The 70,141-nt window shown below is 40.8% G+C and overlaps 2 protein-coding genes across 6 annotated transcripts; both read left to right on the top strand.

Moving 5' to 3' along the window:
• Window positions 1-2,824: 2,824 nt before the first annotated feature.
• Window positions 2,825-6,845, top strand: LOC120555429 (guanylyl cyclase-activating protein 2-like). 2 transcript variants are annotated; one of them, XM_039794116.1, is made up of 5 exons: window positions 2,825-3,389; window positions 4,583-4,732; window positions 5,267-5,363; window positions 5,496-5,548; window positions 5,742-6,845. In XM_039794116.1, exons 1-5 carry the CDS (start codon window positions 3,189-3,191, stop codon window positions 5,778-5,780), a joined length of 540 nt encoding a protein of 179 aa, XP_039650050.1. In that variant the 5' UTR covers window positions 2,825-3,188; the 3' UTR covers window positions 5,781-6,845. The 2 variants fall into 2 exon arrangements, with proteins under 2 accessions (XP_039650050.1, XP_039650049.1); XM_039794115.1 differs by having other exon boundaries at window positions 5,496-6,845.
• A 6,089-nt stretch (window positions 6,846-12,934) lies between these two features.
• si:ch211-220f16.2 (golgin subfamily B member 1) lies at window positions 12,935-64,616 on the top strand. Of its 4 annotated transcripts, none has more exons than XM_039795485.1 (29): window positions 12,935-13,061; window positions 15,548-15,607; window positions 17,814-17,975; window positions 20,997-21,134; window positions 22,305-22,421; window positions 23,028-23,183; window positions 23,338-23,517; window positions 24,260-24,382; window positions 24,600-24,713; window positions 25,003-25,306; window positions 26,646-26,761; window positions 27,062-27,179; window positions 27,568-27,659; window positions 28,908-29,058; window positions 36,252-36,403; window positions 37,479-37,602; window positions 38,894-39,027; window positions 41,905-42,014; window positions 43,207-43,375; window positions 43,466-43,570; window positions 46,412-50,869; window positions 58,245-58,357; window positions 59,792-59,828; window positions 60,002-60,148; window positions 60,348-60,470; window positions 60,695-60,792; window positions 63,078-63,170; window positions 63,266-63,380; window positions 63,894-64,616. In XM_039795485.1, the coding sequence occupies exons 2-29, from the start codon at window positions 15,563-15,565 to the stop codon at window positions 64,050-64,052; spliced, it is 7,953 nt and encodes a 2,650-aa protein (XP_039651419.1). In that variant the 5' UTR covers window positions 12,935-13,061; window positions 15,548-15,562; the 3' UTR covers window positions 64,053-64,616. The 4 variants fall into 4 exon arrangements, with proteins under 4 accessions (XP_039651419.1, XP_039651421.1, XP_039651420.1 ...); XM_039795487.1 differs by having other exon boundaries at window positions 17,787-17,975; window positions 36,297-36,403; XM_039795486.1 differs by having other exon boundaries at window positions 17,787-17,975; window positions 37,479-37,569.
• The last annotated feature ends 5,525 nt before the right edge of the window (window positions 64,617-70,141 follow it).

The following is a 70,141-nucleotide window of genomic DNA, read 5'->3' as shown; positions in this document are numbered from 1 at the left end:
GAAAAAGAAGAATACAAGGATGTAAACAATGGTGGACTTAAGATATGTAAAAATCTGTTTTGCAAATTTTTGCTTAATGAGTAAACCTGAACATCTTGCAACAAGACTGAACTTACTAAAAACAATCATGCTGGTGAAATGTTCCAACGAATGTTTAATCTACCCATTTAAGGTATTTCTGCAATGTTGCCCTTCCCTTGGTGGTGCCACGAAGAACAAAAACAAAATGGCAGATTGTCATGCACTTTTATTTATATACTGTATATATATATTTTAAACTTGTGAATTTATTTTCTTATTAAAAATCTTTTTATACACACTACATGCTGTATTTTCTTTCATTTCTTTCAGTCCCAGTGTCTTTTATAATTCTACCTCCTGGTATCACCCAGGTCAGAAATGTTCAAATCCTAAACCCAGAGGCTTTAAAACATAATCCTCGGAGGCTTAAATGTAGTTACGTATTGGCTGCAGGAGTTCAGGTGATTGATTTAAAGTGTGTGAGTAGAGAAGACCCCATAGTACACATTATATAAAGTGATCAAAGTGCCAAATCAACCCTTGCGTTGACTTTTCTTTTATAAAGCATAAAGTTTAAATTATCGCCCAAGTCTGTGTTACATCTTCTTAGCCAACTTCATTCCAACTTATTACCACTAGGGTTACACTTTTTCTTTTTCTTTTTTTTTTTGGAATTCATGGTCAATAAATGTCTTTTATATTAAATAATACCTACATTTTGAGTAAAAAAGAAAAAGTTAGGATCAGAGGAACGTACTGTATGTTGATGGGTAATCACAGCCTGTTTCATGTCTTGAACCATCCATGTTGTTTTTCAGCAATTTGGTTGAAAGAAACTTCTAGCAAATATTGAATATATGTGCAGTTGCAGCAGAGGGTGCGGTAACACTTTACAATAAGGTACACAAAAAAATAGGTAGTTAATGATTAGTTACAAATTAGTTAGAAAAAGGGTAACTACCCTTTTGAAAAAGAGTAACTAATCATTCGTTACTCTTTCAAAAACAGTAACTAATCATTAACTACCTATTTTTTTGTGTACCGTATTGTAAAGTGTTACCGAGGGTCCGCTGACCAACTTCACTGATTGATTCAACCACTCAGATAAACCAGATAAAACTACTTGTTTCAATTTCACTAGCAAGCACATATACTGTAAAAAATAATGGACGTACGCACGTAGTGTCGCTCACATCACTCACTGGTTTGTGGACGTGCCATTTTAAAGCCAGTGTTTGCATTTTAGCCATCGCCATCTAGGTATTTTGGATCCAGAAGTGAGTATATTTGGATGAGAGGATGGAGCTGGGGGAGGATTGTGTATGTATGTATAAGCTAGTGTTGTATGTGGCTTCATGGCACTGCACTAAGCTAAAAAGGTAAAGTCGCCGATTTTCAACCTTTCTGAAGTGAGTCATCCAGTAGGGTCATTTACAAGACTTCTACACAAACAGAAATTAAATAGAATGCAGCTTTCGAGGAGCTGTAGCACTGGCTTCACTTTTCAGACCGGGAAGTTGCTTCTTCAGCAAGGACCGCGCACACCAGTAGCCTTAGCCTATGTGGTTGTTCTGGGACAGAGGAGACAAAGAGGGACCCTTCTCAGGCCCATTAGAAGCCCCGGGCGGTACCTGGAGAAGAGAATCAGGGACAGGTGTGCACATGATTGAGTAAGAGAAAGGTCGAGAGGATGGATGGGTGTGAACACGGTTGGGCAGAGGGAGGAATGAGGTGGTAAGGTGAATAGATGAAGGAAAGGAAAGGTCATAAACCCCGCCCCCCCCCTCCATGTTAGCGGATGAGACATGGCCCAAACTAAAAAATCAAAGTACACGTCAAATAACTTTTTCCCAAAGATGGTTTCTGTCATTTTAGGTAGATCTGATCGCGCTGATGTTTGTTCAAGTGTTCATTTTCCTGATCAGTTTGGTTTTGATTGGTTATTTGACGCTATTAAAATGGGGTGAACGTCATGATGGACAGCTGGGATTGACTCGAGATTGGTCAGCCAGGTGTATGGAGGTAAATGTACTTTATAAAAAACATTGTGTTTTATAAACTACATGTGTTTCATGTGAAAAAAATCCTAATTTGTAAAATAACTAGTGATTAACGTTGGGGGGACATTTCATTTATCAGAAAATCTGCTTAGAAATATAGAAAATATTGGATAGGATAAAAAAACACAATGCAACTCTGCTAAACAAAACATCACATTCATTATTAATTTCACTTGTGCCACCCCGTGTCCCCCTTCTAGCCCCGCCCCTGGATTAGGGCCTCTGGCTTTTTTTCTTCCTGTGCTTCTTTTCTTTATACAAATCAAAAATAAGATTTGTATATAGAAAATAAGCACAGTAACAACACTTTTGGAACTTGATTTGTTTTTTCAATTAAGCTTCCTAATAAAAGTATTTAAAACAAAGTACATTACTTGAGTAAATGTACTTAGTTACATTCCACCACTGTTGTGTTGGCCGTTATGTCAAATCATCTATCTTCAGTCACAAATCAAAGTTGAAATATTATCAATGTTTTCTGTTACAATTGAGACAATCAGAGCATCACGTGAAATGCAGCACTGTAACAAAAACTCTTCAATTGGGCCGATATCATTGACATTAATATGATCAAAACAGGTGCACAGTGTGGCAATTCCATTAAAAAAACGTATTATGGTCATCGGGCAGGTCATGTTGTGTTCATGTTGGATAAACTGGTTTACCAAGACCTCTCCGGCTTTGACGTCATGCATCTTTTAATCCTGTTGAGAGCTCGGCGATGCCGTTATGTCTTCAGGGGTCATTCTTCTCTTTCGTCTGTTGTCCAACCAAAGGAGCGGTTGCTTTTGAGCACATGAACAAGTGCTCAGAAGTGAGGGAATCTGTACTTGTCTTCAGAGAAATCTGACGTGGCTTTGTCACCTTTTTTTGGAAGTGCATATATTGGAGAAAAAGGCATTCTTGAGAGGGATTTAAATAAAACTAAAGTAGGGAAAGGTCAATTGGATTGTCAAGCAGATTACCTTGACACAGTTAGAATGGGAAGTCTGGCAGTGTGCAGATTACAAGCCATGGATCCACGGTTAGTGCACGGTGAGGAATATGCTCTGTAGGTTTTTCTTTATTTTAACAACTTAGTGTTTTGCTTTTTTATTATTTAAAATTATGGGTCAAGAACACAGTAGCACAGATAAGGAAGTGACTCTCCAACAAATGCAGGAACTCTACCGTAAATTTGCGAGCGAATGTCCAAGTGGAAAGCTCCACTTACATGAATTCAAGAGAATATTTGGAGTCAACAGCAACTCCACGGCAGAAGAATCTGCATATACGGAAAATGTATTTCAATCCTTTGATACAAATAAGGTAAGGTAACAGTGTTGTGTGTGTAAGTGTGTGTGTGTGTGTGTGTGTGTGTGTGTGTGTGTGTGTGTGTGTGTGTGTGTGTGTGTGTGTGTGTGTGTGTGTGTGTGTGTGTGTGTGTGTGTGTGTGTGTGTGTGTGATTGTTGGAACAGAGTACAGACGAACCAAGACGGCTTTTATTGTTTTTATTTTGTTTCTGTCCACTTTGAATGACGTGTATTTTACAATGATAAAAGTCCTGATTATTTACATGTAGTCTGGTGGAGATATGCTGGCTCTATACACGCTAAAAGTCCTGATTATTTACATGGAGTCTGGTGGAGATATGCTGGCTCTATACACGCTAAAAGTCCTGATTATTTACATGGAGTCTGGTGGAGATATGCTGGCTCTATACACGCTAAAAGTCCTGATTATTTACATGGAGTCTGGTGGAGATATGCTGGCTCTATACACGCTAAAAGTCCTGATTATTTACATGGAGTCTGTTGTAGTTTGGTGATGGTGATTTCGGGGCTGTTTCATGTTAAACTAGAAGGATCTTACTTTTTAACCAAAAGGTCTATCTCTGTAGGGATCCTTTCCATAATGCTGTCAGACACTTAGAATAATAATCTGAGCCTCTCAGTAGCAAAAACAGAATTTTTAGTGGACAGAAATCAGGGGCGATTATAGCATCAGACCTTTAGGGGGGCTCAGCACCTAATGAGAATGTGAGAGTGCCCCCACTAAATCAGTAATTTGATACTGAACAACAATGTCAGCTGACGTTTTTTGACACTATGATGGAACTAAACCTTCAACAACAAGTTCACAAACTCTAACTTGAAGCACAAAAATTAATCAAAAAAATTTATAAATTGTTTTTTATTATTATAATTTTTAGGGGGGGCTGAGATGAGCCCCCTTAAAAAGGGACTAAAATCGGCCATGGCGTAAATTAAGGATTTGCAGTTGCCCAATACCTTTTTTTGTATCTTGCGTCTTCTTGCTTAATACTGGACCAATTTCGAAGAATGTTGTCAGTCACTAGTCATTTGGACCCAAAAGCTTGGCAAAATATATTCCAGGTTGAAAAAAAAATAACCCTTTAATGAGGAGCGTCAATATTGGCTTTAATATTTAATGTTATATCAGTCTTTGTTGGAAGGCAGTGTGACTGACATAACTGTCCACCGTGCTGTTTGCTTCTCAGGATGGAAATATAGACTTCATGGAGTATGTGGCCGGGCTGCATCTTGTTCTTCGTGGAAAACTCGAGGACAAACTGAGGTGGTCTTTTAAAGTTTATGACCGAGATGGAAATGGCTGTTTGGACAGACAGGAAGTGAGACACCTTGTCAAAGTAAGTATTTTATTTATGATCAAAAAATGTATTTTAATTAGTTGCTTTAGACTATTGTGCAAGATTGCACTAATATTGTAGAATACTTTATGCTCCAACAGGACACTTTCTTCCGACAATATTGTCCACATTTGTGTTTTCATTTCCACTTTGGATGAATAGTTGATAACATTAAAAATACACAATATCTATCTCTGAACTACAATGCACATGTTTTCCATCACTCAGCTGTGGGTGAATAGCTTATAGCACTAGTCATCTCTCAGTCCAAATGCTACCGGGGGCATTATGGTGCAGGTGCCAGTACAATAAAATATATTTGATAAAACAGAATAAAAATGAAATTAGGTAACTTACTATAAGAATTTAAAAGGTGTAGTGCAAGAAAAGTACACAAAATAAATACATACAAAGGAAGTAAGGTTCTGTTAAATGTCCTAAATGTCTACAGTGTGCAAAGCTGCCATAAATGTTGGATGTTCTCTCAAACATTTGATGTTAAATCAACTTTTCTTCTTTTTTCCATCTGCTCAGATCATCAACAAGATAAAGAGGCACAATGATCCCGACCAAGGGAATATTGAAGATATTTGTGACAGAATATTTGATCTGGTGGACAAGAATAATGACAGTAAGTTATATTACAATGTGTCCACAATCGCACGGTGTCAACACAAACCCTCCAGCTCCTTTCTTGTGCTGTTAAAATTGTACTTTGATGAACATTCAGACTCTGATTGTGTGTCCTTCTCTTGTGAATCAGATCAGATTTCTTTGGAGGAATTTATAGAAGGGGCTGAAAAGGATCCGTGGGTGATGGAACAGCTCAAACTGGACATCGGGCCCTGTGATTGGTTCCTTGAACAGCAGGAGAAGAAAAACTGACTTTATGATGTACAGCGTATACCTTTTATGACAAATGATTGGACGCTAAGTGACGGTATCAATCTGCCGTCAGAGAAACGCTGATACAGTACCGGGTTTGTGATTATCCAAGGAACTAATCTGCATCGTGCTTTCTTATCCTACAGTCCGAGATTCAGGATAATCTCAGGGATTATTTGTTCAGTTGTGGGACATGCCAACTGCGGGAGATGCAGCCTGAATCTTCTCCGTGGTCTCTGTTTTTGGAAGAGAAGCCTCTCACGTTCATCTTCTTTTTCAACTATTTCTTTTTAGATTTTTTGCACTCACGTACGTTACATCTTTTGTTAAAAAAGTCCCCCCCTCTACCCACAACAACGTTTTTCTCTCAACATCTGTTACACTATAAAGGCGCTGACTCACCAACACGATTATCAGCCGTCGGACAGTCTGGCGAGGTCGGTGACTCGAGTCTGTTCGGTTCATTGACCATTCAATGTCCATTCTGATTGGTGGAGTGCTAGCCCTTGACTAGCAAATCAGTGCACGAGAAAATCGGAGCTGACAACGCCAGTATCTATTTATTACAAGCCATCGTATTTCCTTCCGTTCAGCGAGTAACGACGACAACGACCCTTCTATCAACACTCTCTGATGAAAACAATGACTGACGACAGCGTGCTCTGTGTTTACGAGGTCTGCAGAGATGTTCCGTCATTTCATTTTTTGGTCGACAATACAGATTAGCGCCGCCTGCTGTTATGGAGACGTATTACGTGTCGCGCACGTAATACGACAGGATTAAATGTACAGAACAATGGCAGTGTTTTTCCTATGTTTGTGGAGGACTTAGGTGCACGTATTCTTTGGGGGGTTTAGGGGTTTCCTCCCTTTAAGAAATGTGACTTTTTTCAACAACAAACAATCAATTTCACATAATTTTGGACCATTATTATTCCAATATCTGTGTCTAAAACATTGGAAAAGTTAAGGCAGATAACACATAAATAACACTCAAAAAGCTAAAAGACAAAACTTGCTAAAGAAGCCTTGGTTAAATCTTAGAAAAGTCATTTAGTTAGTTTTGATGCCGACATTGATTTTTACCTTCATTCGGCTTAGGTGGTGTCCAAAACGCCTCAGGAGCTGCATCTAAACCTTATAATTGTAGGAAAACCCTGCAATGGCACCTCCAGCAAAGCAATGATATGTATAAATACAAAAATAAATAAAAACCTTTGCTATCGGCTACCTTCCTCTTTCTTTGTGTTGGAATTTTAAACTCCAGTCGATTTATTAGACTATCTGTCCAATCTGAGTTTTCTGTCGGACGACTCAAACTACTTTTGAACGTACACGTTCCACCAAAACAAGTTCCTTCCAGAGGCTATTTTGCAGAGGCACCAGGGCTCCGTCCGGCGTTTAGCGCCGCCCAAGACGATTGTGATTGGTTTAAAGAAATGCCAATTAACCAGAGCAGGTTTTTCACCCATCCCGGAATGCTGTGTGGACTAGCCAGACCTTCCTACGCAGCGCTGTGGAGGATCGGTCTTGCAATGCGAGACTACCCTCCAAGACATGCCTCAGTCCTTTCCCCTTTCTGGGGCACTTATTTTAATTTCAGGTATCCTGTGCTGCATTATCCCTCTGGAGAAGCTTCCCTTTTTTTTATACATCGGTCAAATGGTTTCCAGTTTTTCTACATGAAGATTTGCTCTGTAGGCTACTGTAGCAACATGTAACTAGTGTTCATTTTCTAATACATGATATTGGTTTTTAATTTGTTTTCAAAAAATTGTATTGCGTAATGTTGTGTTACGCATTCAGAATCCCACCTGCCATAAGAAGGCAATACTAAAAGCTTGTTTCGATTAAATGACCTGCAGTTAAGCCATCGTATTAAAGGAGCACTCCTACATTAGAGGATTTAAGATTATTCACTTTCTTGATGACAGTAAGATAAGAAGATCAACATCACTCTCATGTCTGTATGCTAAAAAAAAAAGCCAGGAGACAGTACGTTTATCTTAGCTTAGCATAGAGATTGAAAGCAGGGGGAAACAGCTAGCCTGGCTCTGTACAAAGTTCATAAATTCACCTATTAACACTTTCTTAAGCTCACTGACTAACATTTTGTATCTTTATTCTGTACAAAAACTAAAGTGTAAAAACGATATGTTGGGATTTTAAAGAAACTTGTGTGTTGGAATATTTCTTGGCCAGGCACAGTAGCTCTCTGAAGTCTTTACTTATTGCCAGGTGACCTCAAGTGATGGATTTTAGAAACTTCAGACAGACTTTAGGCAGACTAGTTGCCCCAAAAGAGCCTCCAGCTGCCTCCAGGGAAAAAGCCATCCTGGCGCCACATACGCTACAAAGACGTATGTAAATGTGACCTGAAAGCCACCAACATTGACATTAATATATTTGGGAAGCCTCAGCAAAAGAAAGAGACACCTGGAGGTTTGAAATCCAGAGGGGTCTGCAGAGCTTCTAAGAACAACAGCTGCTTCAGTGTGACGGGGAGAGGGCCTGCAGAAGTGCAAGAAGCCAATCCGAAAGACCAGCAACCCCCAAGACCTGCGTGTAGTGCCAGAAGGACTGCCACTCCCACCATACACTGTAAAAATAATGGACGTAGCATCTGTGACGTCACCCATTGGTTTGTGGACTGCTGTTTCGAAGCCTTGAATTAGCATTTTGACCGTCGCCATCTTTTAAGGGTAATGTTGACCGAGTTATTAAATCAAGTGAGAAGTAGGCTCATTGTCTCATAGACTTCTATAGAAACAGACAGGAGCCGTGGGGCCCCTTATCAAGATTTGGCTAGATCCTGGAGTGCTGGCGCCGTTCAACCGTGTGACTCTTATTCTGTGCGCCCAAATTCTACGTTATGATGAATCATGCACAAGTTAAAAGGAGCTGATGGAATAACATTTCACTGCAATTGTACAGAACCTCGTACGATTTCATGTGACAAATACAATTGATTGATTACTTTTGTTGCCAAAAGCATGTTGTAGTGTTTTAGAGTGCTAATTTCTACATTAGCTTGACTAGCAGCTATTATGCATTTCTCACAAGAATACAAACAAGCACCCTCAGTGTTTGCCAACACAGCTCTTTAGTCACCTATTGGAGGCCTATGGGAGCTTTTGCTGTATGGATTTAGCCTGACTTAGGCTTAGCCTTTAAGGCACTTTTAGTATAATACCCTTTGGCTTTGCAGAGACACTAATGAGACACAGACACACATTTATTTTGCATGTTCATTGAAATGAATGCCACCCATATTTCAAAGTAACATTTTAAATGTGTTTTCCTATCTTCTATGAGAACACTGGCTTCATTTGTTTTTCTGTAGTGTGAAAATCAACTTGCAAAGACTTAGTTAAAACATCATGTCTGTTTATTATTGTTGTCCAACTCATATGGTTTTGCAGTTGAACATACCGTAGAGACATATTGAAAAGTCTGCGATGTGTTTGTGAGGGGTGGGGGCGGGTGTTTGTGAAGCCAATAGATATCATCCTGTAAGGCAAAGAGCCTTAAAGGCTAAGATTAGGAAGACAGGCTCAATCCATACAGTAAAAGGTCCTGTAGGGTCGACTTAAAGGAGAATTGAGTTGTCAGTGTTTGTGTAACACACCAGCAGGCGTAACACTTAAAATTATTTTGAAATATCTTGGAAGGGAAGTTGTCTTTGATCGTGCTGTATTACGTTTGAATGAAATCCCATTTGACCAGGTGAACGTTATTAGCTTTCCTTGTATCTGATCATGCTTTTTCAATGTAACCTTTGGCTGAATGTATCTTGACCTGATTGCATATGCAAAGGCGTGGTTGCCCACCTGGATGTCATCACCCCTGGCTGGTTAAAAAGAAAGGCATGCAAACCACCAACTTAAAGAAACAACACTGACCAGTGGGGGAGCCAAGGTATAAAGAGAAAGAACATCTTCCCATAGATATTACAAACTAACCTTTGTCTTGAGTTATGATTGAATGATCTGAGCATAAAGGTTTATCGCATTCCTCACTGTCAGAGAGGGAATACAAAATTGCCGCGATTATATATATTGGAAAATATTTCTAAGTTTGCTCCTGATTCACGATTACAAGTTTCAACCATTTAACCATGGCAATAAAACTGGACTGCACACAGAATACATCCATCCAGGTGGAGGACCACAATGGAAATAAGTCCTGGACTTTATTGTGTTTTTATCCTCGATTGTATTTGATGTCTTTTTTTTCTCATGTGTAAGGCATTCTTGATACAATCAAATCAAATCAAATCCATCGTGGCCATTCCCATTGTTGACCCACTGCTGGATTACCAACCGGGCAAACCGGGATCAACTTCCTTGAGCTTCCACAGACTTTGAGGGTCCCCTAAAACCCCAGGTTCACAGATAGTCTAGCTAGCTGTCTGGATTTACCCTGCAGAGATCTGAGGAGCAGTTAACCATAGTCCTCACAAATCCACCGGAGGTTAGAATGCCAACACAGAGACAGAGGGAGGTGACAGACATCCAGCCAAAAAGACGGACATCTGGCGGATTTTTTTTGTTCATACATTGTTCAATGGTTTCCAGTTTTTCTACATGAAGATTTGCTCTGTAGGCTACTAGTGTTCATTTTCTAATACGTGATATTGGTTTTTAATTTGTGTTCAACAAATTGTATTGCGTAATGTTGTGTTACACATTCAGAATCCCACCTGCCACAAGAAGGCAATACTAAAAGTCTGTTTCGATTAAATGACCTGCAGTTAAGCCATCGTATTAAAGAAGCACTTCTACATTAGCTGTATGCTAATGCTAAAAATACAGCCAGGAGACAGTATGTTTATCTTAGCTTAGCATAGAGATCGGAAGCAGGGGGAAACAGCTAGCCTGGCTCTGTCCAAAGTTCATAAATTCACCTATTAATACTTTCTTAAGCTCACTGACTAACATTTTGCATCTTTATTCTGTACAAAAACTAAAGTGTAAAAACGATATGTTGATTTTAAGGAAACTTGTGTGTTGGAGTATTTCTTGGGCAGGCACAGTAGCTCTCTGAAGTCTTTACTTATTGCCAGGTGACCTCAAGCGATGGATTTTAGAAACTTCAGACAGGCTTTAGGCAGACTAGTTGCCCCAAAAGAGCCTCCAGCTGCCTCCAGGGAAAAAGCCATCCTGGAATTTCTGGCGGCACCGGAGCAATCCCGGAAGTGGAACGTCATGGATATGCGTTATGATGGATCCCACGTAACTTCTAGGTAAGTCCCGCCCTACGAAGCAGCTCGATAGGTTGGGGTGTAATGGCAAAAATTACATTTAAGCATAATTCCTTGTATTTTTATGTTTTATTTCTACTTTAATTCTCTCACAAATGCTGAAAGAGTTTATCATTCCCACATGCAGATTCTAACCTTGTGAGACATCCAGTCTGAACATAATGTAAGCACTTTTGCCTGAACAGATAGGGGGCTACAAGGTCATCTCTAGTTTTCCCATGCCAGTTAAGATGTAACTGGGGGGTGAAAGTCGTACCGGGAGGAGGAGGTGAAATGGCTCCAAGATGTCTCTTGTATTATTTTGATTGTCTTCATGTGTATCAGATTGCCTGTAAGAACTGTAGCGTCATAATAATCCAAGTGCGTGTGTGCTGTCAGTCTGAAGATGCATATAAGCCTGGCGTTCTTGTTCACTCATTTGAGAAACTGACTCCACACTGGGCTGCGGCCTTTTGTGAAATCATGTTGCTCCTATATTTGCAAATATATCTTTTTTAATAAAATACAAAAACCCAACTTGGTGTTTAGTCTCAGTCTGTCTTATTTGTTTAAATTTACTAAACTCTGAAATTTCCCCCCCTGCTGCAAAGGAAACTTCCATAACAGGGGTTAGGCCACTCATCTCGAGTGGTTAAGGTTAGGATAGCCGATTGGTCAGGGGATAGGACCTGAACAAATCGGGTTACGTTACCTTGCGTAAGCACGGATGCCTGGCCAATAGTAGTGTGTGAATGCTGTTGAAGGGCGGGTCTTGCCTAGAAGTTGCGTGGGTTCCATAATAACGCATCCCTACTGAACTTAAATGCGGTTAACTGAGGTTTGTCCATACAATATGGCCGACGCCCCCTTTGAATGTTGTCATTGAATACTATGTATAGACTAACTGTGTGTGATCTTCATTGAACCCATTTTGCTCTGTGGGGGTCATAGGTCAATCATGAAATTTCTCTGGCTGGTTCGATGAATGTACAAAGGTACAATAACAACAACCTTGTAAGTGAAACACATTTAAATGCTAGCCTACATTGTGGGACATTTACACTGGATACTGTATATAGCATAATTAATATTTGAAATTAAATTAAACTGATTTGTTACACTGTGAGTCTTCATAACTACTTCTACTACCTGTTCACAGCTGCACATCACAGTTAAATATTTATTTCATCATCTTTGCTAGTTTATTCATTTATCACAACTGTTGACTAATCTGCCACAGTTGAGAAATAAGGCTGTCTGAGTGTTTGTTTTCCTCTTCTCTTCTAATATCGAACTTTTATCGGAAAGGATATCCTGATTTTATCTGCGCTGCCTTATTATTTTATTGTTTTCTTTTCTTTTGACCTTCATATATTTCAGGAAGGTAGTTCATTTTATTCTGTGTTTTAAATGTTTTGTGTTGTTATTGTAAAGCACTTTGTATCTGTGTTTTGAAAGGTGCTATATAAATAAAGTGTAGACCTATTAGTATTGTTATTTTATATTAAATTTAATTTACTTTTATATTGCCTCTATTCTATTTTATTCCTATATTTCAACTTCTTTTTTTTCAAAGAAGTTAACATTTCATTTCCAACGACAGCTCCACTGAAATATTTGTGCATGAAACATAAAATAGATTGAAAAAAAGTGATCCGCACAAGGCTGTTTAAACGAAGATGGAAATGAGAGGTAAGTGATAATCTTGGTGTTTGTTTTCTCTTTGATGGGAGAACACACACACACACACACACACACACACACACACACACAAACACACACACACACACACACACACACACACACACACACACACACACACACACACACACACACACACACACACACACACACACACACACACACACACACACACACAGGCCTCTTCTGGAGAAAAAGCATAAAATGAGCCAATAACGGACTTAACGTCTGCATGGCTTTAACAGGTCCAGACACATCCATGGCTTTTATGTAAACTTTTTTGTAGCCGATGTTAATTATTAAACATTTCCATCGATGGGTCTCCTCCTCTGTCAGTATGACAGCAGTGCGCATGCGCAGCTCCCTCCCAGTTGTCTGTTGACAAACGTGACCAATGCATATCTCTGTCCCATCGTCGCCAAGTGGAATAAAATGTAATTTTACGAGATTTTGTCGATGTTGTGAGGTTTCGCGTTGATTCTTCATGAAGCTGTGAATCCGGTAAGCACTTAAAAGTAACATTTAACGGGTTCGAGTTGCTTGACTGAGCTAATTCATCAAGTGGATAGTCAAGAGATGCAGTTCGATGCTAGCGAAGTTAGCATGTAGCAAGATAAAGTTAGCTAGCTGGATTAACGTTAGCTATAACCGGTATTTGTTTAAATAACTGGCCGAGTTGCCGACGCCCACCCCCCAAAACCCCCGAGGCCTTCTCTTCTGGTACAAGTTTGAAGCTTTTGCAGTTCAAATGAGTCGCTGGTTAGTCTGTTTGAATAGCATTTGCAGATGCAAGCTAGCTAGTAACTTAGCTAATGTCAAAACCTTGGCTTCCCACGGACAACTTTTAGTGACGCTACACTGTTAACAATATAGTGTTTAAAATGGGGAATTTTCCTCAGCTCAGTCAGCACTACTTCATTTGCTTTCTGCGTTTTAGGTTTCTTGAAAACTGCGATTATCTCCAGCTAAATAATCGACTTCCAGAGAAGCACAGCTGCATGTCTGCCTGCAGTATCTTTAACATGAATCTGGTCATCCCAATGCAGTCCTCTAAACCTTAACAGCACAATCAGGGACTGTTCTACATCGGATTGTGCACCTGCTATTTTTTGCCTAGTGCTCATCCCAAAATAACTTAATTTTGCGTTTGTGTAAATAACATAAATTGCACAAAGTTCGATGGATCAGGGAATTCAAGAAACACACCATATAGCCACAGTTAGCATTGAGGATAGTTTATCCCACTGTGGTGTGCGTGAGAGGACCAGTTTGACCTGATTTTCCCCCTGCGTCACGTCGTGGGTTGGACTCTTCAGCAAGCTGAATGAATTTAGCTAACCATGCAGCCTGTCAGTGTACTCAACGTTAAACCAGGCCTTGAATCCGTGGCCTGTTTACTCTTCTAGGTGTTTGTAGTTCTAGCTACAAGACATACCAAGTGCCACACCTGTCAGTCTGGTTTTAAACAAGGCTGTGCCCTTCTGTCGCTAAAATGGAGCCTTCAACCAACTGTAAATTGAGAGAGGCTTTATGAATATGTTTGATTCTGTGATTGGCCTACATCCCAACAATCACGTGAATCTCTCGGCCTACCTCTGAGGGCTTGCTGGTGAAGTTGGCTGATGTATTGACCTGAAAGGATGCTTGTAAATGTTTTAAGATAGGGAGGCGGTGAGCGAGAGAGAGCGAGAGTGGTCTTGTATTGCCTGCAAGCAAGTCATTAATTTAGACAGTATTAGTGTTCTTTGGAGGTTCAAACAACCCCTGTATTATATTAGGGCTGTACTCGACAAAAGAAATTCTGGTTACACTTTACTCGAAGGTATCTACATAAGAGTGACATTACACAGTCATGAACGTGTCAGAAACATTATAAACAAGTCATAAACGTTTATGATATAATGCTTCTGTCATTAAAGCGCCCATATTATGCTCATTTTCAGGTTCATAATTGTATTTAGAGGTTGTACCAGAATAGGTTTACGTGATTTAATTTTCAAAAAACACCATATTTTTGTTGTACTGCACATTGCTGCAGCTCCTCTTTTCACCCTGTGTGTTCAGGTCTCTGTTTTAGCTACAGAGTGAGGCATCGCACTATCCCATCTTTGTTGAGAGTCGCACATGCTCAGTAGCTAGGAACTGGGCTACTAGCTAGAAGCTAACACTGCTAGCGGTTAGCTACCTCGTTCTCAATGGCAAAACAATGCTACAACACACACGAGTTCACCCTAATCTACAAAATAAATTGTATATATATACTGTTCTGCAGGTATTCCACACAAAGTTGGAAGTGCGTCGTCATTTAGAAGAAGTCTCCCGGCTAATCCTGCCTTGTACTGACTGAAGTTGGAGAAACAGCTAGCTGATGTGGTATTAGCTAAAGTGGTTAGCACACACCAAACGTTTCGGCCGATGACGTAGAAAGCCGTGCCGATTTTGACCAGCTCACCCGGAGACTGAAGGCAGGACACATTCAGAAACCATATCTCACTCAGAACAGCATGAATGGATGTTTTCCAAGTTTGTATGAGTGTGGAAGCACCAGAGACACAAAATAACACCCCAAATCCCAGAAAAAGTGATTTTTTTCATAATATGGCCACTTTAAGTGTCATTCGGTTTTTGTCATCACAAGTTAGGGTTAGGGTTAGAGTTAGAGTTAGGGTTCATGTGTCATGACAGTGTCATGTCACTCTTATGTAGATACCTTCAAGTAAAGTGTTACCGAAATTCTTAGTCGACTGTCACTCTTATGATTTTGTCGATTTAGGCACGGATATGGTAATAATAAAGGTTCAAAATGATGTGAAATAGCAACAACAATTTTATTTAAAACTTAACATTTTCTCCAGGGAGGACCCTAAAACCACACACCAGGGATAAAATGGACACTTTTCTGGACTCTGAATCATTTATTTACTGTGTGTGTGTGTGTGTGTGTGTGTGTGTGTGTGTGTGTGTTTGTGTGTGTGTGTGTGTGTTAGGTCTAAACTGAAACCATGCTGAAATGGCTTTCCGGTGAGGAGGGAGAGCCTGGCTCTGTAGTAAGTACATATATGCTTATTTTTCATTACTTGAATGATCACATTGAATTGTAATCTGTGTCTACACAACGATCACATGTTTTGAGTATGAGTAATCATTTGTGTCTCACAGCTTGTTTCCATTGAAACGTTTAAAAAAAAAAAAAAAAAATACTGCATGTAATAATTTCAGACCTGAGGTCACTGAAGAGAAAACCCAAGAATATGTTTGAAATTACAACAAAATGTTGCTATATTTATACATTTGTAGGACCGTTTCTACACCTTGTCCGCCCATTACTTTTTCTAAAGTAAAATTAAAAACATGCCACAGAGTGACCATTGATTTTATCCAGAAATGTTAACATCTCTCAGACAGCAGCCATTTTCGTGACTCATTTCATGTTACCTTGTGCTGCTTTACTATTACTAGCAAAGGAATGGGCTCAAAGCAAACCCAGCGAAAGCTCTGCAGTGTGTTTCATGTGCAGATCGACTGGAATTAGGTAGACTGCTGAGCACAGGGCTTTGACTCAGAAAACCAAAGCTCACACTTCCTGTGAGGGAGGATCACTGCTCTTCACCCCCTTCCTATTTACTCTACTGCCTAATAAGGTTATCTCTATATTTGATCTGGCTAGGAATACAATGATTGATAAAATTTCCTTCTGCATTGCCCCATGTTTCGGCTGTAAGCAGTCCAACAAAGTGCTGCAGCGAGGGACTAAACACTAGGGGTGGGGGAAAAAGTCGATACAGCATAGTATCGCAATATTTTTCGTGGCAATACTGTATCGATACACAGACGCCAAGTATGGATCTTTTATGATATATGTGTTGGTCAGTTTGTCTGCTTGACAATCTGATTTTGCAGCAATAAAATTGAAGTGAGATGAACAGACAGAGAAATGTATCTTTTTAAGATAAAACAGATGTTGATGATGTCCTTTGGGGACATCATTTGAAATTGGGAAGAATTTGAAGTTGGAAGAGAGATAATACATTGCCGTATATCGCAGAATATTGCAATATGTTTAAAATTGCAATAATATTGTATCGTGACATAAGTATTGGGATGATATCGTATCGTGAGGCCTCTGGTGATTCCCACCCCTACTAAACACCAAGAGATGCATAAACACACTGTGACGCGCTCAAGATTGTAAAATACAACCAGCACTGCAGCTACCAAATGTAAAGTTCCTTTGTGAGTCGAAATAAGTGCGTTAGTGCGGTGGTCAACAGAAAGCATTCGCTCCCAGGCTCACCCCCTCTCTGTCAAAGCCCAAAAAACCACCAGGTGACTGATCACTTCCGCTCAAACCGCGATGAAAAGGCCCACCACCTACAATATAAGTGCACATTATAATAATCAACAAATAATATAAATGAGACCATAAACAACGTACAATATGTGGCTCCTACACTGCCCATTTGTAGATACAAATATTTTCATTTGTTTGTTTTTTGTTTTATGTCACACTTGCCTTTGCAATGTAAACGTCTGTTACCCATGCCAATAAAGCCCCTTTTAAGTTGAATTTCGATCAGCTTTTCTCTGTGACGGGAGGGTCAACGAGACACAATAACAACGTATTTTCCTGCCTTTGTTTTGGTAGTTGTGGCGTTTGGTGTAGCTTCACCGTCTGCTTTACGTTCACCTAGCAATCTTTTCACAAACTTGTACATGCTTTGCAAGCAATGTAACCATGCATTATTTAATCACCGCACCCCCACAGTTTAGGAACCACTGCCTTACACATAGGGAATAATCCCAATTGGGATTGACACAGTGCGATATAATTATTTATTAATAAAATAAAAAGATAACTTGCATTTGGATAAGCACATGATATTGGATATGAATATTTATGTATTGAAAAAGAAAAAGTGGGAACAGTGCATCTCTGTTGCCCCATTTCAGATCCTCTTTCAGTCAGAATCCTGTTTTAAAAATGTTCTGTTGTCTTCTGGTTCTCCGTCCCTGTGTCTTCAATCTCACACACACACTTAAATACACACACTCTAAAGCTGGCAGTGTACTCCAGATCAACTCCAGATGAAATTGCTCTCTAAAATGTTGTTGCAAACAAACGCTAGGGTACTCATTCCAACACATTGTGTGTTCATTTGTTGAATCAGCATGTGCATTCGGTGCAGCATTTAAAACCAAATACTGTGCTGTTGTTTTGGTCACTAGCCCACCGTCTCCCCTGTCCCTCCCCAGGGTCCAGGCTCTCCCCGTGCTGCTGCTGCTGCTGGTGGTGGAGAAGTTACTGTAGAAGAAATGTCGGAGCGGCTCACCCAAACCGAGCTGCTTGTCACTCAGCTGAAGGAGATGATCCGGGAGAAAGATGCAGCACTTCGCTCCAAAGATGACCAACTTAAGGTGAGGACAGTTTCTCCCCTGTCTTCTGTCTCTAGTAAAGAGGTGCGCTAATTAATAAGTAATCACCAGCTGAAAGGAAACTCCTCCATTGTGATCACTGTTGAATAGGCCAGTGTCATTTTACACATGTTACACAGCAAAATGCAGTCAAGACTCACACTAACCTGAAATGGAAACGCGCTGCGACACGTTTCTTTCAGGTATTCACTTTCAGGGATTCTGCTGGAGCTGCTGCCCCCGCGACCCGACCTCGGCTAAGCGGCCGAAGATGGATAGATGGATGGATGGTTTCTGTTTAGGGCTGTCCCAAATGATTATTTTTTAAACGATTAATATTTTTTAGATTAGTCGACTAATCTAATGATTAATTTTTCTATTAGCGATTATTTTCCCATTGCTCAATTATTAACAATTTACACTTTTTTTTCTCAATAAGGTTCAAATCTCTATTTATTAAAATTGTTTAACACTGCACTGTTAAAGTAAAATGAATTTGTAGTGCAACCTGAAGCCAGATGTAGGCTATCAATCCAACCACAAAATAGAGTCACTTTCAGGAGGAATACAAAAATAAAAACTTAAAGTAAACAGATAATAAAAAAAACTGTTAAAAAAAGTGCAATTTTTCTCTCTCCTTTCTAAGGGAATTATGCGCCCGAGCCGATTTTAACCCGACAATTTTTTAATATATGGGCCGTTATAACTGACGTTATAAAGGACTCGTGAGATATCTGAAACAATCTGGCCTGGTTGCGCAATTATCGAAGACAGTGCTACAGATGGGGGAGACACGATTTTAGCACAGTTTACCTCCCACTCAAGTCAGTGCAGGACACGTTGTTGTTGGCGTTAAGAGTAAAATACTCCCACACGTTAGAAGACCGTGTGCGAGCCTTTTTCTCAATGTGTTGTTGAACTTGCGAGGAATCCATACTTGCGCTGTTGCTGGAGGCAGCCATGTTATTTTTAGATTTCTAGGCGTCAACGCATCGTCCCAGCCCTAATTCTGTTATTCTACAGTATTTGAAGAAAAAACTATATAATATCTGAATCCCAAAATTGAAAACTTTAATCTTACACAACGAAACAAATCTCAGAATATCTGGGTGCAGCCCTAACAGGTTGCATATTATCTAAATGAAAGTGAATTCTTTGTGATCCTAGTTTTCAAAATATTAGTGTGAATGAACTACAACTACACTGAAGCCAAGCACAGCGGTTCTTGTGGATTTTAATGAATTTTTGGTTGAAAACCTCTGTTTACTTCAGTCACTGTGTATGTACAATACTGATATCCCATTTTTTTTAATTTAATAACACATGAAAAAGAACATTAACACGGGACTCTTCTAGTTTTGATGAGAACAAACAAATTAAAGATTACTATTTGAATACAACTTATTAGCATCAAAACAGACATTATCTTGTAACAAAAAGTCACACGGATAGTACATTCCATGTGTTATGACATAAATGTATATTTAAATGTAATTTTCCTAGTACTGAATGTTACAGTGCATGTTCTGGGGCCTATCTGAGAGGGTTTTGTATCTGCCTTAGCCACGCACAGTTGGTCACATGAATGATTGAATCTCATGATTCTGCTCCTGTTAGTCACTGACTGAGATCATTCAGTTAAAAACAACCCTAGTTAACTATTAAACTGCCAGCTCAAAGGCTGCTACGTTATAGTAAAGACAGGAATGTGAGATTAGAGTTTAGCAATGATACAGTAAATGTTTGGCGTAGAAGCTACCTTACAAGAGTGCCAGTGTTTCCCACTAGGTTGATTGCTTTAGTCTGGCGGGTCGGTTGGAGAAAGAGGAGGGTTGTTGGGTGTGTAGGTGGTGCTGATACCACTGCTGCTGAACCCTTTAAAGTGCTCATATTATGCTTTTCGGCTTTTACCTTACCTTTATTGTGTTATATTTCTTTTTGTGCATGTTATAGGTTTCTAAAGTGAAAAAGCCCAAAGTCCCCCCCAAAGGGACTTACCATCTCCAACAGAAAACACTGTTCACCAACTGCTCCAAACAGCTCTGTTGTAGTCCAGCCTTTACTTCAGAGACAGACGTGGTCACTTTGTAACACACGTTATAATGCTCACCTAGCTGCTAGCGTGGCACGCCCTCATACTCTGCTTCTGACTGGCTAGTAGTCCTTACCTAGCTACTGTCAGGGCACACCCTCATACTCTGATACTGACTGGCTAGTAGTCCTTACTGAGCATCCCCAACAAAGATGGAACAGAAGTGAGATGTCTCACCCTGTAGCTAAAACAGAGAGCTCAACACACAGGGTGAAAAGAGGAGCTGCAGCAATGTGCAGTACAACAAAAATATGGTAAATGTAAACCTATTCTGGTGCAACCTCAAATTACAATTATGAACCTGAAAATGAGCATAATATGAGCACTTTAAAGTTTCTTTAAATATTTATCAGTTACTTTGGACCCATTGCACATCACCATTTTTTAAATGGAGTCTGGTGCAGTGTTCGCTCCACATAAAAAGCAACATTTCCTTCCTTCCAGCAAACTTCATGGAGAACAGCGAGGGCAAAACAGCATCACATATCAGTTTTAACCGAATATTCTCTGGTCCAGCTCAGCTAAAACCACCAAATCTGTCAGCATGGTAGCGTGTCGTTCACTACAGAGCCTGTTTGTAACTGTTAGGCTACTGACAACGTTTCAACTGACTTTAGCAATTAAGGTAACGTGCGTCACTGAAGTTCATGGCGGCTCCCGCTGCAGAATGAATATAGGTGAAAACCCAATGGATAGTTGGCGTTATCTTTTGAATAAAAATGTCATTAGGCCTGTACAACTATAGGGGAAACACTGAGTGCAACCAGGAACATCCACTCCTCTGCAGATTACTATTCACCCATCCACTTTTTGGCAGCATCTCCTCAATTGTTCTAGTAAGGACTGCTTCTGCATGTGCTGCGGCTGACAGGAGAACTTGAAGTATGTTACATGAAACTTGAGGTGAAGAACAAATTGTCTGTGTGACTCAGGTGGAGAAGGAGACATGCGAGTCCAAACTGTCGAAGCTGCGTCTTCAGAACAAGGCCAAGGTGACCTCTCTCAACTCACAGCTGGAGGAGCTGAAGAAACAACAGGGAGGTCAGGGCACGCCAACACACAGCAAAAAGGTATACGGCACACACACACACACACACACACACACACACAACACACACACACACTGTACATGACAATACCTACAATGAATGTAGGAATTTCCTATTTTACCATGGCTTTATTTTAATCACAATTCTAATGCAGATGTATTATTTATTTTATAGAGCACTTTTTAAAATCCATGTTACAAAGTGCTTCACCCATACGTTGTAGGTAAGAATAGGAAAAACATTTTGCAAAGACAGTTCAAAGAAGGTTCAAGCTCAAATAAAATCAGGAAAGGCTCTTCGATAAAAGTATGTTTTAAAAAGGGACTTAAAGGAGACAGCTAACTTAAATCTGCGGGCAGATTGTTCCTGATTGAACGCTCTGTCCCCTTTAGTCTTCGGCCGGGCCTCTGGAAGAGACCTCTGCCCAAGGAAGTACAGTACGTACCGGCATATACGGTACTAGGATGTCAGATTTATAGCAGGGTGCGAGGACAGGAAGAACCTTAAAAAGGATCAGTAAAATCTCACAATCTATTCATACTGGGAGCCAGAGTAAGGAGCCTATAAAACAGGAGTGGTTTGATCATGTATCTCGGTTCTGGTTGAGTAGGGCTGTGCAATTAACCAAATATTTAATCGTGATTACAATTTCTGCCCCGACCGATCACAAAAACTAAGTAATCCAGAAAAACTATTATTTTTCACATTACGTTTTGCAATTATATTCTTATTTTGTCTTGTGTGTTCTGAATGAAAAAAGAAAAAGGTAAAACGGGAAATGTATGAAGGGAAATTTCCCAGTTTAAGGTGTTTTCACTGTTGATTTGTTTAACAGTTTCACTGTTTTTTAAATTCGGTAAATGTAACATCTTTCCAAAAGTTAATGAGTAATCGTGTTAAATTACCGTGATTTCAGAATGACCAAAATAATCAAGATTATGATTTTCTTCCCATAATCGAGCAGCCCTAGTCTGGAGTCCATTCATTGAGCAGTAAATGTTTGTTTTTTTTACCACTAGGTGGCACAAAGGCTACCAAAGTCACTTTTAAAACATGTACAGTTGACTTATGAAGTTATTATGGCTAATATGTTAGCAAATTTGACATTTGAGACGTGTTTCTGGTCTTCTGTCAAATGTAGTTCAATCTGTGCATGATTATTTTAGCGTTGTCTTTCTGTTTCCTCTCTAGGGGTCTTCAGAAGGAGGAGGAGAGCATGCCAGTCGGGGCAAGATTGTCTTGCTAAAGAAAAAGGTGGAGGAACTAGAACAGCAGCTTGCACAAAGACAGGAGGAGCTGGAAAACAAGGTGAGGTATCTTCATGTACAGCAAATTGAGATGGATTTGTTCGCCTCATTGGCTCATGTATAGGTGACGTTGTTTCGCTCGAGGATCTCAAAGAAGGACTGCAGAGTGATGGGTGGAACATTTATTATAAATAGTTTGTTATGGATTAAAACAAGTTAAGCCCAAAAGGACCAATTAGAATAGACTTTCCAACTTCCTTTCTTGTTAGTTCAGTCCACTCTCTTGTGACTTGTTATAGTTGGTGTGTGTGTGTGTGTGTGTGTGTGTGTGTGTGTGTGTGTGTGTGTGTGTGTGTGTGTGTGTGTGTGTGTGTGTGTGTGTGTGTGTGTGTGTGTGTGTGTGTGTTATGCACCACATATCTGAAACAAACTCCCAGAAAACTTGAGATCTGCTCCAACTCTTAGTTCTTTTAATCATGGCTCAAAGCTGTTCTGCCTTTTAAATAGAGGAGTTTGCTTTGGTGGTTGGTGCATACAGTACATAAGCAAACATATTTAACATAAATATGAAATGAAGAACTTGGGATGACTTTTTTTTATATCTTGCACTGCAAAATAGCAGCATTTTGATTGTTATTCTACTTTTCAATTTGCCTTTTTCTGCTAGAGGAAGGAGGTCGAGTTACAGCGGCAGCGGGGCGAGGAAATGGACACCATGCTGACAGAGAGGGACAGGAAGCTGGCGGAAAAAGAAGCGTATATTGTTCATCTGCAAACAGCACTGGCAGGAGATCAGCCCATCCCACCTGCACCACAACAAAAGGTCATACACCTCTCAAGAACATCATCTTTTCAACTTTTTCACATCTTGGGTTTACAGTATTCCCCGGCTGTCATTCATTTTAAGTTCAACACAAAATAGCAGTAATGGATGTTTATGGCAAACTTGCGTGTTCATCTATGCTTCACCTCCTCAGGTGGCAGAGGACAGTGGAGCAATGCAGGAGCTGCAGCTGCTGGTGCAAAGCCTGACCAAGAAGGTGGGAGATGCGGAGGAGCGCTACAGTTTGCTGCAGGAGCAGACAGACAGCCTCAAAGAGCTGGTGGCCACAGAGAAGGAGCAGTACATTCAAAAGGAGACCATGTACAAACAGAACGTACGTTTCACTCAGCTTCTACTCGGGCATATGCTGTATCTGCCTGGTTGCACAGGAACATTGTTAAACAGTGACGCTTGTGTTGAAATGAAAAGTGACAGCCCTACAACACAGTACATACAGTACATTCTTAAATAGCTATTCCCTTTAGCCACTGGAAGGCTTTTAATCTGAAACATCTGTGCAGGAAGTGTTGAGTTTCATAAACAGTTAATGCGGAATTAATGAGTAAATAAAAACGATATTTCTTTAAATAGAGGAATTCAGACTCTGTTGTTCTACTGCTGAATTTATCCCGTTAGAGTTTAGTTAGTATGGCTGCAACTAATGATTATTTTCATTGTTGATTAATCTGTTGATTATTTTCTGGATGAGTTGTTTGGTCTCTATAATCTCAGAAAATGGTGAAAAATGTGGATCAGTGTTTCCTAAAACTCAAGATGACGTCCTCAAATGTCTCGTTTTGTCCACAACTCAAAGATATTCAGTTTACTGTCACAGATGAGAGAAGACACTAGAACAATATTCACATTTAACAAGCTGACATCAGAGCAGTTTTGTTTGTTTTTTTCACAAAAAAATGACTGAAATTGACTTGATTAATCCATTATCAAAGTCAATGCCGATTCATTTAATAGTTGACAACTAATGGATTCATCTTTGCACCTGTAGTTGTCTGTGTTTGTTATGAGAAGTGCTGCTATCTTATGTCTGATGTTGTGCCCTGTGTTTGTTTTTTTAGATCCAGACATTCAAAGACATCATTATTCAGAAAGATAACCAGCTGCTGGAGATTAACCAGATGCACGAACAGGAGCTCTTCAAGCTAGCAGCGAAGTCTGACGCCAGCGCAGACTTAGAGCAGGTAGTGACAACACTCTGAAAATCTAAATGAATCTGTGAGGAAATACTTCACTTCTGTTAGTTCACAGAATCGTATGTATTGTCTTTGTGATATTGTTGTAAGTATGCAAGTGAACAAAGTCTGTTTCTGTTCTAAGCAACGGAAGAGTGCCTTACCATTAAGTCACATGTTTCCATGCAACACATGGAAAATTCTGTGTTGGTTGTCTCCTTTTCAGCTTTTGAAGGCTCTAAAACAGAAGCTTCATGAGAAGGAGGAGGTGCTGCTGGGTAAAACGCAGGTCATCGATGTTCTCCAGGGAGAGGTGGATGGCAGGGATCAACAGATAAAGGTCAGGAGCAACACCTCTTCACTTAAAACCTTCTTTTCCTCTCTGTGTACATTTTGTGATGATGTGCTCGGCCTTTGTGGTGCAGAGTTATAGAGAGTAATCTCCCTAGATAGTATATGTTAGAGCCATTCCTTCACTCTTCTTCAACTATTAAGTCAAATGACACTTCCCCTTCATATTTTGTTACATTTTAACATAATGCACAATATGAGACAAATATTTAATTGCGATTATTTTGACTGATATTGCGATTGCGGTATGTTTCACAATATTGACAAATACCCCACAGGAGCTTGCAGAGCGGCTGCGTCGACTACAAGTAGAACGAGAGAGCCTGGAATCCAAGATGGAGGCAGAGAAGCATGTGATGCGAGCGCAACTCCGCGACCTGATGGAAAAGCAGCAGGCGGAGGTGCAGCGAATGGCTGAGCAGCATCAGGCACAGATGGCCCAAACGCAGCAGGATCTCCTGGGGCAGCTGCAGGAGCTGAGGAGGGCCTCGGTAGCGGCACCATCTCCCAGTCAGGAGGCCACAGGAAGTGGAAGCATGCCCACAGATTCAGCCTCCATCCAGAGGATCACTGAGCTGGAAGGTTGGTTGTAGAGCTGGGCGATATGGAGAAAATCAAATATCCCGATATTTTTGACCAAATACCTTGATATTGTGGACGATAGTGTAGGGTTGACAATTGGTTCTTTCACAAAATATGCACACAGTGAGATTTTTGATAAATAATCACCAATTATGTTGATATAATAACTGTGGGTAAAGGCAAATAATACAACAGCTGGAACAGTCTGGTGTGCTCAGAAAATTACATCACTGTACTGTAATGCAGCCTTTAAAACTAGGACACTTGGTTCAGGATATTACGATATCCAAAATTTACGACGATATCTAGCCTCATATATTGATATAATATCGATATATTGCCCAGCCCTAGTTGGTTGTCCAGATTTGATTCTTTCACGATACATTGGGGCTGACTCGAAAATATTTGATTCGATAGTATTGAGTATTGTGATTTTCTTTTCCCTCTTTAACAAAAAAAGTCGAATAATACACTTTAAGAGACAATATATCATGAGACATAAAAACGTATTGCTTTCTAAAAAGAATGCACATCATCATCAGTCAGTCAGTCTGATATTTATTTAATTTGTAAAGAACAATCTTTCATCTTTGTACTATATGTGTAGTTATTTAACGATGTGTGTATTCTTTTTATTTTTGAGCGGAGCTGTTCAGAACGCAAAATGAATTTCACTGTAAACCGACAGTTAAGTTGTATCGTATCGCATAATATAATATGGATTTTCTGCATTTTCTGCTTTAGCTCTGTTTTGCTGGAAACAGATATGATGTAGTCGCTGTCAGCCGTACCGTATAAACAGAATATATTTAGCTGAATCATTGGTAAAATAAATAAATAAATATATAAAATAGATTCTAGGGAAAAGAATTGATTATCGACATACGAGTCCTAATATTCAGTCTCACTGTTTCCAGAAGAAATACAGAGGAAATGTCGTGGTGGTTTAGGACGGTCATGTATTTCTTTAAGTCAGAAAACGGTAACGAAGGGAAGTCAAAAATGTTTGACAACACGTTAGAGCGTTTTTGTTTTTGCAGACATTCAACAGAAAATACCCAGAATACCCAGAGGAGTTTCAACGGATTTTCACCCAGTTTTTAAGCCAGCATCTATCCAAAAGTTGTGTTTTTAACTCCAACAAGACACAACACACCCAGATCTTTGGTATATTAAATTGTAAACACGTGTAAAATATGCACACATAAAACAATGAGGCCTATTCATTGTAATGGCAGTACATTTAAATCTGTGGGATGTCTTTAGAAACCATGTTTACCTTCCTATAGCCTTGAATATCACAGTTCCATCTGACTTTCTCTCTCTTCGTTTGTTGCAGCCCAAACAAAGCAAAAAACGGACGAAGCGAGCAGATCAGAGGCCAAGTTCCTGAAAATGAAAGCCTGGTCTAAATCTCGGATCAGACAGTTGGAAGAGGAGTTGAAGAAAAGCCATGTGAGACGATGATAAAATGTTTAGATTCAATTTTCAAAAATGTATAGTTATTATGCTCCGTGCTAGCGATTCCCTGATATTTCTTTCTCTTAATTAAAATGCACACCCAATAGATGTTAATGTGACATCAAAAGTACGTTTTTCTTTTTAATTGATCCAAAAGTAATTACAGGAAACTCTATAAAACACATCAAAAGGAGGAAGCAAGAAGATCTCTTCTAAACAAGGCTGCAATGTATTAAAAAAAAAAAAAAACTTAAATTAGACCCATTTAAAAGATGTTCATTTTGTCCCCTTTAGGCTGGAGGTGCCCCCCCAGACCTGACTGCCCTGCGGAGTCGTATCACAGCACTGGAGGAGGAGAGAGAGGAAAACCTCTGGAAAGTGGAACAATATGAGGAGCTCAAAGCAAAGAACGGTACCGAAATCCAACCTGAGTGCCTTCTGCTTTTTCCCCCAGTGTCAGCACATCATATTTCTTCAAATTTCATTCACCCTACCGTCTTAAATTCAGTAATATCGGAGTTAAATAGGGCAACCTGGTAGCTCACCTGGTTGAGCATGCGCCCTATGTACTAAGGCTCAGTCTTTACCGCAGCGGCCCAGGTTTGATTCTGACCCGTGGCCTTTGCTGTCAGTCCCCCCTCTCTCTCCCACTGTCCTGTCTTCAGCTGTCCTATCCATTACAGGCCAAAACAAAGCCCAAGAAATAAGCTTTAAAAAAAGTAGAATTAGAGTTAAATCTGCACTGTCACTGGTAGCTGTAATGCCAAAATTAACATTGTGTGTTTGATGTTTTCTGCAAGAAATGCTGGAGGCTAAGCTGGTGGTATATGAGGAGCAACAGAGGACACTACAAGCAGACCTGGAGCAGTTCACCAAGAGGGCCACCTCTCAGGTCAGAGTTCTTTTTCTGACCGATAGCCGACCGATCATTAACCTGCAGGCCGGCAACGGAGTCCCAGTGCACCCGTTCAGGAGGCTCAGACATACTTTCCCCGTTTCGTGGACAGCTGTGGACTTGTTCTGGTCATGCTGCCGTGATATTCCGTGTGTTGTCTGGGACACATGCAGCCACTTTCCTGGAACCGCTCGCGCGACCGCCACAAGTCCAGACAGCGTTTATGTCCGAGCTCGGATCTACCTGTGAGGTTGTCAGCTGTGTGTCTGCCTGGCATACTCTGTGTGTAGGACGGCTGATTTAACCCACTATAGAGGAATGTGTCATGTACTATATTGCGCCGTGGGTCGGAGAGAAACATATTATCGATTCCTCTGCATGTCTGGCACATATTTTGAGAGAATTGACGATGAAATGAACTTGACTTGACGTAGCACCTTCCAGCAGAGAGCAACAACGAAAGAAAAAAATAGCTTTAAATGCAACTTGCTAGTGCAAAGTGAACACTAGCAAGTGAACTAGCAGTTAAGATATAGATTGTATAGCCTATTTTTCTAGCCTGACGTGGTCATACTCAGATTCTAGTCAGAATATGAGTCTGATGCTGCTCCATTGGGCTGTGATTATGGGGGCGTGTTTCAACCAAACCAGGAAAGAAAATGCCTCTGCACTCAATTGGATAGACCTACAACCAATCAGAGCAACAGATAGACCTACAACCAATCAGAGCAGCGGAGCATGAATCCCGTAGGAAGGACGGCAAAAACATCTTTCCGATCGACAGATGCCTTGATTGCGGGTCTCTTTTCCTCTTTTAAAATGAATGCGCTGTCGCTATCTTCTAGAACAGACACAATGGAGGAATCTACACAAATCAAACCAAGCGCTCTTTGGTGACATGGTTGATTATGTTACTGTTGATCATCATATAAAGCCCGCCCTGACAATTAGATTGGTCCGAACAGCTCTGGTTGGAACATAGTTGCTCCACAACGGATCAAGTCCAGACCCAACTTCCCGACCTCAAACGTTGTGGCCAGGGCTAAGTTCGGCTGGCATCCATGCTACTCTGTTTCTCTTATCATGCAACAAAAAGTTTCTTAATTCCTTTTTGATTTCAGTTTTAATAATATTGTTTTTAACTGATGGTTTTAATCAGTCAGAATTCATTAACATCCCTGCCTTTGTCTACATTTACCTACTTATTGTTGGTCTCCTGTAACTCTCTGCTCCTTCTTGTCTTAGGCAAGTGAGTCAGGCAGTGCAGATGACACTCAGAGCCAGGTGCTGGAGTGGCAGGAGATGGTAGCTGAGGCAGTCAGCGCCAGGGACCGGGCCAAGGAGGAGAAGACTGTCATGGCCCTCCGCATTAGCCACATGGAGGAGGAAAGAGAGGGTAAGGCTGTTGCTGGAGGATGACACAACCTCAAAAGGCTCAGGTTGTTTATCCCCTCTAGAAAACCAGGACGAACTAGCAGGGTGTGGTCTGTCGTTTATATAGTATAAAAATCACACATAGATGTTGTTATTTTCTTTATCTGCGCATATTTGCTTAATGCACACCTAATCTGCTTAGAAAATCTCACACACCGCCTATGCTCATGCTTAGTAAGTTTCATTAATATGAAAAAATGCCTTTATGTAATCAAAATGTGATCAAAAACCTTTTAATAACTGCAAGAAAAGTTGCTCTGTGTGTGATGCTGCACATGCTACAAATTTAAGCAAATCAAAGGTATCTCAGTATTTTCTTAATTTAACTTGCGGCCAATTTCCATCTAAAACCCAACTTTCCATTCTTTTCACTTTTAATTGACATAATTATCAGTTATTCTGTCATCCTTGAACTGAATTATTAGTTTTTACCATACAAACTTTATTAGCATTGCATGTCTGTCCATCCTGGGAGAGGGACCCCTCCTGTGTTGCTCTTTTTTTCCTGGTACTTTAGAGCAAGGGTTGGCAACCTTTCTTTATATGAAGTGCCATTTTTTAAACTTCTTTTTGATCAGTGTGCCACATCAACATTATGCCTGCCATTATCTACCAAGCCCACACAGGCAGTGTTTTATTTCCCCCCACTCGTGCTGCATTCAGTAAAGAAGGCAACGAGTACTAGCCAATCAGAGGCAGAGTAGGGCATGCCTTCGCATAATTCGGATGGCGCTAAACGTCAATTAAACTACTGTAAATAACCGGCACTGCACCTCCCAATGGTTGTGAAAGAGGTCATGTGGCATACGCATGAGAAGGCACTTCAACATTTCCAAAAAAATCTGTTAAACAATGGTTAAGCTACCACACGCATGCCTAAGGTTGCTGACACCTGAATTACAGGGACAAAGGATGGAGGGTGTGATATGATGGACAGATCCTCCTGATTTTTGATATTGGGCTATATAAATAAAAGGTACTTGACTTCCGAGGCTGTAGTTTGTGGTGCTGTTTAATTTTATTGATTTATACAGTGAAGTGTTTCTAATATTCAGTCTACCCTTACTGATATAAATGCCTAGAAACACCTCTCAATATAATGCTATAAAATTCAATTAACACAATCTAATGGCAATATCATAACTCCTTTTTATTTTGTCCTAATCCCATATAGAGTTGGGTATCGATACCCGGTGCTGATACGGCATCGGTGCCTTAACGACCAGTGCCTCATTTTGGTGCCACTTAAATGTCTGCGCTGCCCTCTGATACTCCAAAACGTGCAAACGATGCATGTGACGCTAGTTAACACTACACTTGGCAGCGGGTAACGTTAGCCTACCGTTAGCTAGCAGCTGGCTTAAACACAGTTAAAATGCTGACAGTTAAACGGCGTTAAAGTGTGACTGTATTTCACTGTAGAGGATGTCCAACAGTCTGCTGCTGCCCTTGTCGGAAAAACAACACAGACGGTGCGTTTACTTGAAACTTGCCTCGCTAGCCTTGTTGTCTATTCAAAGTTATTTTTAAAATATCCCTTTAATTTTGACCATTAGACCGTAGCAATAAACCAACCGTTCTTGAACTTTTTATAAATCTTTTTAAAAGTATGGTTTTATCACTGGTATCGGAAAAAATCCAAATGATACCCAACCCTAATCCCCTGTCACCACCACCAACATCTACACCACCCCCGTGTTGTGTAGCAACGAGGGGTTCAGAGTTTGTTTTACTGTTTACCACGTGTCCTCTGTTGTCTGACTGAACATTATTTTCTTTTTCTTGTTTTTTCCCCTCCCGTCCTCACTGTTGTTGATGGGGAGCATTTGGTTGAGCTGCCTCCCATCTCATGGACCTCTTTCCCCCCCCCCCTAATCCTCCCCCTCTCCTGCCCCTGTTCCAGGGATGGGAGCAGCCATACAGAACAGTTTCCCATCAGTTTTGTGCATGCAGGCTCCCCCAAAACCTCCAGTGTCGCTCGTGCTCACTGTACTGCCTGCAGCTCCTCTGAATTGTCCTCTTTGCCGGGGTGAGCTGCAGGCAGTACAGTAGCAGGCTGCACGTTAGAGTCTGCCATTTAGTTTCTCTTCCGTTCTCACCCCCACCCTGTGTTGTTCCTCTTTTCCATTCCTTCACCCCTCTCCGTTCTTCTGTCCTACTGTGTCTTCGATCTTTCCATCCTTTGATTTTCTGGTGTGGGCATACCAAAATATTTTTGGAATAACCCAGCAATAATAATATCCCGGGATCATATATAATGAAACAACCCTTCTTTTGTGGTGATGGCTCTGTTTCCACTAACTCTGGGAAGGGGACTAATGTTTGTAATTACATTGATATTTAATGTCTGTGTTTGTTGTTTAAGTAATTACAGATAGAGTTCACATAGTCCAGGCGTTCACAAATGTAATAATCTCTGGTTTATGGAAAGAATCATAATCACAATTATTTTGGTCAGTATTGAAATCGCGATTATTAAGATGTTGCAGTTACTGAAGTTAAAAAAAACGGTTGGACAAATCAGCGGTGAAACACCCTGAACTGTGACAGTTCCCTTCATACTTTTCCCATTTTTTGAATTTCCCTTCAGAACCCAAGACAAAATAAGAGTTGACTTGCTAAATGTATTGTGCATAATAACAGTTTTTCGTGATTACATTGTTTTTGTGATCGTTAGCAGCCGAAATCAATTAATTGCACAGCCACTAGGGCTAACTCTGGGGTCATGAATCAGGATATGAAAGCAAAATTAAAGTTTTGGTATTTGGGTGGTAGGAAATAGACACGACAAGTACAAATAATCAAATATTTGATTGCCCAAATAAAGTCCAATCATCCCTCTAGACATTCAGTTATTTTATAAAAAAAAAGAGTAATGCACAAAATATATTTGTCATTAATTTAAGTTAAGTTAAATTAAACCGAAGTCTCATAAAACAGTTAATGGTCCCTGTTTTCATTTAATATGGCTGTTGATTTTGATCAGCTGTGTGTGTGTGCCACTGACTGTTAAATTGCTAAATCAATGGAGTGGGGTAGACATTAATGAACCTATTGTGAGTTATGAGACTCAAAGCGCTCCCAGTAATTAACACTTTCTCTCAACGACTACTGCAGTTAATTTGTCGCCAGAGTTATATCGGGCCACGCGTCTCGCCGCACCACCGGTTCTTCTAATGCCGACAGAAAACCAGAAACCTTCACTGTTCTTTTTTTACTTTTGCATCCTTGCAATTCTATCATCCCTATTCCTATGGTTGTAATATTTGGTGATTTAATTCAGGTGGGAAGCATATAATATACTCGCTAATGTTGTTGATGCTGTCTTCCATTGCTGCTGGAAATAATGTAATTACCAGTTTGTTGTGAAAGTGGAAACTGTAAGTCTTCAGTCTTGTGTTGTACTCTGATCATAGTAGTGCCATAAAAATGAATACATCTGTATAAAAGAATAAGAAAAGAAAAGTAAAGAAAATGTTTATAATTATTACAAATAGCAAAGATTGCCGTGCAACACTGATGTCTTCTACTTGACGATTTTATTTCTTAAGGTGCATAACAGTGACTAACGTTTGTATGTAAGTTACATCTTCATCAGAGTCCTTGGAGAAATGGGCAATGGAGCCCTTATAAGGATCATCAACAGGTGTGATTGTGCTCAAGAGGGGGTGACAATCTAAAGTTGCACCCATCTCTACCAAGGTGTTACACTCAGTAATCAATCGTTAAAGGGCAAATGCCCATAGCAGCCAAAATGATATATACAGACAAAATATACAAAGTAAAAATGTATACAAATTAAAAAATGTAAAAGAAAAATTTTTGGGGACTAAAAGTATATTTATAAAAATACTATACTGTAACACACTTTGACATTAGAGAAAGCAAGTCAGATTAAATTTCATTTAAGCCTAGAGGATCTAAAGAGCCAAGTGTATGTATCAAAGGTTCCCTGCATAGGAGTTTATTGATAATATCACCACCCCTGGGTGGGGTGTGATTTTCTCAATTCCCCAGAACCTCAGTGATGCGGGGAGCCATGATTAGCCTGCTTGTAATGCCTCGCCATGGCATAAGTTATGTTCTGGGTCCGAATAGCTGTCTTGTGTTCAGATATCCTTAATTTGAGCTGACGTTTAGTTTGACCTATATACGCAATCCACAAGGGCATTTTAGAAGGTACACTACATGTGTACTGTTACAATTAATAAATGAAGAGATAGAATATTTCTTGCCAGTCGAGGATGTGAAAATTCCTGATTCCATACAGTTCCATTCGGACTCTGATGAAGATGTAACTATACATCAAACGTTAGTACTGTTATGCACCTTAAGAAATAAAATATCAAGTAGAAGACATCCGTGTTGCACTGGCAATTTTTGCTATTTGTGCTGTTGTGTCCTGCCTTGGTTGGGATTGTTGTGGTCTGCAAAGCAGAGAACTCCCGTTTTTTTTTTTTTTTGCTATAATTATTCTTTTGTATTTTATTTCCCCTTTTATTTATTCCTTTTTATGTTTCTACATTTATTTATCTTATTATTTTACAGATTTATTCTTTTTTATGGCACTCCTATGACTCTATACTGATGTGGCTTTTAAGGGTTGAGTCATTTGAGTCAAGTTGTATATAAGTTGGAGCTTATTAATTACTACAAACACTATCTTAAGACATGTTGACTACAACTTCATCAACATCACTGCCTGCTGAGCTTTCGCTTCTGTTTTGCTGCTGCAGACAACAATATACAAGTTTAATATAAGATCTATTTCCTGCAGTGTCCATTATATTATTATATAATATTTCAATCAATTTCCCTCCCTGTTAAAGTGCTCATATTATGCTCATTTTCAGGTTCATAATTGTATTTAGAGGTTGTACTAGAATGGGGTTTACGTGGTTTAATAAAAAAAACAACATATTTTTGTTGTACTGCACATTGCTGCAGCTCCTCTTTTCACCCTGTGTGTTGAGCTCTCTGTTTTAGCTACAGAGTGAGACATCTCACTTCTGTTCCATCTTTGTTGGGAGTCGCACATGCGCAGTACCTAGGTAAGGACTACTAGCCAGTCAGAAGCAGAGTATGAGGGCGCCTGACACTACCTAGGTAAGGACTACTAGCCAGTCAGAAGCAGAGTAGGAGGGGTGCCCTGACAGTACCTAGGTAAGGACTACTAGCCAGTCAGAAGCAGAGTATGAGGGCGCCCCGACAGTAGCTAGGTAAGGACTACTAGCCAGTCAGAAGCAGAGTATGAGGGTGTGCTACGCTAGCAGCTAAGCCATTATAACGTGTGTTACAAAGTGACCATGTTTGTCTCTGAAGTAAAGGCTGGACTACAGTAGAGCAGTTTGGAGCAGTTGGTGAACAGTGTTTTCTGTTGGAGATGGTAAGTCCCTTTGGGGGGGACTTTGGGCTTTTTCACTTTGTAAACCTATAACGTGCACAAAAAAGATATATAACACAATAAAGGAAAGGGAAAAAGCCAAAAAGCATAATATGAGCACTTTAAGAAATGTGATGGCCTTGATCATAGTAAAGGGAATCAATGCCAAATGAATACAGTTTACTAAACTCCTTTCATGAAAGCCTGACTACGTTGTATGCTTTTCGTTCCTCACTTGAAACATCAGATGTCAGACACTTCTGCTGCGTGGCGTTCTCAGGCATAAAAAGAAGAAAAACCTCCTGAAGAACCAGCAGGATTTACTTCTTAGATAACTTACTGTTTTGGCTTCATGAATAATACTCCCATATCTCCTGTTCTTAACATATCGAGGGCTGCAACTAGCGATTATTTTCGTCATCCATTATTCTGAAGATCATTTTCTTGATTAATTAATAGTTTGGTCTATAAAAAGTCAGAAAATAGAGAAAAAAAGTCCATCCCAGTTTCTCATAGTCCAAAGTGATATCTTTAAATGTCTTGTTTTGTCAGTCCAAAACCCAAAAATATTCAGTTTAATATAATGTAAAACAGAAAAGAGCAGGAAATATCCATATTTGAGAGGCTGAAAAAATCATTTTCTGCCATTTTTGCATGACAAATACTTTAACGATTAGGCGCATATCAAAATAGTTTTCGATTTGTTTTTCTATCGATCGACTAATGGATTAGTCGACTAATCGTTGCAGCTCTATGCTCTATATTTAATCCCTGCTGCTGTGGTCAGTGTAGGTGAAATGCCCAGTATGAGACAGACTGGCTCTATTCTGCTTCACAGTTGTTTTATTCTACATGATTAATGTAGATTATCTCACACATTCCTGCTGCATGTTCTAAATAATATTCAATACTAAACTGTTGTAATAGTGTTCTTTGCATAGTCCTTCTCTGCTTAACGCTGCTTATACACTGAACCCACACTGACCACTGCTTGACCCACTCAACTCCTTTTCTTTTTCTGCTTTGAGCTACCCCCACCCCCTTTTCCTTCCCTCCCATACACATCAAAATCGGCCTGTTGTCACAAAACAGATGGGAACATGTTTTGTACAGCCTAATCAATTTGGCATCCTTGCTGCTAAATGAAAATTGAAAAAAATGAAAAGCACTGCAAGAATCCCCTCAGATCTGCACTTTGCCGTGTTAGTTTAATTACAGTCTGATCCTCCTGTTGAAGAAACATTGGCTTTAAGTGTGACTCATGAAAATGGGCCCTCTCCATCCTCCCACAGCCACTTGTCCTCCCCGTCTCCCACATTTTGTGATTGCTGTTTTCCTCTGCTATGCAAATTAGGTGTGCATGGCTCTGACCAGAATGTTGCTTTTGAAGTGTTTCTCAGGTCCACATACCTTATGCAAATACAAAAGTGCATACATCTCTGGAGTTTGAGTAACTTTCTCTTTCTCCATCCTTGATTCTGTCAGTCTCCTGTCTCCATAACTTATCTTACAGTCTGTCTCTGTTGTTGCTTTCACTGTTGGATGAAACTGTTTTCTATGTTCCAAAGTTCATTTGTAGTGTTAAAAGTGCCTCATCTCCCTTTTCATCAAAACCACCAACGCCACCACACTTCTCTATTCTCCATCTCTGCCAAAAAATTTCTTCTTTCACTCTGTCATCATTCTGTCCTGCCCATTTTATACCCACCTTCCCATCCATAAATACATACTCAATCCAACCCAACATCCCCCCCCCGTTCCCTGTGGCACAAAACTGATTGAGGATGACTGGTTCTTTCCTGGCTGCTCCGATCCAGCACTGGCCACTCGGCAGCAGGAGTTGGAGGAGGAGCTGAGTCAAGCTCGGGGGCTCGGCCAACACAGGGCCAAGAAGCTGGCATCTCCCGCCCAACGAAGCCTGCAGGTAGGTGGACAGGCGGACGTTACTGTGGTTGAGCCGTGGTAATGCCAGCGGGACTTTCAGACATTTTTTTAAATGCTTATATGTGCTGTGATGTTTCCAAAAACAACTTAAAGCAAATTCAACTAATCTTTTTATTATTTACGAAAATGTTTACCAATTACTGCCCTGTCCTGCATTAAATAAAAGTCAGGATCACGTAACGAGCACAGGTCAAATAAAATGAAAACTTGGCCTAAACAAACTTTGAAGATACATAAATGCCAAAGTTACTTCTTTCTGCTGAAGTAAGCGTTACAGTCAGCACTTCCTGGGCTGTCCGCTGTCAACAAGCCGCACCAAGTAAGGTCCGGGCATTTCTTCCTGTAATTTCACACCTAATTGTAACAATCTCTAACCTAAACTGGACAATTTTCTTGGAACTTTTTGGAAGCCGTCCCGCGCTTTGTTGGAATAATTTCTTCAAATTCACTTTTCACTTTTCAAGATAATTAAGATAACTCTTACATGAAGTAATACATTTTTATGTTATCAGTTGTTTCTTTCTTTAACTTTGTATGGATACACCAGGTTGCCACCCGTGTATGTTTTACAGAAGCAGGCTAGGTCTTTTGGATTGTGTTTTATTTTAAGAGCTAGCTGTGAGTTAGGCCTAGTTTTGTGAGATTTGTTTGGCACAACCTCTGCTAATGTTGCAAATAAACACTTTCTCTTTTACACTTATTCTGTCACAACATTTTGATTGCCATGTTATTGTCCCCGATACTGTCGAAGGGGACATAACATCCTGAAATGCAGTTTTTGATAAAAGGTAGCAAATTGAATTCCAATCTTTCAGAAATAACCATTTTTAAGTCACAATCACAAGAAAACTCCACAAGATACTGAATGGCCTGATTGCTCACATTGTCTGTTTTTTGGAAAATAGTCTTTTTTTTTATTTTGTTAAGAGTTGAGAAGCTCAATATCACTCTCATGTCTGTGCATTAGGTACGGAGCTGGTTCAGGAGGTGGTTAGGCCTATGTTGCTTTATTACCTGTCACTGCCCTGCTTCAATTTAATTTATCCCACTTGCAGGAGGACTTTGAATTTGATGGGCAGGCCCCATTCCAGGACCCGCGGAGCAGCTCTCAGAGCACGAACCCGATGGAGGGAGAGAACATGGGAGGTTGGTGGCCCGAGCACAGTACTCCTGATACAGGTGTGAGACCCGCTAGACAGTTTACACTGGCATGCACACGTTCATCCGCATCCTACTTTGGGAAATTGTCTTTGGGTGGATATTTTGTTGTTTTCACCATAACACTCCAAACTTATTTTAGAGTTGGATTGTGGCTGTTGGTTGTTGTTGTTTTTTTCTTGTTTTTCATCTAACCTGCCAATATTGTGAATGTAAGACCTGGGTTTTCTATATTGGGGTATTGTGTTTAACATACTTTTGGGATCAGCTTGCCTTCATTTCTACTTGTGCACTCATCTGATGAGTCACACTGTAGCAAGCTAAATTTAAGCTCATCTCACATTTATTCAAAATAACTCTGGGACAATTGGTAAAATCCCAAGAATGAGACACTCATTCATTGGCTTGTGTTTTCATCAGTTTACAGTATTTCATTTGGACATGTGCATGCTGGTTGAGCTGGCTAGTGTTTGTTGGGATCCACTGAATGCATTGAATTCTTGTAAGATCATATAAATGTACATTAGGTGGAAAGATACATCATCTGTGGTAAGTTTTATTTTTTATTAATTTCTTTTGCATGTTCTGCTCTTTTTTTCTTCATTTCCACTCATCCTGTCTTGTTGTCTTTTAAACATGATGTCCTGAAACCAAAAAATACATCAGCAGTTACCAAAGAAAATGCAAAATAAATAAAAAAAGAAAATGATTGGGGTAGTTGTTTGAAAGGAAAGCTGACATTGAGATGTACTTTTTGGTTGTTTGTGGCTAAACCTTTAACCCTGGAATTGAATTTCACACCTTGACTTTAATTAATAAATCTGCCATTGAACGTCTTTTAAATTTAATTAGCCCATAATCAAAAAAAGATGTAGTTTTTCTCACTGATTGACCTTTCCCAAAGTTTTTTTTCCTCTTTTTTTCCACTCAGTTGTACCAATACAGTACAGTAGAGTTGTCATATTTTTAAGAAGGCTTTTAATCTGAAACATCTGTCCATTTCATTAACAGTTCCCAGAAAAAAACAGCAGCATTAATAAGTGGATAAAAAAGCGTTTTCCTTTTTAAATAGAGGAACTCCGACTCTGTTGTAGTTAGTACAGCTGCAACTAATGATTAGTTTTAAACAAATGACTTAAACCGTTAATCAATTATCTAAATAGTTGGTGATTAATTTAATAGTTGACAACTAATTGATTAATCTTTGCAGCTCTAATAGTTAGTTCCAACTCCCCTCAATGGCCTTTATTTGTGACTTGCTTGTATTTGATTATGTCCCATCCCCATTCATTGTCTTTGTTGATGATTTCAGATGGTTTGCGGTCTGTCGTGGAGGAGCTGGAGCTGGAAAGGAACCAACTGCAGGAGCAGATCCTGAGCCTGGAGGAGCGCTGTCAGGATCTGGAGGATCGACAGCAGCTGCAGTCCCGCATAGAGACGTTACAGGTAACCTTACTGTGCATAATACACACACGCAACATCACATACCGCGTCGTTGCCCCAGGGTTGAGTCAATCTAGGGCTGGGTATCATTCAAAAATTAGACTTTGAATTCGATACTGGTTCCTCAACAATACATTTTTCCATACCAATTCTATAGACTCAATTTTCACACAAAGAAATTACAACATTACACATTAGGGGACAAGTCTTTTTTTAATTAAAGGGGTGATAGAATGATTATATAGGGTATTTTACACTGTTGCTTAAGGTCTCCTAATGGGGTATGTAACATTGGTTGGGCTGAAAATTGCCCGAATGCTATTTTATTAGGCCCTTAACTACCCTGTGAATATGGCTCTATTTGGAACAAGAGCTTTTGTTCCAAATATGGTATGCAATGAATATTCAGAATGAGCTACGCGCTGATTGGTTTGAGCAAACTACATAGAAACACATGGGAAACTTTGGCAGCAGGCCTCATATTTCAGACACTGCAAAGTTATACATTGTTTGTCGGGCTATTTCGTTATTAAATTCACTTCTGAGACTTTTGTAAGCGAGAAATCGACTATATAAAGCTCAAATATGGGCCGTTTTACGAAAATTGATGGCTAATTGCAAATTTGGTAAGACTGTGTGTCGGAGTTCAGCCGCTGGTGCTGCCTCGCCGCCCGGCCTGCCTTCCTTCACAGACCCCTCGGCTGGCCACAGCAGGGACTACCAACACCGCTGCCCTGACAGAGCTCCAGGGCCTTCAACTCCCCTCTTCCTGCTAGCTAAATGGCCCGTTGTGTGAGAGTGAGAGCGCCATCAGCAATCTTGTTACACCAGCAATCTCTTACCACATGTTACACACGTCACGCCACTTATACAAAATCTAACTAAAGGTCTTATAAAGCTAACAACGGTGTCCGATTTCAAGTTAATGAATATTTGTGAAGACAAAGTGTTTCGTTAGCTGCGACTGTCCCTTCAATCCTAGCTATGTGTAGCTACAAGCCACAGATAGTTAGCTTCCTTTTCGCCTTAATTCGAGTATATTTACAGTTTGAATTTCGTCACGCCCACTTACACAACATCTAACTAAATGTCTTATAAACCTAACAAAGGTGTCCGATTTCAAGTTAATATTTGTGAAGACTAGCTAGCTAGGTGTTTCGTTAGCTGTGACTGTCCCTTCAATCCTAGCTACAAATCACGGATAGTTAGCTTCCTTTTCGCCTTAATTCGAGTATATTTACAGTTTGAATTTCATCGCGCCACTTACACAACATCTAACTAAATGTCTTATAAACCTAACAACGGTGTCCGATTTCAAGTTAATTAATTTTTGTGAATTCCAGAGGAATTCTAAGAGGAGGCTAGCTAGCTCTCATTGATAGAGCTCCATCCAGCCGCAGGCTCTATCAATGAGACTCACGGACAAGCGGCGTTTATTTCCCCAATCGTTTGTTTAAATAACTCAACACATTATAATTACACACATTAAAAGAGTAACTGGAACCTGTGGTAAGAGAATGCTGGCGTAACAAGCTCGCTGACCGCACTTTCACTCACATACACCGGGCATTTAGCTAGCAGGAAGAGGGGAGTTGCAGGCCCTGGAGCTCTGTCAGGGCAGCGGCGTTTAGTAGTCCATTAGCCCAAAACGGTGACTTTGCGCGGGTATGAGGTGCTGTGGGCTGCCAGCCGTGACTGAGCTCCATCTACCTCACAGCAGGCCGGGGTCTGTGAAGGAAGGCAGGCCGGGCGGCGAGGCAGCTACACAGGCAGCACCGGCCTCTGAACTCCGACACACAGTCGGACAAAATTTGCAATTAGACATAAATTTTCGTAAAACGGCCCATATTTGACCTCTACATAGTTGATTTCTCGCATAAAAAAGTCTCAGAAGTGAATTTAATGGTAAAATAGCATATGAACAATGTATACAATTTCTGAGATTTGCACGACCTAGATTCAGAAGACCAGTTGTGTAGCCTATGCAAATGTTGGGGCGTGACAAAGAGAGAGACTAGAGCCAAATGAGGAGGAGCCGCAATAGTTGACGTCAACTCTGAGGCTCGTTGAGATTCGCCCGTTTTCAGAGGCAGTTTCAAGTAGTGAGATTTGCAGAGAAAAGGGGTGTCAATGGGATTTAGAGGTTCTATGTATGTCCTAGTTACCCACTAAACTGTCATTATTCAACTATGACAAGGTAAAATCAGTTTTGCATTCTATCACCCCTTTAATACATTTTTTTTTAGCTCTTTTCCACTTATGTGACGCACACTGTAGTCAAGCCTCAACACACAGACATGTATTTGTATCGTTTAATATTTTCTCACATTGTTCTTATCTATTGATGGGTAATGGAGGGAAACGATGAATGAATTGCATGTCCCCCCACCCCCGAGGACTAGGATTTTGTAACAAACCTTTCTAACACAGGTGACGTTTGATGTAGATGAAGATGAGCAGCCATTTTGGGTCCCTCAGGTGTGTTGGGTCGCTTATGTATGTGTGCGCTAGAGATCACCTCTGGCGGTGACGGCTAACGGTGTGGTGTGCTTGTTTAATCTCGGACACGTTCTGTTTCTGTGCAATGTCCTGTCGCAGACTTACTGGGGATCGTAAAATCACACTTCACAGCTTGACTTTGTTACTGTCAAAACTGGTGAATGCCGAAGTTCATTATTACGGATAATGATGAACGGGTAAAATAGATATCTGATAAAAAAAATAAACAATTGTGATGGTGACTACTGTATAACAACAACCGTTTGATGCTGTTCTCCAGCGGGTCTGCTGTCATTAACGTCTGTGTGCAGTGAGAATGTCTTTGTCCTGTGCTCTTTATTTAATCTTTGCATACTGATCTGTCGTCCTCCGCCACCCCAGAATGAGTCCGAGAGATTACAGAGCCAGCTCGCCAGCGTCCGAAGTCAACAGAGCAGAGACGCAGAGAAGCATCAGCTACTGGTTAGCAGTCTCAACGAACAGCTCAAAGGGTAAGCTAATCAGATTCAGTTGAGAAGATGTGTAAATGTTTGTGAAATATAACAAAACAACAGTTTTTACAGTTTTTTGTCTTGAACATTTATTACTGCAGATCATTTAGCTGTGACAAAACGTTTACCACAAACAGGACTTGGGCCATATGTTTGTAAATGACAAAACCTCATTGTACCTTTTTAAGTAGTACCTCTCTGTATGATGTTTTTGTATGTATACCGTGTAGGCCTGCACAATGAGGAAAATATGTGATAACGTTGTTGAGTATCGCGATAACGATATTACTAAAATAAATAGATAGTAAAATGTTCTCAGTTCTGCTGCTTTCAGTATTCTGCTTAAATACAACAAAATGCTTGTTGAATTTAAAACCAATCAAGGGAACTCATTTCCAACTTTTTTATTGAACAAATTGAACATTGAATTGAACATAAAAGGCAGCACTAAAAAAGAATGACAGTTCAATTGTAAAGTGCAGTTTTCTGCTGATATTTTCTTTACTAACACCAAAACATCTCTTGAGTGCCTTTCACGATATGTCGCAGCCTTTTGCGATATTATTGCGGCAGTTAATATTGCAATGATGATTTAAAAAAACTGATATATTGTGCAGCCCTACATTTATTACTGCAGATCATTAAGCTGTGCCACAACTTTGACCACAAACAGGACTTGAACCCTACCCTGGCATTGCTGCTACATCCTGGTTGTTGCGGCTGTAAGCGGTCCGACAAAGTGCTGCCGCGATGGACTGAGCACTGAGAGAGGCACAAACACACTGTGGCGCGCTCGAGATTGTATTGCAATGATTTATTCCTCCACACGTAAAATACAACTAGCCCTGCAGTTACCAAATGTAAAGTTCCTTTGTGAGTCAAAATAAGTGCGTTAGTGCGGTGGTCAACAGAAAGTGTGTCACTCCCAGGTTCACCCCCTCTCTGTCAAAGCCCAAAAAAAAAACCCAGGTGAACAGATGAAGCAAACAAATATATGTTATCACTTCCGCTCAAACTGCGATGAAAACGCCCACCACCTACAATATAAGTTCACAATATAATAATCAATAAATAATATAAATGAGACCATGAACGGCATACAGTATGTGGCTCCTACTCTGGTATTTTATATTGGACTTTTTGAAGTGTTAAAGGTGTGTTTTAACGGTTCAGATTTTTTTCTTTTTTTTAGACTGAGTAACACACAGGAGTGCCTGGAAAGCTCACTCATCGAGAAGGAGAATACGCTGGCCAAGACGTCCGAGAAGCTCGAGCTCATCAACGGCCTCCGAGAATCTTTGAGTGAAAAAGAAATTCAGTACAAAGAGGTGTCTGACAAGCTCCTTCAGGCTGAGAACACTGTACGAGTTTGGACTCCTTTTCTTTGGTCTTTTTGTCACAGTTCAATAACCAGCAATAGTTAATTTTCTTGTGTGTTTTTTCTTCCGCAGCTTGAGAATGTTTCCAAGAAATGCAGCAACTCGGAGAAACAGTGCTCTGAGCAGAAAACGGAAATTGTCGACCTCACGCAGAAGCTGAGTTTGCTGAAGGAGAAGGTGTGATTTATTTTATTTATTTTTTTATTTTTTTAATTGGAACATCCATCTTTATCTTTTTCGAAATGTTTCACATGCCAGTAGGGATGTTAATGATTAACCGTTTACAGAGAATAAAACTTTTGACAATTTAATACTTTCAGTTTAACAGTTAAAAACTATTATTTAAACAAATAAAGGTTTTTGCATTGTTAAAGAAAAATAGGCTAAACAATCTATTTCTTAACTGCTAGTTACCTTGCTAGTGCAAATTTCTTTGAGCATCCTGGACAGGTGAACTGGTTGCCTGCTACTGGGTTGACAGTTAAAGATCAGTTTTTAGATTCATTTATTTGTCATAGTACCTTGAGAAAATGAAAGCTCAGATGGGCCGATCTGGAATCTTCTCCTTATGAGGTCATAAGGAGCAAGGTTACCTCCCCTTTCTCTGCTTTGCCCACCCAGAGAATTTGGCCCACCCATGAGAAAGAGAGAGACATCATGGCTTGCAAACAAGCGAAGCATGGCAGTTGATCAATGCCACACCCCCACCCTCCACCTTGCCCGCCCCCTCTCTCCTCAATAGCTACAGACACAGAAATGGTACATCCTAAGGAAAGCTCATTGTGGGACTGGCTCTGGTGGCTGTAATTCTGCACCAAGGCTGAATTTTGGGAAAGAGACTTCAGATACAGTATTAGGGGACCACTAAGGTCTATATAAAAGAGACTTCAGATACAGTATTAGGGGACCACTAAGGCCTATATAAAAGAGACTTCAGATACAGTATTAGGGGACCACTAAGGTCTATATAAAAGAGACTTCAGATACAGTATTAGGGGACCACTAAGGTCTATATAAAAGAGACTTCAGATACAGTATTAGGGGACCACTAAGGCCTATATAAAAGCATCCAAAAAGCAGCATGTCATTGGACCTTTAAAGTGCTGTAGTATGTAGTTAGCAGGGCAGTGTGTTAAAGTGTTATGGTGCTCAACACAGAATATGTAAAGTGGAGATGTGCGTTTAGGACAGTCTTTTTAACGAACATCAATCTTTCTATTTTCAGAAATCTTTAACTTGTCATTCACTTTCCAGTAGGGACGTTAATGATAAAAGCGTTGGGTATACTCGAGCGTGACTCCGAGCATGCACGGAGACATTCATGTTCAACGCATTGTTCGTTGCAGTATTCTCCGAAACACCAGAGGGCGTCCGGACAAAATAATCTCTAAATAAGCAAGAAGTAGTAGAGAAGAAGAGACCGGAAATAAAGGAAAACAGGCTGCCTGGCAACAGTAGTAAACGCTTCCATGTTAAACACCAACCAAAAAATAACATTTATCTACTCTAATCATTAACATGACTGTTGTTCGTCTCCAAATTGAAATGACTGTCTGCCTGTAACACTGTGAAGAAAACTATTCACATGAAGCCGTTTTTTGCTTTGACAAAACGCCAGGAAAATGTTTCTTCTTCTTCTCTCTGACCACATATTTAAGGTTGTTTGACTCCCTGTGGTCTATACATGAAGAATCACACAGATGTTTGTACAGACGAACCTGCTCTTCCCAGCCGACCGGATTGAACTGAAAGCACAGCACTCTCAGTGGGCGCGTAGTTACAACAATTCAGAAGTGCGCGATCACACGCTACAACAGCTTGCCGAGCCTTCGCACTGGAAACGTCAGCCGTGGTGACGTCATTTTATGGCGCGCGCACCTCGCCCCTGTAACACCGCGAGCACCATAAATTAAGCTTAACCGTTTACCGACAATAAGAATTTTGACCGTTTGATACAGTTAAACAGTACAAGTCCGCAGCTGTCCCCAGACACGGAGAGCGGAAATTATTAAAGTGATGGTTCACAAGGTCCTTTCAGTTTTACCATGACCCGAAGCCAAACACCCCCAGAAGCTTTTTCACCTGGGTCGATATTGGTAGAGTTATGCGTTATCAGCTGAATAGCTTAGCGCAGGGGCTAATTGATCCACGTTTGTATCTCGTAAATGACCCCACTAATAATGCCCGAAATGATACCAAACGTCTACACTAGTACAAATAGGTTATGCTCTCATAAAACGATGGATTGGAAAGTTTGTAAGTACACCAGAAGTTTATGAACACTTGCCTGCTCTCTTCAGCTCTCTGTTGCTGCTGCTGTTGTTGCTGCTGCTACCTATAGTTAGACGAGTGCTTAGGGGCCGTCTACAAATTACTACACCGAAAAGAGATACAACAAAAATATTTATTAATTTAATGATTAAATAAGGTAATGTCTCCAAACTTACCTCAGTTATTACTTGTCTCCTGCTAGTTATATTACAGCACTTACTTTAAAAAAAGTTAAGAGTTAAAAAAAAAAAAGTAAGTAAGTTAAAAAGTTAAATTAAAAAATATTTTTGTTGCATCTCTTTTCGGTGTTGTAATTTGTAGACGGTCCCTAAGCACTCGTCTTACAGCAGCAACAACAACAGCAGAGAGCAGAAGCCAGCAGGCAAGTGTTATTTACATAACCTTCTAGTGTACTTACAAACTTTACAATCCATCGTTTTATGAGAGCATAACCTAAGTGTAGACGTTTGGTATCATTTCGGGTATTATTAGTGGGGTCATTTACGAGATACAAACGTGGATCCATTAGCGCTAAGCTATTCAGCTGATAACGCTACTCTACGCTAACTCTCCCAATGTTAGACCCAGGTGAAAAAAGCTTCTGGGGGGGTGTTTGGCTCGATGTCATGGTGCAAAGGACCCTAGGGTGAAATTACTCTGAACCATCACTTTAAGGCTTTGCACTACTGCTAAGAATTCTTCTGTCTGCTCAATGCTTCATCGTTCTTTTTATCTCCTCTTTTTCAGACACAAAAGCAGGAAGTCAACATAGAAACGTTACAAACTGAGCTTGATCAGACAAACGAGGAGCTGGACAAACTAAACTCCGCACACTTGGAAGAACGAGCCCAACTCATTCATGACCTGCAAGGCTGCGAGCGGGAAATCGATAGGCTTAAAGACATCCTGCTGGAGAAGGACGAGGAGATATCGACCCTCTCCGGTAACATGGCCGAGTACGCAGAGCAGGTCACAGTGCTGAAGCAGGAGATCCGACTCAAAGACGAGAACCTGGTCCGTGTAGAAACCGCTCTGAGTAAGGCAGAGCTGGAGTCCAGGATTATCAGAGACACGCAGAATTCAGACCAGCAAGCCTTCGTCACAGAGCTGGTCCAGAAACTCAAGGATACTGAGATAGAGTTGGTCAAAACCAAAGAGGAAAGAGAGTCTAAGGGGGCTGAGGTGGAACATATGATAAAGCAGGCAGAAGAGGACAAGAAAACTATTCAGTGCCTTCGGGGGGAGACCCAGAAACAGATTGTGAGCCATCAAAATCATCTTTCTGAATGTGAAACGCACATCACTTCACTAAAGGAACAGCTGGCTTTATCCACCCAAAAGCTGCAGGAGTCAGAAAGACTCCTTTTGCAGCTCAAGGACAAAAATACCAGCAGTGAGCAACTGCAACAGCAGCTTAATGATAAAGAACAGACCTATGAAAAAGAACTCAAATCTTTCAAGGAGGAACAGAACAAACTTTTGGCACAGGTGGAAAGATACAATAATGAAATGCAGACATTGTCCAAACAATTAAAGGATCAAGTACAAAGTGAAGAGCACATTAAAAAGGAGGTAAAGGAGAAACTGAAAACCATAGCATCACTGGAAAACCAACTGAAGACAACCGATAAACAGGCCGAGGACGAGAGGCAGAAATTCAACACTGAATTGCAAAACCGGGATTCAGAAAATGAGAAATTGAGCAATGAGCTTCAAAGCAAATCTGAGAATATCTCCAAACTCAAGAATCTCTTAAAAAGCATGAAGACGGAGAAAAAGCAGCTGCAAGAAAAACTTAAAGGGCTGACAGAGGATCTTGAGTTGCAGAAGCAGAATGTAAATCAGTTTAGTGAAAAGATTGCATCGGCTCTTGAACTCAACCAGAGTCTTGAGAATCAAGTAGATTGCCTTACGAAAGAGAAAGAGAGACTCGAACTGGAAGTAACTGAAAGCGTGAAAACTATTTCCGAAGTTACACTTGAAAAGGATTCCCTGCAAGCCAAAGTATCAATACTGGAAACGCAGCAATCTCAAAATAACACAGTAATTGAAGGGCTACAAAAAGATAAAGAGGATTTGACTCTTCGAACTAGTGAGTTAAATCGAGTTCTCGAGCAAAGCACACACTCAAACTCAGAGATTCTGCTAGCAAAAACAAATGAATGTAGTAATCTCAGCCAGTCTCTCAGGGAGAGGGAGGAGAGGGTAACCCAACTGCAGGAGCAAGTGCAAAGCTTGACTTCCAAGGTAGACCAGCTCCAGCTTGACATGGCAGAAAAAGAGCAGACAATCAGTGATCATCGAGCACAGATAGAGGCCCAAAAAAACCAGCAAGCGCAACTTCAGGAAACACTGTCTCTGCTGCAAGAACAGGAGCACAGTCTGAAGTCTGGGTTAATGGAGAAGGATACAATATTGAAAGAGAAGCAGGAAGAGTATCACAGTTTGCAGAATGAAATCACACACCAGAAAGATATTGTATCCAAGCTACAAGCAGAAGCCGAATCACTTCATGGAGAACAATCAGGACTTCGCCGGCAAATTGAAGAGAGAGAAGAAATGTTGAAAAATGTGACACAGCAGTGTCAAAAACACAAAGACGAAGTCAATGAAACAAACAACACTGTTAAAGCTCTGAGTGACCAAATTCGTGTAATGGAAGAAAATGCCAGACAGCTTGAGTCTGAAGCAGAGCTGAGGCAAACGGAGACGGCTAGCTTAAACATCCACATCCAGGCAGTGACTGAGGAAAACCTCCAACTTCGCGCTGCCTGTGAAGCCAGAGACAAGGAGCTTGCTCGGCAAACACAGACCCTGTCCGAGCTTCATGGACAGCTTAAAGCAACTCTTGAACAGAACTCCGTATTAAGTGTGAAGATAAGCAGCCTAACAGAAAACAATCAGAGACTACAAGAGGAGTTAGCACAGAACATCAAATCAGTTTCTGAACTAACCGCAGAAAGGAATTCAATTCGAGAACAAAACTCTAAGATCCAAATTCAAACCTCAGAGAATCAGAAAATAATTGACGGCCTGCTGAAGGAAAAGGAAAAGCTCGCTGTTGCAGAAGATGAATTAAAAAAGATCCTCAAGGAAAGTGAACAGTCAAACTCTGCAGGTTTGCTCGAGAAAACAAGTGAATGTGCTCATCTGTCAAAAATGTTGCGGGAGAGAGAAGAGCAAGTTCAGCATCTACAAGAGCAACTTGATGGCTTAAAAAAGCACGTCAGTCAACAAATTTCACAGTTGGAAGCTCGGCAGGACCAGCTGCTGCAACTTCAGGATACTATATCTATGCTTCAGGAACAAGGATCTGTTCTCAAGTCAGGGCTAATGGAGAAAGACGCAATGCTTCAGCAGAAAGCAGAGGAGTGTAGCGTTATGCAGAATGAAGTCGTGCAGCAGAAAGCCCTCACATCACAGATGAAGGGTGAGGTAGAGTCACTCAGGCAAGAGTGCTCAGAGGCGAAACAGCACATAGAGCAAATAGAACAGACATTGAGAGAAGTAAGAAATGAGTGTAAAAACCACAAAAACGAGCTGAATAAACGAAACGAATCGGTGATCTCGCTCAGCAGCCAGATTGGTGCCATGAACGAGAACGCTGCACAGGCCGAGGTTGAAGTTGCCAACCTAAAGACCACCGTGCAGAAACTCACTGCAGAACTGACACAGAAGGAGGACCAGAGGAAAGCTGAAATCGTTGATTTTAACGATAGCATTGAAGCACTGAAGGAGGAGAACTCAAGATTAAAGTCTGAATTTAAGAAAACCGTGACAGATTTGTCCAAAGCACAGGAAGAGGTTACCCATCTGAAAACAGCAGTCTGTGATGGGGACAACAAACTCAAAACTGCAGGCTCAGAAAGGGAGCGGCTTAATTTGATCATGCAAGGTAAAGATGACTCCCTGAAACAGCAGGAGAATTTGATCCAGCAACTCAACAGTAGGATTACTGAGCAGGAGGAGCAGCTGAAACAGAAAGCAGATGACAATGTCAGTTTAAGTGCAAAGGTTTCAGAGCTTGAAGATTCTGTTTGTAACCTCAGAGAACAGGTTGACAGTCTTTCTTCAGAGTCACATTTACTGAAAAATACTTTGGAGAAAAAGGAACAGTCGAGTCTTGAATATCAAAGCCATTTTTCAGGTACGGTTGAGAATCTTAATTCAAATCTACATGCCAAAGAGGTAGAGTGTGAGAGCTTGAAAGAAAAGACTTCACACCTTGAAGAGTCAGTCACAAAGCTCAAAAGCACCCTCCAAGAACAGATATCTGAGACGGAAAATCTGAAGAAGGCCTTGGAGGAAAAACAGGCAGCTCTTTTGGACCAATCAAAGTCTCTTCAGGATATTCAGAGAAAAGCAGATGAGGCTTTGCTCTTTAAAACTCAGTTTATGGAAAGCACAGAGTTGGTGTCACAGCTACAGAGTCAAATTCAGCTACTGTCCACTGGGTCTGAAAACTTTAAAATGTCAGCAGAGGAAACACAAAGTGCCTTTAACAACCTACAAGAGAAATATGCAGCTAACTTAGAAATGCTGCAAGATGTGAGAACGCAACTGTCCCAAAGGACTGACGAGGTGTCCAAACTTCAGAAGTTATTGGATGACACCAGTAACGAACATCAGACGGCAAATTCCACTATAGAAACACTGAGAAATGAGTTATCGGCAATCCATCACAAACTCGAGAAGACTGAAGACCTGAACTCCAGTCTTTTGAAGGAAAAGGACGAAGCTTTTGCTTCTCATCAAGCAAGCGTGTCGCTGCTGACTGTTGAAATAGAAAGACTCAAATCGCAACATCTTCAAGTTGTGGCACAAATGAATGCGCTGACCGAAAACCTTGAGCAGAGGGAAATGGCTCTCCATGCAATTAACAGTCAGTACACTTCCCAGGCCAAACGCGCATCCCAGCTGGTTTCAGAAATGCAGAAACTAGAGCAGCAAAATAAGAGATTAAATGAGGAGATTAGTTTGTCAAAGGAAGAGAACCAGAAGCTTCTTACAGCTGCGAGTAATGAGAATGTACGTTTGCAGGAGGAAGTTAGAAAACATCTCACAGAGAGGGAAGAGCTGGAAAGGCGACATCATCAAATATGGACATCGCAGGGGGAGCTGCAGGTTCAAATGGAGCAGCAGTCCAGCAGCATGAACGCAGTAATGGAGAAAACGATGTCCGAGAAGGAGAGCCTTCAAGCAAAGGTTAGTGCCAAAGATGAGGAAGTTTCTGAATTAAAAGGCACCATTCAAAAGATAGAGCAGATTCTGCAGGATTCTGAGAAAGAGTGGCTGCTAGTTTTGGATAGAGAAAAACATGACAAGAACCTACTTGCAGAACAATTGAAAAGTGTTGAAAATGAAATGAAATCTAAAGATGTTAAAGTTAATGCTTTGAAAGGTGACTTGGACAGTTTGCAGGAGAAACTAGCGGAGGCTTCATCTGCACTTAGGCAGGGATCTGAGCAACTGAGCGCAAAAGAGACGGAGGCGTCAGCGTCCAGGATTCAACTTGAGAAGGTATTAGCATCTGTCCAGGAGAAAGATAACGAGAAGAACAATTTGCAACAGGCTCTAAAAGCGGCAGAAAACGAGTTACATAAACTTGTAGCAAGAAAAAATGGTACTGACAAAGATTCCTCTGTCTTGCCACTAACCACATCTGAGAGTTCAGCTGCGTTGAAGATAGAAAAAGACTCTTTGCAGGACATGATAAAACTGTTACAAGAAAGTCATCAGTCTGAGGTAGATGCTTTGAAAAATGAGTTGGAAAAAACTGTTGTGCAATTACAAAAAGCACAGAATACACTTAATAAAGGAGATAGAAGTAATGATGAGAAGGATCAACAAATTGCTCTTTTGCAGGAGATGATAGAGCACCTACAAACTCGGCTCAGTGCTGAATTAGAGAAAGAGAAAGAAGCTACTATCAAACACTCTTCTTTATGCAGTGAATTACAAGCAAAAGATGATCAAATCAACTGTATGAGCATTCAGATAAGTCAGCAGAAGGAATTACTTGCTGGACTTAGTCAGCAGTTAAGGGACAAAGATGGATCCATCGCCCAAGTGATAGAATCTGCATCAAATGAAAGAATGAAACTTGGTGAGGAAAAAGCGTCTCTAACAGAGCAATTGGAAAGCATGGAGCAAGAACACAAAACCTCCATGAAGAGGCTAGAAGAGATTTCTCAGCAGTTAGAGGAACATATTTCACACTCTCAAAGTGAAATTGAGTCCAAGAATTCAGAGAAGCTCGAGCTAAATAAGAAAAATGATGATCTAAAGAGCGAACTAGCCAAGGTATCGAAAGAAAAAGATGCAACGAAGAAGAAGCTTCAAGCTGCTCTCATTGTAAGAAAGGATCTGTTGAAGAAAATTGAGCAATATGAGACCCAAAAAGAAGAGAGCGCAAAGGATAAAATTGAGGTTTCACTTTTGCAGAATGAATTACAGGAATTAAAAAATCAAGCTCAAGCCACTGGAAAAATGTATGAAGAAAACATTTCTCTTTTTGAAAAGAAGATTCTTGAGAAAGAAGGAGAGATTCTACAACACAAAACAGAAAGTGAAAGACTCGTGGAACAATTACAGTCGGAAAACCAGATTTTGCAAACCACGTTGGATGAGAAAGAAGTGCGTTTGTCAGAAACTTTGCAAACACTGATTGAGAATAGCTCCCTTATAAAGCAGCTGCAGTCCAGTGCTGCTGAGAAAGAAGAAGCATTTGAGCGAGACAGAAACACATGGGTGCAGATAACAGAAGAGCTTCAAAATGAAATTAAGACATGTAAAGATGCGTTAAAGGAGAAAACTTCCTCCACTGCTACTACTGTTGATTTAGAAAATGAGCTTGCACAGATGAAACTTGAAAAGGCGAAGCTACAGAAAAAGGCCCAGGCTGCCTTGCTGGCACGCAAAGAGACCCTGAAGAATGCTCAAGAAAATGAAAAGAAATTGACTCAAGAGCTAGCTGAACTGAAAGACGACTACAAGGCTCTCTTGGAACAACGCTGTCAGCAGACAAATGAGCTAAACGCTGTCCAGTTAGACTTTGACGAGAAGGTCAGGGAACTGGAGGACCTCCGTAAAAGCTCTTTGTCTGATCTAGATGAACTGGCCACCTTAAGACAGCTTGTTGAGGAGAGGGATAAGACTCTACAAGATCTGAAGATGTCTCTGGCTGAGAAAGAGAGCCAGTGCCATTCTCTATCAAACTCGCAAACCGAGCTAGAAAATGTGAAATCCAAATGTGAGAGCATGTCTCTTGAGATGGCAAGTAAAGAGGAGGCTCTGGTAGTCATGGAACAAAGAGCAGAAGCTTTGAAATCAAAACTTCACATGGTAGAGAACGACTTAGAGAAAGCTCACGCAGAAGTAAAAGAGAAAACAGAAGAAGTTGAGAGTTACCAAGAAACCATTAAAGTTGCTGAGCTAAAGACCCAACAGGAGAAGCAAGCTTTATTAAATGAAAACATGGTTTTAAAGACCCAGCTGAGCATCTCGGAGTCTGCACTGGAGGAACACATGCACGCAAATGAAGAAAAATATCAACTCTTGGTAGAAGGAAACATGGCTCTTTTGGAGAAAAGCAATCAGATGGAAGTGGAACTTGAGACAGCCGTTGCTTTAGTTTCACAGAAATCCTTGGAAGTTTTAACCATCCAAAAGACATTAGCAGAAACACAGCAGCAGCTCAGTGACAACAAAGCTGTTTTGACAGAGGAGCTTGAAAAAACACAATCGCATTGTACTGAAAGGCAAAGGCATTTGGATTTGTTACAGCAAGAAAAAGAAAATGCTTTCAGAATAATCAATGAACTCAGGGATGAGGTAACCACGCTGAATAAGCAACTAAAGGAGAGAGAAAATGAGCAGCTACATCAAGACAAACCAGAAATGTGCATTCAACAGGAAGATGTTAACAAAGAAGCAGTTTGTTTGCCTTGCAAATGTGCTGAAATCTTTGAAGTGAAACTAAAGGAGAGGGAGGATGCCTTGTTAGTTTCTCAGACTAAAGTTTTAGAAAAGGAAGAACTAATTGCTGCACTTGAACTGCAATTAAAGCAGCAAATTAAAATGCACGAAACCTCAATTGAAAAGATGAGAACAGAGGCTGATGAGCTTCAGAAATCTCAAGATGATGGCACCAAAATGAACGATAAAGACAACCGAGGCAAAGTTGCTCTCCTAACCAGGAAACTTCAAGCAGCTTTAGTTTCGAGGAAAGAACTCTTGAAGGAAAAGGCAGCACTCAAGGAAGAAGTAGAAAAGCTGTCAGTCAAACATGACGCTAAAGAAGCCGAGTACTTTTCTCTGGAATCATTAGTGCTGAAGTTGAGACAACAAAATATGGACCTGGAAAGCTCTGTGTCATCTCTGAACATGGAGAAAGAGGAGCTCCGCACTAAAGCTGATGGCGTCTTAAATGATAATCGCAGCCTTTCGGCAGCCTGTGAAAGCTTGAAGCTAACCATAGAAAACATCACCCAGCAGAAACAAGCTTTCTCCTGCCAGGTTGAATCTCTAAAGGACTCTCAAACAGAGGAGCTGTCAAAGTGGAAGTCAAAGCACGCCGAGCTGAAACAAGAAAAAAGGTTTTTTTTTTTTTACAAAAAATAAAAAAAAAAAAAATAAAATAGATGAAGATGAGATTTTTATTATATTTTTTTTTTTGGGGGGGGTTAAAGAGATAGGCAGGAGGCCCTCAGAAAAGTCCACAAACAAGAGACCGAGCTGGAGCTTTTGGACAAGCAAGCTAGAGAGATGGAGGAAGAAAATGGAAGAATTAAAGAGCGGATGCACAACTTTTCCAAAGAGAAATGGCAGAAGATCGAGGAGCAGGAGGAAGAGAATCAGAAAATTAAAAAAGAGTTGACTGAACTTGAAGAAAAACACAAAATGGCAATGTGCGAGCTGACTGATAAAGATCAAGAGTTGGAGGCTGAGATATGCAGACTTAAAGAGTCGTCAGAGGACCTCAGAGAGAAGCTCACTGAATTGGAGGCTGAAAATAACCAACTGGCAGAAAAGCTTCGAGAAGCTAGCTGTTCATTGGAAGAAAAGCACCTGGGATCAAATGCATACGCAAACAACATGCAGCTTAAACTTGACGAAGCGCTCAGTTTGAATAATTCACTGACTGCCCAGATTGAGGCCCAGAAAACTGAACTCGGTGCTCAGTTGGAAATCAACAACTTGTTACAAAAGGAGAAGCAAACTCTTTCTGAAAGAATTGAGAAGATACAGAATGATCACGAGTTTCAGTTGGGAAAGAAAGACGATGACATTAAAGAGCTCAATGACATCATTAACAGACACAGCCGAGAGACCATTAGCCTAAATGAGAAGGTGAGAATCTTGGAGGACGATAAGTCTCTTCTGCAAGAGGAGCTTGAAAATGTTCAAGAGATTTCAGACAAAGTGAAAAATGAAAATGAATATTTGGAAACTGTGATCCTAAAAAACTCTGAAAGGATTGATGAACTGACTGAGTCTGTCTCTGTTTACCAAACCCAAAACAAGCAGCTGTCCTCCCAGCTGGCAGCTAGTAAAGAGATGAGCAGTCAAGTTCGTCAAGAAAAAGAGCAAGAGCAGCTCAAACTGGTCCGAGAGTTTGAGGAGAAGCTCAAGACGGTTCAGAGAGGCAGCGAGGGCTCCAAGAATGTGAAGAAAGAACTGCAAGAGCTACTCAAAGAAAAGCATCAGGAGATAAATCAGCTGCAACAAAACTGCATTAAATACCAGGAACTGATTTTAGATTTAGAGAGTGCTTTGAAGACCTCGCGGTCAGCCTGCGAACACTTGGAGAAAGAACTAAAGAAAAGCTCAGAGAAAATATCGGATTTAGAGGAAAGAGGTAAACTTGATGAGGCTGAGCTGAGTACACACAAGAACCTCCTCCAGCAGGCCACAGAAAAGATTTTGAGTCTCGAGTCTGAAAGAGACCAGCTGGCTTTGGACATGTCAGAGGAGAGTCAAAAGTCTGAGGATCAGGTCGTGGATAAAACAATATCACCACAAAATATTGATGAGCAACAATTCAATTATTATTTGGAGAATCAATATATGTTACAACAACAGATAGATGAACTCAAGGACCTAAAAGATAAAGAAAGTCAAAAAGTGAATGAAATGAGTCAGCACCTAGATTCTCAAGATCTACAGATAAATACTCTGAAACGATCAGCTGAGACTAATGAGGCAAAGCTGTCTGCTTTATCTGCCACTCCTCAAGGTGCCGATGCGTCCAGACTGTGGAATGATTTGTACCAAAAGACGTTACACGAGAAGGACAGCCAGCTCCTTGAACAGGGTTTCGTGATCAAGCGATTCCTGGAAGACATGAGAGTGAAGGATAAAGATGTGAATGAACTACGGGTGACCAAGTCGAGACTGGAGAGGACTCTCAATGAATACTCCGTCGCTGCCGCTGCGCAGCAGAGACAGCTTTTCGTCATGAGCGCAAGCAACGCTGAACTTACCGAGACAGTGGAGCTTATGACCGTGCAGGTAAAGGAGCTCAGTGCTCATGCTGAAAGAATGGAACAAGCTAAAAATGCACTGAACCGACAGCTCGCCGACAAAGAAAATGCGATTTCCCAAATGCAGCTAAATCTTCAGCAACTAGAGAAGATAAACGCAGACTCGGATGCTCAGCTGCTGCTTTTGCAGTCGCAAAATGACCAACTTCAAGCTGACTTTGAGAAGCAGGAGGGAATTTCCCTGCAACTGAAAACACTCCTCGGAAGCAAAGATGCTGAGATCTCCTCCTTGCTGTCCTGTAGAGACGGACAGATGTCAGGATATCTAGAACAACTCCAGACGAATCACCGCACCCAGGTAGCAGTGTACGAGGACAGGTTAAGTTCTTCACGCTACCAGAGAGAAAAGGCGGACAAAGAATTGAGGGGCCTTGAAGCGAAGGTCAGAAGTCTGCAAATTAAAGCTGACAGGTCCATCCAGGAAAAGGAGCAGATGGCTGCTAAGATGGAGTCATTCAAGAACTCAATGGTGTCTTTACAGAGTGAACGGGAGAGACTGATGTCCGAATACAGAATGCTTGAAGCAAAGAGTCAGTTAGGGTTAAAGGGTAAAGAGGGCTCTTCTGATGGGGAAGGTGGTGCCACCAGAGGCCTTAAACATGAAATAAGGAAACTGTTACATCAAATGGATGATCTCAATTCAGAGAACGCTATGCTCAGGGCACAACTGGTTCGGTACAGAGAGGATTTAAATCAAGTTTTATTCCTGAAGGACAACCAGCTGAAGGTGTTGCTGAAGAAACAGCAGGATGTGATCAAAACCCTTGAAAACCAAAAGGCCACAGCTGAAAAGCAACAAAAAGAGTCTACGTTGGAACTTCAAAAGGAAAAAGAGGCAAGCAATACTTTAAAAGAAGAGATTTCTAAACTTAAAGCTCAGGTTTCAATTCTGGAGTCCAATACAGTCACTCTAAAAAAGGAAAGAGCTGCGACAAACGAAGGCAAAGTGATTACTGATTTGCAAGAAGCCGTGGCAGCCAAAGCAGCCGAATGTAATGACCTCCAGCAAAAAATCCTTTCTCAGAAAATGCTAACTGATGAGCTCAAGGAAAAGTTGCAGCTGGTGGAAAATGAAACAGACAAAAACCTGGCTGAAGCTGAGGACAAATACAACAGTGAGCTGGACACCTTCGAGCGTGAGGTAGAGCTGATGAGAAACGAGCGGGAGATAGCTAATCAAAGGGTGGCGGAGCTCGCAAAAGACCTACTCGAAATGGAGCAACAGTTATCGGAGGCCAAAACACAAAGCAAAGACACGAGGGCTCAAAATGAGTCCATGTGCAAAGCCATGGCTGCTTTGCAGAACGACCGAGACCAGCTCATCGAAGACTTCAAGATCCTGAGAAACCGATACGATAACGAACTCCGAGAGACTCAGGCAACCTTGAACAAGGTTGAGCGCAGTCTGCAGGATGCCACCTCTGACCTGGCGATGTTCGCCAAAGAGAGGGACATCCTTGTTCACAAAATAAAAGCTTTAGAGAACAAAGACGCGCACACAGAGCTGAGCAAGTTGTTGGATGAGCTGTCGAAGGATTTGTCAGGAAAGGAAAGGGAACTGAAGCGGGTCGTCCTGGAAAATAACGCATACAGCAGGCAGCTGGCAGCATTTTCCAGATCCATGGCCAGCCTTCAAAATGATCGTGACCGGCTGATGGATGAGTTAGCCGGGGCCAAAAGAGTGGTTGAGTCCAGGCAAGGGTCAAGCCCAGAGACTGACACCTCCATGAGTGTGGAAAAGTCAAAAGGAAGTGCCCCTCAGAATGAGAAGGAAGGCTTGGTAAGTCAAGTAATCAGCTGTGATTTGAGTTTGGCTGTCGCTTGCACTTCATCTCTGCTCTGTTTCATTTTGTGGAAAGCATGCAGGGTCAAGATAGATTTTGGTTTTTCATAACATTTCATTGCTTTGACTTGCACGGTATGTTCTGTGTGGATGCACATGTTCTAGTGTGAAATTCTGTTTGATAAAAAGATATTTTTAGATGAATAGCTGTATGAGCTTTGTGACTGACGACTTGCTATTGATGCTATTGCAGGAAGCGAGGCAGAAGATGGATGAACTACAGCAAACCGTAAAGAAGATGCAAACTAACAGACTGCCACCTGGAAAAGAAATCAGCAGCTACCAGGAAGAAACCGCAGATCTAAGGTGAAAAAAAATAAGACTGAAGTAAACTAAACTTGTGTATTGTGAATTTAAAGTGAAGTGTCCTTAAAGAGTAATAGAAGTAACTGTATGTGTTGGACCTAGACTGGGTAAACCCAGCCCGATCTGCCGGCGATTTGATTTCTCCCTGCGACTCGTTTATCTATCCTGCTTCCGTTACAAATTAGCAGGAACCAATCACAAACTGGTTTATCCACCTGGCACGCTATTGGCGGGTTTAACACGATGACGATAGAGAAGCGACGAAGCAGCTTTTTGTTGACATTCAACAAGCCGGCCCCTGAAGCGCAGCAACCCATTGATGCCGCAGTCGCTGCTACGTCACCCGGATCGTTGGTCTGATTGGTTGAAGGACTATCCAATTGCGTACAGAGTCATTAGAACTATGCCCGTTGATCCCGCCTCTTGTGCAGTAGAAAATACAGAGCAGACTCCCCAGACTAATGTTCAATCTTAAAAGATTGAGCTTGGTCTGCTGATAGCCAGACTATGTTGGACCTACTTCTACCTTGGTGTTATAGGTGTGTCAATGCCTGTACAGAGTTTACAGTATGGTGGACTGCAGCTAGTACTTAGAAGTGTGGCCTTTCCCAAAACATCGTGGCTCAAATGGTTTTCCATGCAACAGAAACAAGAAAATGTCAAAAATTGCCAAAAATAACGTTGACATATTCCTTCTAGAAAAAACACTTTGGTTTAAATAAGCTTGAATATCTATTTTTGTGCATTATGTCCACAAGAGGGCAAGGCAATACAACGGCAGACTTGTACAGGTATATTTCTTTCAACATGAACATGTCTTTTAAAGATCTACATACCTACACATTACAAAATAAACAAATAAAATAATGTCCTATTCCGTTAAACTTTATTTAAAGACTCTTTCCATCTTTTTCTTCAGAGCAAATCACACCGCAGGGTTTGTAATTTGGTCATGAACAACCAAGTCTCTCGCCATTTCTTGAATTTGTCTGACAATTTGTCTGTCGGTCGGTGTTTTACCGACAGAAGTTCCCGTGTCTCGTCTCTTCAGTTAGACAATAATTTTTGGCATCTTTGTGTAAATTATCATTCTTCTTCACCTTCGGATGTTTGTTTTATTTCGGTTTCGTGCCAGCCGCACCATAGAAACGTCATTAACATGCTTACTCGTTGGCTGTGAATTCTCTGAATATCTGTATTCAAATTTAGAATATTGGTTGACCGCCCTATGGCACATACATTGGCAACAAGTAGGAGGATTGTTTTTTGCCCAAAGTGTAGTGAACAACTGCTGCGTTCACGTGGTCAGTTTACTGTCTCTACGTGTTGGCATGAACACAACTGTGGATTCTAGCTGTGTGGTTATGCACAAGGCAAAGACCAAACAACAGTTCAATAATTGCTTGTGATAATAAAGGTTTTTCTGTTATATAGATCTGACACCGAGAGGAAGGACACACTGCCAGTCAAGGTAAGTTATACTGTACATCTGCCTTTAGCTGAAAACTATATGTGATTTGTATCATAGTTGTTTTGCTATATTTTACTAATCTGTTTTAATCCTCCTGAAATTACTATTTTGAAACAAACATTTGAATCCCTTTGTTCAGTCTTTTCTCTTAGTTTTTTCCTTCCGCCCAACAGGAAACCGTTGTTTTGGCAGGTCAGAGTGGAATGGACGAGGTGGTGAGTCGGTTGGAGGCAGAGAGGATCCAGCTTCACGGAGACCTGCAGCGCTGCATGTATGAGATCCAACAACGAGACCAGTACCTCCAGCAACTCAACCTCAAGGTATGAAACAGCTGAGCTTGTGTGCGTCTAAAAAACCAAACAGAGCTGAATGTGCATCTAAAATGTTGGCGGTGTAGACACAAAGTGAAGGCTTGGGGGAAGTAGTTCAATGTGGGCAGTGTAGCCAGCTGTTTGTTTATACTATTTTTGCAATAAACTTATAATGTTGGAGATCCGATTGTATGATATTTCCCCACAGCTGCAGCAGGAAGTGGAGGAGAAAGGTGCTGTTGCAGCTCAGCTGAGGGCCATTTCCCAAACCCTGAGGGACACCCAGAATCGCTGCCACTGGCTGGAAACCCAAGTCCAAGGCCAGTCTCAGGTAAATAATCCTAAACTTGTATGTAGACAACAGTTCTGGGTCCTTTTAGTTTGTTCACATAAGGTGTTGTCATGCATGACATATCCATATTGTATACTTTCCCTCCATTTTGTTTTTTTATCTCTCTTTACTGTCACACTATGAAATAAAGACAAACATGTTATAAAAAAACAAATAAAAAGTTGCATCTCTATATACATGTAACGCTGTTTCCCCACCACCAGGGGTCACTGTATGCTGAGGTTGCACCTGGAGCCCCCCAGGAGAGGAGCATCAACTCCATGACTGCTGGAACCGCTGAAGCCAGTCAGCTCCAAGAAAGGTGAAGACACAAAGGGCCCTATTTTAACGAGCTAAGCACACGGCGTGAAGCGCCTGGCGCAGGTGCGTTCAGGGCGTGTACGAAAGTGCGTCAGGCGCATGGTTCAAAAGGGTTGTACTTAGTGTCTTAATTAATCATAGGTGTGTTTTGGGCGTAACATGCAATAAACCAATCAGAGGGTCATCTCCCATTCCCTTTAAAAGCCAGGCATGTTTGGACCTTGGCGCATTGCTGAGCAGGAAGGAGAGATTTTCAGGAGAAGAAACTAACCTGCTTGTGCGTAAAGTGAAAGCGCACATCATAATACTATTTCACATTGTAATATATCTATAAAATATCTATATTTTTTATCTTTTCCATGTTTGTGTGCTGCGGTGCGTCCCTGTGTGTGTAACAAACATAGGGCTAGATTTATCAAGCCGTTTGCGCCTGTTTCCAGGCGCTAATTGGTCGCAAAGACGGACGTAACCGATGCGGGCTATTTACAAACAGGGCGCACTTGGGTAAAATGGCAGATTGTCTGCCACATGAGCGAGAAGAGACAAGTTGCGCTTTCAATATGCGTTCGTGGGAGGGTCGTGGGGAAAGTGGGAGTTCCACCCAAAAGGTGGGAGGATAAGCGCAAAGTGCACCTAATTATATATTCCGTGGTATTTACAAAGACTGTCAGTAAGAGCGTGCCTCTATTCTGCGGGGGAAATTCTCCGCCTCTTTAAACCAGCCGCAATCGAGTTTCCTCGTAGACCTTTATGCCGCTGGTGAAATGGCAACAGTAATTTGAGCAAGACGAAGACATAGGCGAGGCTGAACATATTTTTAACAGAAGAATCACACTTTGTCAGTGAACACAACATCATTTAGCGTTACAGATCAAGCAGCCATAATATTATAATAATAATAATAATAATAATAATATAACATAGCAATATTAGAGTTACTGGAAGAAATCAAAGATGAAATTGAATCTCCCATTGAGCGTTCACATCCCATTCCAGCAGCTGTTAAACTCCTCGCTACATTACAAATATTGGCATCAGGATCATTTCAAACAGTCATAGCATCAGCAGTGGGAATATCGCAGTCTGCACTCAGCCATATCATAGCAAAAGTACCGCTTTGCTACAGCGCAATTTACGGTATAGTGGGCGGAGAAAGACGCTGATTGGCTGATGGGTGTCAGGGTTGATAAATACTACGCAAACTGTGGAAGCATAGCGTGCGCTATTACCGAACTCGCATAAACGGACGCAGCGCAAACTGCGTTAGTAAATCTAGCCCAGTGTGTGTGTGTGCGCGCTGTGCACGAGCCTAGCAGCATTTTACTAATGCTCTGTTAAAATAACAATGAAATGCTGCGTTATTGACTTTAGACCAGGTTTTTGTTGGTCAATGGTGCCATCACTTTCCGCTGCCTCAAGATAGCAATACACCCAGAATGCACCTGAACACACCTCCCTGTAAGACCAGCACGCCCAGAATGCACCTGAACACACCTCCCTGTAAGACCAGCACGCCCAGAATGCACCTGAACACACCTCCCTTTAAGACCAGCACGCCCAGAATGCACCTGAACACACCTCCCTGTAAGACCAGCACGCCCAGAATGCACCTGAACACACCTCCCTGTAACAACCAGCACCCCACAGAATGCACCTGAACACACCTCCCTGTAAGACCAGCACGCCCAGAATGCACCTGAACACACCTCCCTTTAAGACCAGCACGCCCAGAATGCACCTGAACACACCTCCCTGTAAGACCAGCACGCCCAGAATGCACCTGAACACACCTCCCTGTAAGACCAGCACGCTCATGGGCCCACAGATGGGTGCAGGTGCATTTGCTGTTTAAAGACGCGGACGCTGGACGGGATACTGACAACTGTGTCGGTCTTGAACTAGTAAAGAGACTTGCGTCGGGGCTTTGCGCTGCGCCGGCTTCAAGATGGGGCCCAAAGTATTTTTCTCCGTGTAGTTTTGTATGGTGTTCTCTTACAGATGTTTATTTGTGTAATTGAACTCATTGATATTAGGGCTGTCCTCAACTAAAGACCATCTTAGTCGACTAACACCCATATTTTGTCGACCGACCGATTTGTTTATTTAATTGACAGATCTGTGCGCTTTGAGTGGTTGTTAAGACTCGAAAAGTACAATATAAATCCTGTCCGTTTACAATCTGTTTCTTTACAAAGTCAGGCAAAAGCACCACTTTCAATCTTGTGTTTACCAGATATTTGATATATTAACATGTTTGTGCGTGTGCGTGTGTGTGTGTGTGTTCAGGCTGCTTGAGTTGGAGCAGAGTCTGACAGACGAGAGAGCGAGGAGAGAGACGGCTGAGGAGGCTCTGCGTCTTGCTGAGGACAGAGCAAAGAGGTCTCACACACACACACACACACACTTTACGGTATACACATAATACGGTATATATTCAACCGTGCAGAACTTTTTTAAATGCTTTTGTTTTGCAGTGTTGAATCCAGCCTGTCCAGAGACAGTCAGAGGGACTTCAGTATCGAGATGGAAGCAGAAGACGAGTGGGAAACTCTGAGTCTCAACCCAAACCAGCCTCTCATAGCACGAAAGGTACGCAGACGACAACAAATGAATTTAGCCTCCACTCATCCAGAGAGGCGTGTAAATAAACAAACCATTGTTCCTGGTGTCAGCGATTCAAATAAAACCTTAAAGTCATACCTGCAAACTAGTCGCTTTTCGGTGAAAATCGCCATTTTTAATGGGAAAATGTCATCCACGTGAATCGTGTAGATCCGAAGAGTTTTTATTGGGGGGGGGTTCGAGACCCGGTGCTAATATGACCGTTATCTGTTGGACCGAATTGCAATGCAGATTTCGGTGCCTTATTTAGGTGCCACTGAAATGCCTGCGCTTCTCTCTGATTCTTTCGAAACGGACATTAGAGGCAACCTAAACATCGCCGCACGGGACGCTAGTTAACACTACACTTGGCAGCAGGTAACGTTAGCCTACCGTTAGCTTGCAGCTGGAGTAAACCCAGCCCTTCTGAGTTTGCAGGTATGTAAAGTGTCATCCTATGACCGATGTGTTCCCCTGATTGCTTGGTGTTTGTGCCTCCAGGTGAAAGGCAGCATGGTGGCGTGCCGACGCTGGCTCAGGGGGAGGAGCCTCTACTTCTCCAGGCTGTTGACGAGCCGCGCACGCTCTCGATATTTCTTTCTGGCCTACCTGCTCACAATACACGTGCTCGTCCTCATGTGCCTCACTGGGGCCCTGTAGCCAGCTCGCACTGGGAAATGGGTTTAAGGTTGAAACTGAAAGCTGAAGTAAGTTTTTTTTTTTTTTTTTTAAAGCTAATTCAGCATTTTTATTTTCTCTCTGTGCTGAAAAGTGAAACACTAAAAGCGGCCCACATACAGCAGTTTGGAGATGCTCTCCATACTCCTGTCAGGCCACACCTTTCCTTCCTAGGAAAGTAAATAATATGTTGACGTTAAAGTTTCCTGCTCAAACGATGACATAACATGTTCAAAGATTTCAGATGAAGTCTTCACAACATGTAATGCCATTTTTATTCATGTGGTTTGCAAGACTGAACACAGTGAGTGTGTCTTAAATTAGATTGTTTCCTTTAAATATATGTTAAATCAAGCCTCAGAGTATGATTCTCTCCTCCCTCGCTGCTGTTTTGGGGGAGGGGGGTTACTTAATTATTTGGCCGTGTTGCCTACAGTTTGTTGTAGAGCTGCAAAGATGAGACGATTAGTTGTCAACTATTAAATTAATCGCTGACTATTTTGATAATCGATTAATCGGTTTGAGTCCTTTTTTATGTCAGCTTGTTAAAAGTGAATATGTTCTAGTTTCTTCTCTCCTCTGTGACAGTAAACTGAATATCTTTTGAGTTGTGGACAAACATTTGAGGATGTCATTTGGGGCTTTTTGGGAAACACTGATTGACATCTTTTTACCATTTTCTGTCATTTTATAGACCAAACAACTAATCGATAAATCGAAAAAATAATGGACAGGTTAATCAACACTCAAAATAAGCGTTTGTCGCTGCCCTAGTTTTGTTGCTTTCAGATGCAAATTATAAAGGAGACGAGGAAAGAAACTTCAATTTTGGACACAAATCCTCAAGTTGACGGAGCTGAAGCAGGAAAGGACTTGAACTCCGATGCCTAAGAAGGTGCAGAAAGCCATATCCATTCTTCACACTACTGTATAAATGTTTGGAATCCACTTTGTTCCCTTCTTTTCCTGAGCTGGGAGCAAACCTGCAAACATCCCGTCTGTCAGGAAACAGTTTGCTTTAAGTCACAAACGTCTGCACCAGCCGCTGCTTGGTTTCGCCTGCCTGGTTTCGTACCTTGCACATAATCGTGATGCTGAGTTAAAAAACTATGCACTGAAGCTCCAAAATGTGTATGTAATCATCTTATATAAGCTCAGAAGCACTACACCCCCTCCCACCCTGTTCCTGTTTAACTGCAAAGCCAAAGGTGTCTGTATCCTTACCTTGGCTCTTTGAATAAATGCTCTCATGCCCGTTAAAGCTAGTGGGAGACGATGGTATCGATATAAACTACCGGTCAAACGTTTGGGGTCACTTAAAAATTTCCATTCCACTCCATATAGACAGAATACCAGCTGAGATCAGTTGCATTGTTTTTTTTTTAATCAGGGCAGCAGATTTCAGATGACATTATGTGCTTACATAATTGCAAAAGGGTTCTCGACTGTTGTAGAAAGAAGTGGCTGATCTTTAATGCAATATCTCCATTGGCCATTATCAGCAACCATTCATCCAACGTTCCAAAAGGCCCATTCTGTTTACTAATCTGATATCATTTTAAAAGGCTAACTGAGAAAACATTGGAGAACCCTTTTGCAATTATGTAAGCACATAATGTAATCTGAAAACTGCTCTCCTGGTTAAAAAAACAATGCAACTGATCTCAGCTGGTATTCTGTCTGTAATGGAGTAGAATGGACATTTCTAAGTGACCCCAAACTTTTGACCGGTAGTGTATATCTGTACATTTTACTTCGGTGTGATGGTGTGCCAAAATGTACTGCAAAAAAAAGAAAGAAAAGCAGATGATATGAAAGTACATACTGTATGTGTATTTAAGGTTTATAGTATTTATGTGTGCATCCTCGGAAAGTATGCTGACTGTATGTATGTATATATGCATTTCTATCCTCTTAGCCTGATGTTTGATGACTGTACATTTCTTCTCGATTGTTGAGAGTCTAAAAAAGTGTGATCGATAAAAGACGGGAGTTTCACAAAAGGAGGTCAATTAACAAGCCAAAAAATAAATGGAACAAATGAACTCCAGTGATTTTACAGACAAGATGAAACCTAACAAACGGTGAAAGATGTTTTCTGGCTTGTTAGTTGATCCAGTTTTGTAGAACTACGCGGCTGCTGATGAATTTGAGGTACACTGTTCTTATGATCTGTACATAGAGGTGTGATTTAATGGACAAAACAATGAACTGAGTCTATTTATGAAAAAGGTTAACTACTGAAAAAAATGTTCAGATGGCATATTTTCTCTACTGCCTCTATTTTTAAGAGATAGTGACGCTGTTGGCCTTTTGGTGACATTAGGCTTAACTTGGTGCAATACTGTGTCAGAGGTGACCTTTGTCAGATTAATTTAATAAAGCTTGATCAACTTTTCTTTTTCTTTTGACTATTTGATGTGTGTCTGTAGGTTAAAAAGTATACAATGAATTGCACACAGCAAGTGTAATGCTGATATTTCATATAACAGATTAACCAAATAACCGTTAAACTCTGGATAGACTCCAGCCATCTTCTCTGCGGGGGAAAAGATCGATGTGGGAAAAGCAACTTCTTCTGTGTGTTTATTAGCGGATCACAGACCAAGTTTAAGGCTCATACCGCCACCAACATTACTGTATTGGAGTGTTTAGAATAATCAATGGCATTAATAAATCTGCACAGAGGAGTAGGGTATGTTGTCTTTGAGAGAGAGAGAGAGAGAGAGAGAGAGAATATACGGCAGTATGTGGCAGAAACACTGATTTATCATGCTGAATTGTTCACACTTAAAGCAACACCAAAGCCCTTTTCCTCTTCGGTCCCCCTACAGCTTGGAAGCGTAATTGTGTCCATTATGTCTCATTCGAACTACAGATCCACTACCCGATCTGGCAAACTTGCTAGTTAGGAGTTAACGAACCACTGAAACGATTTTGGAAACATTTTAAGGTACAAAAGAATCTTTGGTGTTGCTTTTAAAGGGTAACTCAGCTTTTTTTTTTTTTTTATCTGGACCCTCTTTTCCCATGTTTTTGTGTCTTAAGTGACTGATTAACATCAATCTTTGAAATTGGTCCAGTATTAAGCAAGAAACAAACTACAATGTAACAATAATGGGTAATTGCGCACCTTCAACTTCCGTCCACTAAAAGTTCTGTTTTTGCCGCTGACAGGCTCAGATTATTATTCTAAGTGTCTGACAGCATTATGGAAAGGATCCCTACAGAGATAGACCTTTTACAGTAAGATCCTTTTAGTTTAACATGAAACAGCCCCGAAATCACCATCACCAAACCCACCAGACTCCATGTAAATAATCAGGACTTTTATCATCCTAAAACACACTTCATTCAAAGTGGACAGAAACTAAATAAAACCACCAAAAGCCATCTTGGTTCATCTTTCCACTGTTCCAACAATCACCACTCTGGTTTGGTTGAAATTAAGCCTTAATTCACCCATTTACATGTGGAGATATGCTGGCTCTATACACGCTAAAAGTCCTGATTATTTACATGGAGTCTGGTGGAGATATGCTGGCTCTATACACGCTACAAGTCTTGATTATTTACATGGAGTCTGATGGAGATATGCTGGCTCTATACACGCTAAAAGTCCTGATTATTTACATGGAGTCTGGTGGAAATATGCTGGCTCTATACACGCTAAAAGTCCTGATTATTTACATGGAGTCTGGTGGAGATATGCTGGCTCTATACACGCTAAAAGTCCTGATTATTTACATGGAGTCTGGTGGAGATATGCTGGCTCTATACACGCTAAAAGTCCTGATTATTTACATGGAGTCTGGTGGAGATATGCTGGCTCTATACACGCTAAAAGACCTGATTATTTACATGGAGTCTGGTGGGTTTGGCAAAAACAAAAGTTATCTTACTTTAACTAAAAGGTCTATCTCTGTAGGGATCCTTTCCATAATGTTGTCAGACACTTAGAATAATAATCTAAGTCTGTCAGCAACAAAACCAGAACTTTTAGTGAACGCTAACTGATGGTGACCATTAGTCCAGTATAGGGTTACGCTGCAGCCCGGTTCACGTCTGCCGGTAACAGACTTCTCGCTCAATACTGGACCAATTTCAAAGTCACTTAGACACCAAAGCCTGAACAAATAGAGTCCTAGTTGAAAGGAAAAAGAAAACTTTTGAATAAGAATTTACTGGTAGAAAGAAATAATACTTCTTCAGGTGTTGGTGTGTGTGGCCTTCACATTTATAGAAGAAATAAAAATAAACTGTTTTCAGACCCACATTTTGCACCGACAGTCCCACACGGAGACACAGAGCCCCATCTCTCCAGAGACTGCAGCCTGAGAACACAAGACGCCAGCCTTCTTTTGAAGTACCAACCCACTGTTGGGGTTTAAAAATGCTGCGCTTCGCTTCTGCACTTTCTCAGTATCGTGCGTTGAATACTAGAGTAGAAAAAGGGAGTCCAGCTGGTGGGGAAGTGCAGTGGATTTCTAAGTGCTGTGTCTCATTTACAGAGAGACGTTTTGCTGCAGGCTTTTGAAGTCCATGCTCAGTTTAATTGCTTTACTATCTACTGCTGCACATGTTTTCCTCACAGGGATCATTAAAGAGCAATGTCCAGGTTGGACACCCCTATATAGCATAGTGTATATTAATGAGAAACAACTAGATTTTCCAAACTGGAGATATATATAATTGCCATAAATTATATTTTTAGATAAAATTGTGATAAAGTAACTTCCGCATCTATAAATCACTGACCAGAAATGACCTTACGCGAGGGAGTCTGGTCAACTTCATGTTTTTTTTAGATTATTTTTTGGGGGCCTTTATTTGACAGGACAGCTGAAGACATGAGAGGGGAATGACCTGCAGCAAAGGGCCGCAGGTCGGAGTCGAACCCGGGCCCGCTGCTTTGAGAAGTTAACTTCTGTACATGGGCGCCCGCTCTACCAACTGAGCTATCGGTGCACCCCAAGTTTTATCCAGGTTTTGTGTAACATAGCAATTTCTATATGTGTTTTTAAAAGACCTCTTCAGACAACATTAAGTATTAATTCAGTTATATAATTCAGCACTTTAAGTTTCACATGATCTTTTCTCGTCTTCTCAGTAAGCTACATGCCGACTACAGACCACGTGTCAAAAACGTACACAAGGGAAATGCACAATAATCTAATTATACATTCTTATATTATCATATATTCAATTCAGTTATATTTTATATATATATATATATATATATATATATATATATATATATATATATATATATATATATGCATTACAGGATGTTTTCTTCATGCATGTGTGTAATGTAATGTGCATAAGAAGCCACTTGATGGCACGGTCTGCTCATGTAATACCAGATCCACACAGACTAGAGTGGAAACAAGCCTTTGATGTTGCAGATTATATTTAGTAGTATTTAGTATCTTCTCAGATAATCATGAATGGGAGGAGTGGGTTCATACTGTATCTCACCCTTGTATGAACTACGGTTTATGAGTTTGCCCCGTTCTCCTTTTTTTGGAGAGTTATTTCAGCCGCAGCTTGGTTTGGTGTTTTTTGAATTGGAATTGATGGTCTTCAACCTCATAAATATTAATGAAGACGTTTCTCCTTTTTCCGCTTTTATGATCTAATTTTTTATATAATGTCTTGTGAAAGGCAGAGTGGCAGATGTGTAGATGGATAGAGAACCAGATTTTCTCTTTGGCTGCTCTCATGTTCTCTATAAAAGCCCCGTGGTCGTTAATCAAAGAGGAATCACATCTCTTCGCCTTCACGTTGATTTGTCATTACTGAACAATCCCACTTTCCTGTCTCGCTGCTGGAGTAACAGTCTTTTCCCTTTTTTTGACTGTGAAAATATAAAAAGATTAGACTTATCTTTTTGTTTCTGATGCGGATGAATCACCCATTTCCACATAGATAGATAGATAGATAGATAGATAGATAGATAGATAGAAAAATAGATAGATAGATAGATAGATAGATACTGTAGATAGATAGATAGATTGACAGATAGAAATATATATAGATAGATAGATAGATAGATAGATAGATAGATA

The sequence above is a fragment of the Perca fluviatilis genome, chromosome 3 (genome assembly GCF_010015445.1).
Source record: "Perca fluviatilis chromosome 3, GENO_Pfluv_1.0, whole genome shotgun sequence".
NCBI lineage: Eukaryota > Metazoa > Chordata > Actinopteri > Perciformes > Percidae > Perca > Perca fluviatilis.
Note: the sequence above shows the minus strand (reverse complement) of the source record. Positions and strands in the feature narration are given on the sequence as shown.

What these genes read in the sequence shown, in the direction of transcription:
- LOC120555429 (XM_039794115.1), top strand. Translation starts at nt 3,189, where the DNA reads ATGGGTCAAGAACACAGTAGCACAGATAAGGAAGTGACTCTCCAACAA. An exon ending in AAGTGAGACACCTTGTCAAA is followed by an intron (nt 4,733 to 5,266) that starts GTAAGTATTTTA and finishes CCATCTGCTCAG; the next exon opens with ATCATCAACAAGATAAAGAG. An exon ending in GGTGGACAAGAATAATGACA is followed by an intron (nt 5,364 to 5,495) that starts GTAAGTTATATT and finishes CTTGTGAATCAG; the next exon opens with ATCAGATTTCTTTGGAGGAA.
- si:ch211-220f16.2 (XM_039795484.1), top strand. Translation starts at nt 15,563, where the DNA reads ATGCTGAAATGGCTTTCCGGTGAGGAGGGAGAGCCTGGCTCTGTA. An exon ending in CCAGCGCAGACTTAGAGCAG is followed by an intron (nt 24,383 to 24,599) that starts GTAGTGACAACA and finishes TCTCCTTTTCAG; the next exon opens with CTTTTGAAGGCTCTAAAACA. An exon ending in AGCCTCTCATAGCACGAAAG is followed by an intron (nt 63,381 to 63,893) that starts GTACGCAGACGA and finishes TTGTGCCTCCAG; the next exon opens with GTGAAAGGCAGCATGGTGGC.